Source organism: Hyalella azteca, unplaced genomic scaffold, assembly GCF_000764305.2.
Source record: "Hyalella azteca isolate HAZT.00-mixed unplaced genomic scaffold, Hazt_2.0.2 contig12615, whole genome shotgun sequence".
Taxonomy (NCBI): Eukaryota; Metazoa; Arthropoda; class Malacostraca; order Amphipoda; family Hyalellidae; genus Hyalella; species Hyalella azteca.
In genome coordinates this window covers 86,658-147,605 of record NW_025942568.1, presented here as the reverse complement: position 1 = coordinate 147,605, position 60,948 = coordinate 86,658, and the positions used below count along the sequence as shown (strand labels likewise).

The 60,948-nt window shown below is 37.4% G+C and overlaps 2 protein-coding genes across 6 annotated transcripts; one reads left to right on the top strand and one right to left on the bottom strand.

Moving 5' to 3' along the window:
* Nucleotides 1–357: 357 nt before the first annotated feature.
* Nucleotides 358–8,576, top strand: LOC108679059 (cytokine receptor-like factor 3). 2 transcript variants are annotated; one of them, XM_047883329.1, is made up of 10 exons: nucleotides 358–1,121; nucleotides 3,224–3,343; nucleotides 3,694–3,908; nucleotides 4,390–4,567; nucleotides 5,026–5,217; nucleotides 5,705–5,840; nucleotides 6,012–6,139; nucleotides 6,378–6,489; nucleotides 7,177–7,313; nucleotides 8,077–8,576. In XM_047883329.1, the coding sequence occupies exons 1-10, from the start codon at nucleotides 978–980 to the stop codon at nucleotides 8,176–8,178; spliced, it is 1,464 nt and encodes a 487-aa protein (XP_047739285.1). In that variant the 5' UTR covers nucleotides 358–977; the 3' UTR covers nucleotides 8,179–8,576. The 2 variants fall into 2 exon arrangements, with proteins under 2 accessions (XP_047739285.1, XP_018023062.1); XM_018167573.2 differs by having other exon boundaries at nucleotides 359–1,121; nucleotides 5,702–5,840.
* Nucleotides 8,577–9,224: 648 nt separating this feature from the next.
* On the bottom strand, nucleotides 9,225–56,110 carry LOC108679058 (calcium-transporting ATPase sarcoplasmic/endoplasmic reticulum type). 4 transcript variants are annotated; one of them, XM_018167568.2, is made up of 12 exons: nucleotides 55,903–56,110; nucleotides 45,633–45,911; nucleotides 34,841–34,941; nucleotides 26,130–26,231; nucleotides 23,716–23,854; nucleotides 22,353–22,495; nucleotides 19,976–20,066; nucleotides 17,679–19,725; nucleotides 17,188–17,305; nucleotides 16,935–17,052; nucleotides 11,385–11,450; nucleotides 9,225–11,055 (listed from the first exon to the last, which is right to left on the bottom strand). In XM_018167568.2, the coding sequence occupies exons 2-11, from the start codon at nucleotides 45,748–45,750 to the stop codon at nucleotides 11,416–11,418; spliced, it is 3,012 nt and encodes a 1,003-aa protein (XP_018023057.1). In that variant the 5' UTR covers nucleotides 45,751–45,911; nucleotides 55,903–56,110; the 3' UTR covers nucleotides 9,225–11,055; nucleotides 11,385–11,415. The 4 variants fall into 4 exon arrangements, with proteins under 4 accessions (XP_018023057.1, XP_018023059.1, XP_018023060.1 ...); XM_018167570.2 differs by lacking the exon at nucleotides 55,903–56,110 and adding an exon at nucleotides 50,658–50,914; XM_018167571.2 differs by lacking the exon at nucleotides 11,385–11,450.
* Nucleotides 56,111–60,948: the final 4,838 nt, after the last annotated feature.

Below are 60,948 nucleotides of genomic sequence, written 5' to 3'. Positions count from 1 at the left end.
CATTTCATTATTATCAGTTTTTTATAAAGGTTTAATTATTTTTATTGAAACCTTTGCTACATCATCATTGTGTAACTTGTCATCTGTATACAAGAATTTGAAAGCAAAGAAATCTGCCAAAAAATTCATTTCTTGAGAATGGAAATGTTTCAGAGTCCAGCTCCATCATCAGTTTAAAACCTATAAGACAAGCAGAATCAATTAGAAAACTAAAATTCACATGGAAGATAAAAACCAAAATTTCCAAAAGAAAAAACAACAGATACGCATGAGGTGACAGGCCTATCTATTTACAATTTCAATGGGATAAGAGCTGAAGGCTGCATTTAAACTAGGTTTCTGTTTAAAAATACAATGTATACAGGGATTGTAATATTTGTAGGTCAGAAACATTGGTTGTGAAAGCTAGAACTTTAAAATCACTTGGACACTGGAACATTGCTCTGCTCAACATGGAACAGGTAATATTTTATACCGCTGAAGATAATTTGTATTGTTGTGTTGCAGGTGCTGAAGTGAATTTGTGGTGCGGTGTTGCAGGTGTGGTATGTAATATAAAACTTTGAAAGATGGGGGGATATCATATGGATGGGCACAATTATTCAATTCTACTCCAAATTAGTTGAACATAGCTGCCCTGCTTCCTAACCATGCACCAGGTGGACTGTAGGATGCAGCATTGCTCATGTACCAGTTTTGTTGTTCATTTTGTAGAAACCCATTCTGCTGTGCTTGTCTTCATGTTGGCTACAAAAATTTGTATTTCATCAGCTTCACCTCTATTTACTTAGCAAAAATTGCTATATAGGTGACGTCCAAACAGATTGTAATGTAATTTGAGTCTGAAATATTCTAAAAGAAAGTATTTGTATGTAGTATATAGACTAGTAAGTACCTATAGCAAGTGACTACCAATCCTTAATGTTCCTAATGGTTGACTATCATTTTGTTGCCTAATCAAGTCCTGAACCATTGCCATGGATGTAATAAATATTGTATCATATAAAGAGGAAATAAAAGCAAAAATACAAGAGGATTTGCAGGATTCTATTTCACACCTTCAAAGACATAATGATGAACTCCTTGATCTATTGAAGAGTTTGCTGCTTGCTGAAAATCAGGTAAGTTCTATATGTTTACAACTCAAATTGAATATAGCCTTTATATATATATATATATATATATAGGGCTAAATAATTGATGCCACTTGTTTGCTGAAGTTAAGTTGCAAGTTTACTAAAAGGTAAAAGCAAAGAAAATTCTTCACAAATTCATATCTTTATAGAAAATATGTTAAATTCCAGCTCCATTCTCTGTTCGTAGAATCTATAATTCATATAAAAAATTACAAGTTAATACAATTGAAAGTCACAACGAAATTGAAATCTAAATTTACAAATAATAGACAGAACACTAAAAACCTATCTATTTAAAAATGTAAAATGGAACATGAACAATAAACAACTTTCCTACTATCGTGATTGGGAGCAGCCTCACTGTATTGATTTGACATTAATTTCTTGATTTGGGTAAACACCAAACTTGCCAGAAATAAAATCAAGATTTTAATGTCAAAGCTATACAGTGAGGTTGCTCCCAAGCGCAATAGCAGGAACATTGTGTATTGTTCTTTTCAATACTTTGGTGCCAGGTCCAAAGCTATGGCAAGAGAATTGAAAGTCTTCTTCAATAGATACTTCCTTAATATCAATTGTCATATTGTGCTGGTAAACAAAATTTTAAAATAGGTTCTTTCTTTTGGGATATGCTCCCTGTTCATATGTGATCATCCTTGGTTTGTCAATATTGTTGTGCACAATGTGCATCTGGGTACATTGGGATGATGTCACTCAATCTTTATTCTAGGGTTACTGAGCAGTGTGATGTTTCGCACTTGTCTTGTTTCTGACAGTGACTTTAGGGTGTTAGTTTCCACCTTCAGTATACTTCAGATCTGCATATTTTAGAATACTTGTACATTTTTAAACTTGGGCCCCGTTTGAATTCAGCTTTTGGCTCCTATCCCCTTGAAATTTTGAATAGATAGGTTTTTCTGTGCTCTGTCTATTATTTGTAAATTTAGATTTTAATTTCAGTTCTGTGACTTTCAATTGTATTAATTTGAGATTTTTTAATATGAATTCTAGATTCTACAAGCCGATGATGGAGCTTTATAGAAGAAAATTTTCTATAAAGATGTGAATTTATGTCAAATTTTCTTTGCTTTTAAGTTTTTAGGGCTAAATACTTTTGTAAATGATGCATTTTCAGCAAGACAAAAGCATTGATAGTAATAACTAATACTGCTACACAGCCAACACTGAGCAGTCTTCATTATGTAGAAAATGCCATTTGTTTTAGCAAGAAATCTGAACAATTGATAATTTGAACATAAATTAAATTCATGGTAACAGTTTCCATGACCAAATATACCTATACCTAGTTGAATTGTATTGAGTTGATCAAATTTTTCCTAATTCTTGATGAAACTGCATGCATGGTAAATATCAGGCTGTTTTAATTTTTATTAAAATTTAGTGTTGATATTGTGAAAGAATATAGAAGATCATTTTCTCCAAATCATTATTCTCAAACTTAAAACATGGCAGTACTTTTATGTTCTGTTATTTTTCATTTGTTGCTGTTTACTTATGTAGCAACTTAAGTGACGAGTGCCATTAGAATACTTGTTGAATATTTGTTTTTAAATCAATATTATGCAATCAAGTATCAAATGATGGGTATGTGTTGAATGGCATTAAATTCCCCATTAAAATATTGATGCAATTAACTTTCTGTTTCATGCATACTTTTCTAAGATACTGGGTTATTCTATATGTTAGACCCAATTTATTAAATTTGTATTCATTTAAGTACAAATTTAAAGTGAATTATTTATGAACCAATGAAAAGAGAAAAATTTGAAGTTTTTTTTAATTATGTATAAATGTTAAACATGGCTCCCTTACATAAATGTTCTACATGTCACCCTTGCAAACCTCTAAACGGTAAGCTAAACTAAAAGCATCCTACCCAAAGATGTGACCGATTAAAAAGATTTGATTCCACTATTGCTGCCATGGCTGCTTAATTCCATGTTTGAATATAAGTTTTGAATCTTTCACTTTCCATTGGTGTATAAATTATTCACTTTAAATTTCCACTCAAATGAATAAAAATTTATTAAATTGGTGCCTCATTTAGAAACTACATTTTCCTGCAGGTAACTGAGAGCCTCACAACTAGCAGGAAACAAGTGAAAGAGTCATGCTCAAAGCTAAGGCAACTGCTTCTCGAAGTTGTTAGTACAAGAGAACAAGAACTTCTTGCAAAACTTGAACAAGTGAGTTGGCATTTATAATATTCAAATACATAATAAATCACTGGAATTTTATTGGTGCATAAAATTATTTAAATTTTGAATATTTGTCACTTGATGTATACCTTCAGCAGAACCATCTATTTATCCCAAATTTTATTGTGCTTAAAATGGGTTGATTATAAATTTAAAAATATTCATTTAGCTTGGTCAAGTAGGGTAAGGCTGTTCAAAAGTAAGGAGGGTAAGAGGGTCAGAGGGTAAGGCTGTTCAAAAGTAAATTTTCATTTTAGGAACATTTTATTCCTCATCCCTAAGAGCACAGAGAATTTATTGAATGCAATTTGATTTAAACTAGTTGAACTATAATTGAGGTGGAAGAAGAGGCACTGTCACCTCTTCTTGACTGCAAAAAGCTTCTCTCTGAGTCCCTGAGAAGCTCCCAAGAACTGCTAGAACATGGCCAGGTGCTGTCTTCTGAAGCTGGCAGGAGTTATGAACCTGGCAAACACAGCTCCAGCAATACTCATGTTATGATCACCAAAGAATCGATCTCAAAATTTCAAAAGCAAGCTGCACTTAGAAATTGGTGAGAATCATTGATTTTTTAAAATATTTATTTATTGATTTTGATGTGTTCATGAAAAATCCGTTCATAGTTCAGTGGCTTGAATTTTTTTTAATAACCAGAAGCTGCATGTTGTACTAAATATTAGATAAACCCAGCAGGATGGTAATGGCTGTGATTTTATCTTATAAGATAGCATACTTGTGAATATACAATGTCAGAGAAGCAGGTCTTTGGTATCTGAGATAGCCTTGGCTTACTGAGGGTTTGTTTAGAAACATACTATGTAGATTTTAGTTATAAATTAAATATTTGACATCAAGCACCGAGTTTACATACAGCTCTCCTCAATATTATTGTTCACAAAGTTCAAGTTAGGATAACGAAAATTTTGCAAATGTCCAGAACTGCTAGCCAGTGATATGAAAATGCATTCAAGTAGCAAGAAATAGTTATAATTTAGTAGGCATAAGTTTATTAATTGAGGCTTTCTGTCACTCAGCCTGCCCAGTGTGCCAGATCTGCATGGTGTAGTCTCAGTCAGCGTTACGTTCACTGCTTCTATTCCTGCCTTACTCACATCACTACTACAGCAATATGGTGAAGTGCGGTGGCTTGGACCGGTGCAGATCACCTCTGTTTTTGAAAAACCTGGAGCCCTTATGGTGCACTGGGAAGAGGTCAGACTTTTGTGGTGTTTTTTTTCGTTTTTTGTCTGTCTTAGATTTAGCCTTACTTCATATTTGTTAATGAGTGGCATACAATTTATTTCACTCTCAAATGCAAGGATATAATTGAAGTGATGTGAATATCATCAGGCTTAAAGTTATTATCACATTCATCTTGCATTGTGAGACAAAATTTATCTTGCATCTTAATAAAAGTGTTTTTGTTGCTTCAATTATGTTAGTATTTTATGTACTTGCAGTATTGTAAAGTCTCATAAAACTTTATTGGTGGAAATTAGATAAAGGTGGGTTTTTTTACTAAAATAATGCCCATTTTCATGTATCTATTCCAGATATGAGAAGTGGATGATGTTGCAGTATTGTAAAATCTCATAAAACTTTATTGGTGGAACTAAGATAAAGGTGCGTTTTTTACTAAAATGATGCCCATTGTCATATATCTATTCCAGATATCATCAGAAGTGGATGATGACGAAGGTGATGAGGAACAGCGTGAGTTTGTCCTTCAATGTAGCGGTGCTGACGAAGAATTAGAGTTTGCCCACTACCGCACTGTGTACACTGGCCCTGATGACAGCTTCCTCCTGCAGCAGTTGTGCACTGGTGCCAAGTATTGGCTCAGAGTCGCCCACTTGATTGATGTTCGTACTGAGATAATTTGTTTTGTTTTTTTTGTAGGCCAACTGTTTTGAAGCACAGTTTTAAATAATTTTGTATTATAGTCTGGTTTTCACATTTTTACGTCCATTCAAAGAAAAAAAATCTGTCACTGATGGTGATTATTTATTCCTGAAATTACTCACATCGATTTGGGAGTAAAAGGACCCCCATTTCCCCAGTTTGCTTTGGTGACTTTTATTCACTGAGCAAAGTTAAAACTACCGTACATCCCCCTCTATTCTCTAAAGTTTACACGTATAGTATTATATGTAACACAACCAAATTCATATGGAAGAATTCATGTTTTGAAATGCTTTTGATGAAGTAACATAATTTTTGGATTCAAGTTTCAATATATTTTGTCTTTAACGTGTTTTTTACTTTTAATTTCAGTCCACTGACTGAAATTCATCATGTGTAAAAAATTCAAGCTTATAAATTTGACCAGTTTTATGATTGTTGCAGAAGAATTTGGCTAGGACTTGTAAAGTGTGTGGTGCAGGACCTGCCAAGCCTGTTGAACGATCCACCACTACTGAAGTTTGTGCCGATGTTTGTGCCTGGAGTTTGCCACGACAATCCAGCACTAGTTTACCTCACTACCGTGAGTAAAACTTATGTTTATTGGAAAACAATTTGTTTTATTACCATTTAAACCAAATTGAAATCCATCCAAATGCTTCTTTAACCTGATGCATTTTGTTATTAAAAGATGACAGTTTTTGTGGCTGAGTTCAGTTCAGCCGAATCAGTTTTAAGCGTTTGTCACCCCTAGGCTGGGGTGATAGTGAAGACTGGCGAGTAGCAGACGATGGAAGACTGGCGACTAAAGTAAACAGCAGTGCATCGGTCTTGTGTTCTGCTGCTGCACAAGTTATGCCCGGGTACTCAATCTCTCTGCAGGTGCTTTATATTTTCATGTTCAAAATTTAGTTAATCATAACGATTTTATCACTAGGACAGTCAGGAGCAGTTTGTCTTGGCGTAAATCAGTAAATAATTGCAAATTTCGAACTTTTATTCTCAGTATTGCCAGTATTTGGGTTTCAAAGTGCTACCAGTATTTGGGTTTCAAAGTACAAAGTAAATTTGGGTTTCAAAGTGCTGCCAGTATTTTGAGGATTTTCGACATATTTGACAGATCGTATCAGGCAATGAAGGTTGCTGTGACGAAGGCATGGCTATCAGTTGGCAGGCGCTGGCGTCGCCAGACGCTCTCACCGCGCCTGGGACAATTTTCCTCAGCGCTACCGGTCAGTGAAGAATTTAAAAATTGCAATGTAATGATCGCAAGAAAACGCCTAACATCTAATTAGACTAATAAGTACCTATCAAATCAATTGTAACGTCGTTGCATGTAACGAATAAAGAACGAAATCACTATCTCAAACGTTCGTGTTATCAAACATAAATAAAATAAGTAATCCAGCTATGTGAGAATTAAATTTATTGGGTAGTGATGCAAATTCTTTTCCATTAAAATATTCATTAGACGTGCAATTCCCGATAGCCCAAACAAATGGGAGTAAATGATAGTATATTGAAATGCAGTATTGGTTACCAATATTGTAGCCGCTTGAACCACGTGTCATGAGCGATTACATAATATATTTGGAAAATGTTCCGGATGAGGTACTTGGATAAGAATCTTACTTGTACATATTTTTTTCACTTTTGTTGGTTGCCATGAACGCACTGTTGCCCGAAAAAAAACTTGCAGCTGATACAGTACCCAATTTAACGAAAATTGAAAGCTAAGTAAGCTGAATAAACAATGTTCAAAGTTTACTAAACCGGAGCCAAGAGTGGATCTCGTGAGAGGAAGTTTCCACCTACCAGCCGCTGACAATCGTAAGCTCGTATTATATTTCATTTAAAGCAAGGGAAATAATTTGTCATCGCAAGACGATAATGCGCTTGTAATTAATTTTTTATTTCAGGCAGTGTCATAGTGGACGGCGACTCGCGTTCTATGAAACTGCCCTGCCTGTCGCAGGGCAGCGTCGTGACCGTCATCGTCGAGCCCACGAGCTGTTCCTCGAGACTCCGCGTGCATACGGAGACAGGGGGCAAGCGGGTGAGTTGGTGTGCCGGCAAGCGGGTGAGTTGGTGTGCCGGCAAGCGGGTGAGTTGGTGTGCCGGCAAGCGGGTGAGTTGGTGTGTCGGCAAACGGGTGAGTTGGTGTGCCGGCATACGGAGACAGGGGGCAAGCGGGTGAGTTGGTGTGCCGGCAAGCGGGTGAGTTGGTGTGCCGGCAAGCGGGTGAGTTGGTGTGTCGGCAAGCGGGTGAGTTGGTGTGCCGGCATACGGAGACAGGGGGCAAGCGGGTGAGTTGGAGTGCCGGCAAGCGGGTGAGTTGGAGTGCCGGCAAGCGGGTGAGTTGGTCGGGTGAGTTGGTGTGCCGGCAAGCGGGTGAGTTGGAGTGCCGGCAAGCGGGTGAGTTGGTGTGCCGGCAAGCGGGTGAGTTGGTGTGCCGGCAACGGGTGAGTTAGTGTGCCGGCTACCGGGTGAGTGACCAACATTTTAGAGAGTTTTTGCGCACATGAAGATGATGCCTAGTGGTCAATGTCTTGAAGCGTTTTCCATGTGTTCATCTATAGACCCGGAAATATGGCGGCTGATTCATATATCATTTATATTACCATAAGGTATATAATTTTTTTCTCCTAAAGAGACGAGCAATTTAAGTTCAGATTTTTCATTATATTATCTGAAAGTTGTCTTATAACGTTAGGTGTTGTTCAACGGCTGCGTCCACGGTCACACTAGTGAGTTAAATAACATCTTATTGACGTTTTTAGTTCTGTACAATCTCAGTGAATTTAATTTGCCGTTCACAGGTTACGTACGACTGGCCAGTACCTGAGAAGTTTGCCGCTGATCCACGCCTTTACTTCTGTGCCTGTTTCTCGGGACCTGCCTGGGCTGTGCGAGTTTTTTGAAGAACTAGATTAAGTTTCATTTGTGTTGAGTGATTAGTCATTTCAAGTATTGTTTATAATTGTGATCCTGCTTATGCTGTTTACGATTTAAGCCGGACGCATTCAACGTTAAGAATCAAACTCTATTGTGTGTGATGATGCTATGTATACTGCATAAATTTTATTATCATTTTACTAATGACAATTTCATTAGAAATAATGAACGGGAATAATCTATCGCACAACGTTCCTGGTGAAATGCTGTTCATCTTCCGATTTGTCTTGTTACTGCTCATGAACATCTCAAATTTTAGCTGTTGTCAACAAGGTATTAACTATCAAATAGGCAGGAATTAATAAATGATCTAACGTGCACGCTGTAGTTAGAAACTTTTTACGCGACAATGTGTTATTGTTTCTATCACATGAATATGTTATTGATTCTATCACATTCTATCATATATTCAATTCATGTCGACATTATTCCTGTGAAATTTTTTTGAGACCATTACATTTTCTTTGCATTGAAATAGTACTGTTGCTGAGCAGCAAGTGCGACTAGTTTACTAGCAAGTAATATACCGAAACAAAAACCAAATTATTGAAATAAATTAATTAAATGTACTATTATTCGCAAATGAAGTTAGGAGTTTATCTGTGACTAACGAATCTCTTTCAACGAAGATCTTAGCTAGTGTGGTTTGAGAACTCCCTACATATCGATACTATTATGTTCTGAATTATGTATGGTGTAAGATGTTACAGAGCCCGTTTTTATCTATCGTTATTGAATCTGGCTACCAATGATCAGCTTACGGTGTTTTCTCCGTAAATCTTTGCACTTGTCGAGTTTAATACGTGTTATGCGATTATATTATACATTCAAGTTCCAAGAAGCGAGTTTTTAATTAACAGCAAAGCTCTCTTTTTGGAATTGATAGCTTAAAGCAAGTGTCTATATGCAAACACGTATTTCTTATTCAGCAAAAATTATGCCTTTCATGTAGAATAAACATGTATCAGTTCCATCATGATCAATAAAGCAAAACAGGTGCAATAAAAAAATGTTAATTTAATATTTATATTGTACGTAGATTTGGATTCACGGCATAGAAGATTGTAGCTCATGTGACATGGTTGATGAAATATTGCAATTAAATATGGTGGGTTTTATTTAGTAATAATTATTCGCTAATAAAAGTTGAAGAATTATTTTTTGTTTTTGCCCTCACCGACAAGGGTCTTGGTCAATAATAAGGCTATTTACTGCCCTAAGGACTTCAATCAATTGCCGAAACTCTCGACATTGTAGGCAAAATTTAACATGTGATGACAGACTGTAATGAAAGTACTTTTTAGTGGAAATTGTAGCAAATGAGAGTCGTAGGTAGTTATTCGTACCCCATATGGAGATTTAGTCGCTTTTAACCCAGAAAAGGTGAAACATTTTCACGTTGCCAGACAAGCATGGCAGCGGACGTCATCTCCATCCGCCGTTGCCAGCGAAGCAACGTGAGAATCTAACTCCGCCTTCGCCTCTCAGTAAGCGACACCGCGATCGTCAAGACGAAAAACTTATAAGCGAGAAAGGAAAAAGCAAGTGCGTATGAGGATAAGGAATCGTATAGACAACAAAACTAATGAACAGAACAAAGAAAATTCACAATTAGGAAGAGTGAAAACAACGATTTGGTTCGTATGCCACTAATTACAGGGTTTTGATCGTAAGGTAAATAAGACCTGGAGGCAGAATGGGAGATTTAACAACATGAAGCGGAAGAAGACGTATAAGAGAAAAAATAAGCTACGACTGGAGACGTGAAGTTTGTATAAAACTACAGCGAAGTTTCTCCTAACCCATCGGGAAGAACTATACACAACAAGGTGTGCTAACGCGCTTATAACAAACTTTCTCAAAGCATGGGAACGATGGGAAGACTAAGAGAGAGAGGGAGAAGCGACACCACAACGTGCACGCCGCTTGCGCAGCAATGGCGTCTTGTCATGAGCAACTGCAACACGCACAACACTCGCGCACTCATGTATGCTTAACAGTATTTTTCACTAACTGCTCTTTGTATGTGTCAATCTTAAAACTTATACGCAACCATTTACAATTAATGTTTGAAAACGGCGCAACATGTTCGGTATTTGTAGGACAACGCGACTCTATTCTATCGAGCCTCGTATCGCGTCTAAACGCAATCCTCGCATGCGTGTTTATTAGGACGATTTAAATGCCGAACTCTCGAAAAAGCAAATATTTAAAAGTTTATTTGGCCGGTGTGTATTTACATCAATGTATATGCATAAAAGTGCTATGAAAATTTCTCCTGTTTTAGGTGTGTTGTGAAACAATTGTACAAATGGAGTAAAACTTTCACACTTGCACTCAAGTCAGGCACGCTTTTCACGAGTTCACACATGATAGATAAATTAATACCTTCCCTAGTCCTTAATATTTTACAGAACTTCTCAAGCGGCACATGAACATCTCACACATAAAGGCGCAGATTTTTCTGTTGAAAGAAAAACCGTCTACCGCAGACAAAATTTACTCAAGTCCTGCCGCTGCGTCTTCTTATCCGCGTATCTACAGCGAGAAGAAATGCTCAGCAGAATCCTCATTACCAAGCCATTTTTCAATCAAAACTCAAATGAAAGATCAACAACTCTCAACGGAATACGATTTAACCTGCTTTATATTTTAAAATGGCCGTTTTTTTTGTTTAACACGCTAAAATTTCTGGTCAGACGCGATGATACTGAATACCATTAACAGATTTCGGTGATATGTTCCTGACATCAGCGTCGTCGGGGCGTCTTGTAGCATGGCTGGCATGCAGACGTTGATCTCATGTTGATGTCCTCACCATTTTCTGATGATCTCTTCCGGTACTGAAATACAACGAAAGACTTCAGTACAAGGAAGTTTGGTCAACCTCGTGTTCAGAACTTAAGAGAAATAGTGCATTGAGGTGCATAAAAATGTTCATTTTCAGCACTAAAGCTTTAGCTCTCTAGCCGACCACGAGGTCATGTCAAACAAAAACAAAGAAACCCAATTCCCCCCATAAATCAATGCACATTAAAATAGACGCGTTGTTTTTTTATTCATGGATCGAAGTTCAGCACGATTTCGAGCATTAGTTTTTGTCAGTTTTGATAAAAAAAAATTCCCCGGCTTCCTTCTCCCTAGGAACAAAACGTAACGTTTGGTCACTCACCTCATGGAAGCCAACTTAGCTGATATTTTGTTCACTGGGGAATGACGTGGCCGGTACCCTCGAGTACTGAAGGAAAGAGGGATCAAACAACTCAAAAATTGCACTTATTTACAGAAGCAACCTGCCATTTTGGGATTAACCTGTCAGGGCCTCAACATACGAGTACCGTCGGTTTGTGCAGCAATATATCTTCAGCATAAAATAAATTTTAACTACAGCATGAACACAAATGTCGTGTTATAACACTTAACTGCCGACAGTAAATGCATAATATAATTGAGATAATGATAATTGAGATGCGGTATATATTGATTAAGAATTACAATTTTCTTTTCGATGCACAAAGCTTTCAGTACTCATATGAGAGCGTTAATAATATAGGGACACACGCAGATCATGGGCAAAAGATACCATACGAAGTGTCTTGGTGCGAAGTGAATAAATAGATCGCCCCCAAAGAACAAGAAAAAATCTCGTTCCTCACAAGCATTAAAATTATGAACCAACTCATAAGTATTGATGGTGACATTATCTACAGGGTAAAATTGGTGATTTTGGAGTATTACGGCTTGGGTGCAAAATATACAGGCAAATACCACATAACGGGCAATGGGGATAAAATTACAGCACGAGAAAGGGATAAATAAACGTGAATAAAATTTCATGAATTATTTTCACAAACATACGCAATTAAAAGGTATAAAAAATAAATTATAAATAAATTATACACAAGGTACAATAAATAATATGTGTAAGAATTAAACGAACATAAGAAATGTAAATTTAACACATAAATAAAAGAGAAGTTGAGAACACAATTAAAACACCATATTAAACGGTAGACAAAACAAACAATTATTGAGCAAGCTGTGAGTCGACCATGCGCACCACTCATTATTACAATGCTAACAATCCCAAGTGATCTGAAGAAAAACCGGTTAGAAAAATGAGAGTTCATACTGAATATAAAAACTAAAGACAGGCATACAACAACAGACGAATGTTAAAATAAACGAGAAAATGAGAAAGAACGATGATTAAATTTAGCGGATAATATAAAGAAACACGCTTCATGCAAGCAGAAAAATAAGTGATCATTTATTAGAGGCTGGTAATTAATGGAGTTCGATTAGTTATGTAACTGACACCTTTTATTCAGTTCATCAACAAGCCTAAGGCGGTGTGAAACGTAAGCTAAACAGTGTAAAGACACATACTTACATGCATTAAACGCGTCAGACGGTTCCTTGTGTTTAATGCTCGAGATTTTTTAGAAAGACGAACTGTTTTACATGCGAGAAAAATAACGAGACAATTGTGTACTTGTGTGCCTAAGTAAAATGAATATCAGATAATGCAAAGAAAATTTTACAGAATTAATTTAGCAGGCCTTTAATTCTTCAAGCTTGAAGGTTTGCAATATTGTGCTTTTATTTAAGAGGCTAACTGCAAGCCTGTCGTAAGTATTGAGTAAGCGAGAAAACATGCAGGCAGCGTAAAATTAGGAAATCCTACTCAGTGAGGAGAAACTTACCTCAAAACATCGCCCTCTTCTTTCCAGTCCCCAGCGTGCGATGTTCCTCCCAGTTAAGCCGCTAACATTTTGCTCAAAACTCAAGCGTTAGCAGAAATCATCACTCAACACAGGAAAGATTTCTCGTAATAAGTTCTATCGGTGACAAAAGGAGGAAAAATCTTGGTTTTTAGTTCTAATTGAAGTTAGTGCAAACAATGCTTGCAGATTGTGATGCTCGGTCCAGCTTTAACTATCTTCGGATATTGAGGAACTGGTTTCTTCCTTCACTGAATATGTTTAAAATCATATCAAACTCAAACGGGTATGTTAAGTCAGAGAAAAGCGCACAATAAACGAATTACCTAGGAAATTATTGTTATATTTAGATGAGTAGTATATAAAGCGGAGGGAATTCACTTTTGTCATACCAGAGATTTTTTCAGTTCAATTCAGATGACTAGTCATATTCAGGACGCGAAATTTGGAGTAATGATCGAACTCGACGAAGTTCTTTGCGGGATAACTTATACAAATGCTCGCACAGGAAAAGGGTGACAGGATTATATTTGTGACAGCTGTTCCCTGAACCTCGAATGATAATATTACTGGGGTGGGTTAAATGCATTTACCAAACCCATTTAACAAGCACACTTTAGCCTCCATAATTTCTTCAAACAGGAAAACATTACCTGAAAAACCCCTCAAGCATAAAAAAACGCTCAAAACTGAAGGTTCCGAAAAAAATGAGAGGAATGTAACAGTTTTAATAACCAACTAACACGTGCAGAAAAAAACGAAAACATGACTCCTCGTAAATAGAGTTGGAGATCCAGCTCATATTCAACGGAATAAATATCTGATCTATTTCTACTCTAATCCCTTACACTACGCCAAAACCCCTGGATTCTGTCAGTTTTAATTTAAAAAAAAGGTAGAATTATTCCAGTTCTGAGCTTGGTTTATAGATGTGATTTTCAAGTCACTTTTTACAGGTCTATCGTCAGAACGCCGCGCATTCAGAGTCGCATTTCATCAGGGTAAAGGGATATCCCGCGCATATTAGTAGAGGGATGGTCGTACATTAGACACGAGTAACTAAGTTAGTAACACGTGATAGGCAATGAAAAAATGTTTAATTTAACAGTTATTATTATTTAACAAATTGACATTGATGAAGTGATGACGTAAATAACCTATGATGGCGATAACTCTTAGGGTGGTCGAGCAATACGGCAGGCAGCATCACACCACGCACATCTCACTCAGCGGTCAGAAACACAACTAACGTTAACATAAACCAGGCATTACCGAACACACCTGCAAAAAAAAAATAACTGGCGAGGAAAGGATACTAATGACTTCCAATAATGCACGCATGAAAAACATTCAAAGAACTAGTGATGTCGATGAATCCAGCTACGTAATAAATTAAATACAAAAGACATAATTTGACACTTACACGACTTCCTGCGCCGATATGCAAAACGCTTAGCGTTGTGCTCATAGTGACCTATATATTAATATTCAATGATCAACTGCACAGTCGGGTACATACTCAGCTAAATGCTGCAACAACAAGAAAAATAATCTGACTCACAAGGTAACTAAAGAGGAAAATCTACTAATTCCATCGCAATCCTTGCCAATATTGAACAAAATGAATAAAAAAGACATTTTTCGGTACTGAAACACAAAAATGATAGAAAACATACGTTCATCTTCACAAATTTGAATGTAGTAAGAACTAAATTGCAGTTAGCCAACTAAGCCCTAGCAGATATTCATACGCTCATAGTACGAGCTAAACTACGGCTAAGTTGTCACGGTCTCAAAGGAACTTCCACGCGCCCATGAGAACTACTATATGTGAGTAATTATCTACTTAATCTTAGAAAGTAGAAAAGAGTGTCTCGACTAACTTTACCTACTCTACGATGATGCACTGAAATTGCGAGCGCATAACAACAAAAAGAAAAAAAAACACATAACCTTTCTCAAGCGTTTCAAAGAAACTGAATTCCTATAAAGCAACCCAGCCTACGGGAGCGAAGTGATCATTCACGTTGAGGAAACTAGTCCCACAAGAGAAGAAAAGATAGTTAGACAGAGAGAGAGAGCTTTCAATCTCGGATTCAGATTTGACGCAAGAAAGTCCTTCACGTCCTGCCTCTAACATCAACTGTTCAGCAACCTCATATTTACATCATAATGAAATATTGTCAAAAAACGTGCCGCACCTAAACAACGCTAAACGCAAGCATCATACTGAATTACAAAATAATCTCATAAGTTTAAGAGATAATCTGGACGTAAAGTTGCCCTGCTCCATCTTTTTCATTGTGACATCCATGAATAAAGACGAGGTTAGTTTAACGAGGAGGAAAACTTCCCTCATTGAAAACAGCAATAAAGAATAAGTAAAATAAAATAAACAAAAACTCAATATAAGCAGCAAAAAAAAAAAAATAATAAAAAAGCAAGTAGCAAAGATGAACAGCTAAGATACACAATCTCAAAAACTTATTCTGGTCAAAAATAACGGCAGGAATTGAACAGCAATCGCATCAAGCGTTGAATAAAGGGCGGTCTATGCAGTGGGTAGTTGGATAACTCACACGTCAAACGCTAAGCAAGGAAACCTTCCTTTTCAATGCACACAGGAACTATTTCATTGTAAAAAGCAAATAAACTTTTGTACTGAAATCATCCGTCCTTGTTCATGAGCAGTGAATGACCACCGAGAGAAAATTTCATCTGGCAAACGCAATAGAATTTGAGTAATAAACAAAACATCACACGAACCTTCAACCCGTGAATGAAAACCTGAAGAACAGACCGAAACCCCCAAGTTAAGTTCAGTTTTGCTCCAACGCTAGAATCATAACATTATCAAGAAAGCAACGTTCTCGATGTTAGAGTTCAATAATGATCTCGACACAATCCATTGCAATCTTGAAACAGGTTATGATCTTGTAAAAAATTGAAGATTCGATGGCGTACGTGACGACGAATGGTCATATGAAGAAAATCAACACAAGACTTTGGAAAAGCAATGCAGGAGCCAACAGATCCCGTATGATGTAATACGAATATGAATCGCATCATCATACATTGTTCGGACTACGAATGGTGAAATACAGAACACATTGGGTGAATTACTCAGACTGCTAGGAACCTGTCAATTTTGTGCCAGTAAAACAAGTGTTTAACAATTTGAACAACAGCGATGAGTCAACTGAATGAATTATTCGAAATCCAAACAGATTGATGGATTTTTTCATGATACAGTATAAGTGTATTTTTTACTGTGGGATATGGCTTAAAATTGCCGAAGACTTTCAATTCCTGTCGAAAAACATGGTCCAACGAATGCGAGATACATCTCGTGAACATTTTCCTGATAAGTAATAGAATCTCCGAATCGCAGCGCACTAGCAGACATACATCATAATCCTGTAACGTAATACATTTTTGCAGAGAAGGTAAGCCATTTTTGAGATACCAACACCGCTCTAGATCGTCATATCTACAAGAAAATATCTATAGGCCTGAGAGAGACAGAAATATAAACACAACAGCCACACTTCACACCATCAAGTCACTTACTGTGAAGTTGACACGCATACCCAGAAGACAAAGATCTAGTGTTCTCAGGCAAGAGCTCAGGGAGAACTCAGTACATTTAAATTATGATTAGAAACTGCACTTGTGATTAGTAAACAGCAGTAACTTAGTTTCTATTACGGAGAGCAACATAAAGTAGTATGCTATCGGGATAGAGAGTACGACATCGATGTTGACAGTCGTGCGGCTATACACGGGATGGACTCAGGAATCTCAATTGTTCAGAGCACGAATGTTAACCGATGTCACACTTTAGTCACAGCTGTTTGTACCACAAGGGAGCACACGACACATGTTAGCACGAGAATTCTTCGCCTAGATGCCAACTACATGAATGTAGAGGCCGAAGGCGAGCCACATTGCCGCCACTGGGAGGGTGTCTAACAAAAGACGCAATGGTCGTCTCTCACCGTCAGTGAATTTCCTGGCCAAGAGCTTAAGCACTTCGTCCAGCAGGATCACAGGCATCGAGATCTTCAGTACTGCCACCCATTGGGCACTTGTCAACGGCTGCACTTGGAACACCGTCTGCAACGTGACAAATGATACCACGTAGTTAAAAATCCTCGGTGAAATAATAGCCTAGAGCAGAATTCGAAGCAAGTAACACGGCAATGTTGAATCTTAATTTGAAACGCACACATAAGAGCAATTGCGACTTACGGCAAGAATGTCGACGTAGAGGATGAAGAAGTGCAGAGTGAGTGAGAGAGCCATGGCCAGCAGGAGCCAAATATTGACCCAGGGTGGCATCACAAGCAGAGACTGGTTCTCCGACAAGCTGCACACGCACCAAAAGAGCTATCAATGATAATCTCTTCAATTCATTTCCAGGCAAGTATCAGACTTCAAGGAGCTCGTTTATTAACTTAGGAGAAAATTTAGTGAACTATTGACTCAATCTCGGTGCAGAGTAGTTCGGCAGAGGTTCTTTCCCTGTCCATAAAGTTAGGAAAAAGCTACTGGCAAACTAACAACAAGGATAAATAACGAACCTTAGACGGTAAAAATTCAAGGGCATCATTAAATTGCTCCTCTAATCAGGCTACTTTAAATCAGAGGAAACGTCAACTCTTAACACAGCTGTGAAAATGAATAAAAGGCTTTGTAAAACAACATGAAGTAAATAATACCTTACTTTTCAAGTTTCTTACCTGTTGAGAGCGTTGAGCATTTCAATGGTAACGAGTACCGACAGCGCCATGGTCATGGGAGCAGGATGGTTGAAGATACCGCAGTCAACACCCTTGAAGTTCTCAGGCTCTCCCAAGCATTGCATGTGATGCGAGAGTTGGTAGTAGTTGAGCAGAGGGCCGGTGGGATCGTACATGAACCAGTAGGAGGCGGCAAAGACAGTCGCAGCGCCAACGTAGCCACCGATCGCCATGTAGCGGAAAAACAACCAGCCAGAAATGAGGGATTCGTTAGCCCTGCGAGGAGGCTTGTTCATGATGTCCAAGTCAGGAGGGTTGAAGCCCAGAGCCGTGGCAGGGAAACCGTCGGTGACGAGGTTCACCCAAAGGAGTTGGACGGGGATGAGGGCTTCGGGAAGACCGAGTGCAGCAGTCAAGAAAATGGATACGACCTCACCGATGTTAGAGGAAATGAGGTAGCGGATGAACTGCTTCATGTTGTTGTAGATTGCGCGACCTTCTTCAACGGCAGCAACAATGGAGGCAAAGTTGTCATCAGCCAAGACCATCTCAGAGGCACTCTTAGCCACTGCAGTACCAGACCCCATGGCAATGCCGATCTCAGCCTTCTTGAGAGCAGGAGCGTCATTGACACCATCACCCGTCATAGCAGAGATCTCGCCCTGGCTCTGCAAGTACTCGACGATCTTAGACTTGTGGAAAGGTTCAACGCGCGAGAAGAGACGGGAGTTCATGACGGCATTCAGTTGGTCGGCAGGTCCCAGCTCGTCAAACTCACGACCAGAGAAAGACTTGCCCACGGTGCTCTCGTTCTCTCCGAAGACGCCAATACGGCGACAGATGGCTTCAGCGGTGGCCTTGTTATCGCCAGTGATGACAATGACACGGATGCCAGCAGCTCTGCATCTGTTGATGGAATCGCGGACCTCAGTGCGAGGAGGATCCAACATACCAACCACGCCGACAAATGTCATGTTCACCTCATACTGGTAGAACTTGGTTGAATCGGTAAGATTCATTTCTTCAGGCTTCGGAGGGTTGTCAATGGTAGCAAGAGCGAGACATCGCAGGGTGTCACGGCCACATCCGTAATCGCGAGTGACGGCAAGAATTTTCTCTTTGATGGCGTTGGTCATAGGCACTCTCTGCGTGCCAACACGAACGTGAGTGCAGCGGTCCAAAACGCCCTCAGGAGCACCTTTGCAGAAGATCTTGGGGCCATTTCCAAGTCGAGTAGGCTTCAAGGGAGTGCAGTACGATGACATAGACTTACGGTCACGAGAAAACTCCAGAGTAAAGTCCTTCCTCCACTTCGTGTCCATGTCAAGTTTCGAGGCAATGGCAGCAGAGCGGCGTTCCAAGCCCATCTTGCTGACATTGTAGGGGTTGATCTTCTCGGCGAGGACAACAAGGGCAGTCTCAGTGGCTTCACCGACCTTCTCAAAAACGTTCTTGAACTCGTTGAAGTCAACCGAAGAGTCGTTGCACATGAGAGAAATAGTGGAGATTTCGTGGAGACCTTCAAAGTCAGATCCCTTAACTCTCTGACCATCAAGGAAGACGTCACCAATTGGCTCGTATGTGGAACCAGTGATTTCGAACTCGAGGAGATTACAGTCATTACCTTCGATCTTGTCGATGATGAACATACGGGAAACGGACATCATGTTCGTGGTGAGGGTACCGGTCTTGTCGGAGCAAATGACTGAAGTGCAGCCGAGGGTCTCCACAGATGGCAGTGATCGTACAATGGCGTTCTTCTTAGCCATTCTGCGGGTGCCTAAAGCAAGGCAAGTGGTGATGACGGCAGGCAGACCTTCAGGAATGGCAGCCACAGCCAGAGCTACGGCGATCTTGAAGTAGTAGATGGCGCCTTTGATCCATGAGCCTCCATGGGCGGGGTCGTTGAAGTGACCAATGTTGATGGCCCACACAGCGACGCAGATGATCGAGATCACCTTCGATAGCTGTTCACCGAACTCGTCCAACTTTTGCTGCAGGGGCGTCTTGATTTCTTCAGTCTGAGCCATCTGAGTACGGATCATACCTGCACGAAAATTGACGGTAAGTCTGTGCTATTTAAATTTAGTTAAGGAGTAGTCAGGTCATATTGTCATATACTCTTGTTCTACGATATTGCAAACAAAAACAGAACAAAATAGTACAAACCAACCACAGCAGTTAATTTCCCAACATGGACAACACAAGCAATTGAACAGATGAGAAAAATATGACCTGTAACAGATCATGAAAATCGCCAAGTGAGATCAAGACCGTAAACGTCGTTCTATTCTCACCGATTGCAGTGTTTAGGCCGGTGCCCACGACCACACCTCGAGCCTTGCCGGCAGAAACGTTCGTGCCAGAGAAGACGATGTTCTTCTTGTCCTGTCAAAATAAATGAGAGTCAAAACCGAGCAGCTTTTTGGTAACAAATTGAAGCAACATGTTCTAACCACTGGAGCTGTTATTAGAATACTTTCCATTTAGTAATTGAATGCCGTGCGTAAGTAGCCAATGATAAGGTCCATCTGGGAATGTCATTTGAAAATGCTGAAACATTTAATTACTGACTCATCAACTAAACTAAATTAATAAATCATCAACTAGAAAATTAGTAATAATTCAGACTAAATCAAATTAAACATAACTTTCTCAGCACAGACTCGTTACTTTCACTAACTTGTAATGAATTTTGTGATAAAATTGATAGAGAAGAACGTTCAAACGTGCCCTAGTATATGACCGAAAATTGGGCGTTCTGATCGCACGAAATAATGTAGGAGAGATAAAGAATTTTGCATACTCACATAAGGCATTTTAAAAAAGCAGCGAAAATAAACGAAATACTTGATACATTTCGCGTGAATTCTTAGAGCCATCCATGCATAGAAGCCAGCTATGAAATAATTACCAATCAATTAAAAAGTCATAGCGATTGCTTGAAACTAGAAACTAGAAGAAGGCTTGAGATACAACGAATAATAATTTCAATACAAGAACAAGCACTACGCAAGCAAATGTACGCAATAAATTACTGTAACAAAGCTATGGAAATGATGACTTGACGGAGAAGAATTACCTGGATGATAGCTCTGGCAATGCCGCCACCCTCCTTCATGGAATGCTTGCAACACCAAACCAAACAAAAGGGTTAGCAATTAACACGCACACGCAGTCAAAAATTAAACCGTCACCTGCGACTCCACTCTTGAAAAAAAAATAAATTTCAGCATGCGTTACTTCATTTGACGCTCAAATAGAAAGCGATATCAATAGAAAAATTTGATCAAACGATTAGCAATATCTTCATGCATGATGAATTAGTCTTCAAGGAGTTGATTAAGTTTCCGTTGAGTAACAATGCCAGAGTATTTATTTGTTGGACAGTAGAGTCGCAGGGGCAAGTAAGGCAATGGGTTTATGAGACACAAGGCACGGCTGGATTAGGGCACAACACGATGCCGGAGATATTGTCAGCTAATCGTCCCACAAACGCTCTTACTGAATGAAAAAAACGCCAACGTAGATGACCAATGTTCTGCATTAGGATTTATTTTGATATTAAAAAAAATCAGGAGCAGATTGTTATCTGGTCAGATGAAAATTGCCAACGATGAGCCGAAATTTATGTAATTTTTGTTGACCCATGTTATGATGTTTAATTCAATTTGATTATCATGAACCAAAAAGTAAACAGGGTACATTTAGGTCGCAAAATTGAAAGAACCATATCTGGTTCATTTCCTGATTACAGATCAGATATCACGGGAAGCAACGATGTTATGCAAATGATTATGAAATCGTTAAGTGCTCACTGTAAGAGAAGAAAAGGAACTAAGAACTGGGAAGAGAAAGCCTTCAGTGACCAAGTAAACGAACAATGTTCAAGTAAGTCAGATCAATTTAGACACTTCCGATAAACGTGTCGAAATAGCACAAGGATATTCTTGAAGGATAAAGACGCCATTATTAGGTATATTTCAATCAACTTTGGATGATAAACATGACGTAAAACCATCAAGCTGGCTTTCGTCCAAATAATTTTAAACTACAATTCTAAATGAGTGAAGTAGCACACACATCTGACAGTCCCTGCGTACAGTAAGATCTCCACTTTAAAAAGGATTATCAAATATAAAATACTTTAGATGTAACTTGAAGATAACGCCGTGAAAATAACGGATTCGAGAGAAACCCACAAGCAAAACTTATTATAACAACTACATCACTAAATAGAGGCAGTGTAGTTCGCTCCACATCAGTCAATATTCAAGGCTAAGAGGATCACAAGCAGACGACGTTACCGGGGCTTGCAGAGGAAAAATACTTCTGAAGGCAAATTAAATAATTAACCCTTTACAGCCAGCAGTGAATTCAGTGTAAAATTTTTAAAAAATACAACTGCGAAGGGCTTTAACTGTAGCTGTTAATATCTGAGGATATCATTAGACAGACACTGCGGTCAATAAAAGCTATCAATTATATATTCGAGGAATCCCACTTCCCTTTAATATTGAAGGGTTAATCAAGGTGGCCGTAGGTGCATCATTCGCATATAAGAGCGGTACACAGTATCAAAATAGGGGCTCACGGCGAACATTGACGGGTACAATAAAGTTCTGGGTCAATTATAAGAGACACAAGGAAATGTAAAAGTGAACAATACCACACCTGATTGACAGCTTTGGGGTCGGGGATGGCGTCGGTGTGCTTGATGACGGACACAGACTCTCCGGTGAGGATACTCTGGTCGATGCGCAGCGTGGTCGAGAAGATTGCGATGAGGCGCAGATCTGCAGGGATCTTGTCACCAACTGCAACAACAGAAACAAATCAAATATTGGAACCAATACGTCATGCATTCCAAAAAACATAGCGGTAGAAAAAGGTTACTAATCAAGCTCTCGGAGCGCGACTGTAGTACAATTTAACTAAGTCCAAGACTTTTGAAGTAGGCAAAGAATTGCAACTTGTTGTAATGGTTTAAAAATTATTAGCAACGAAGAATAATAAAGCAACGAAGAATATTTCCTCTACCATGTGCCATGTGGTATGTAAAAAATGTAAAAGAGACACTGCCTGACTTGCAGGCTTGTCAATTGTCACAGCTAGAGAATACTCAGTGATGCGTAAGCTAACTCTTCAATTTGCCGTCAAAATGAACAATTTGCGCGATAAACAGCACGACTAATGTTGCAGAAGCTGGAAATATATTACCGCGCCGTGGTCCAAAGCTGCTTCCATCACGAGGTGGCAAATTAGACTTGAATATTTGAGGCACGAATGCTGAACTAAATTTTCAAGTTCCGAGAGTGGCAGTAAAATGAGAATATGAAGAGTCCTCAGTACAAGAGAAGTAAAGGGCAATAGAGCGGCAGGTGAGAGCTCAAATAAGCCATGTAGATTCAAGTGTGGTGGGAATTCATTGAGTGCAATGCCGCTGTACACCTCTACCTTTAGTCGGTGTACTCAGCTGAATCTTGGCTGGTGGAGCAAAGCTTAATACTGCAGTAAATCTTACCAGAAGAGAGAGAGCATAAGCTGGCACTTTTTTCATCAGTTAGGCGTGTTATATACTTCGCTCATTGTTCCATCCAGGGATCAACTCCATCAGCAAATCGCCTAACTACTACAACTATCACCAGTTAGCTTCAAAAAGCATCACCATCAACAGCAGGTAGCCTAAACAACCATCATTAGCAGCAGGTAGCAAACAACCACTACCATCGGTTGATGGCAACGAAAAGGCACGCAACCAAGCAGCCATAGACAGAAAAAGTTATGCAGCAAAGAAGCTATCTAAGCAATTAGCCATTGCAACGAAGCTGTCGCGACCGTGTCGAAAATGTCGTTGTTGCTCTTCTATATACATCGAAAATGTGGTCGTCAGTATCAGTACAAAACGTTCGGTACAAAAATGTCACTGTTGGTACAAAATGTTCGGTACAAAAATGTCGCTGTTGGTACAAAGTGTTCGGTACAAGAATGTCGTTGTTGGTACGAAATATTGTTAACGACAATGTTTCTTACGTACCGGATATTTCGACGATGTCTCCCGGCACGATCTCCTTTGCGCGGATCTTCTGCACGCCGCTCTTGTTAGCGCGCACCACCTTTCCCATCTCGGGCTCGTACTCCTTCAGGGCCTCGATGGCCGACTCTGCATTGCGCTCCTGTACAGTTATTAATAATTAAATAATAATAAATGAATACTAAATTTAAATAATAATAAATTGATTGATCGGTCGGATCAATAAGGTCGGATTGATTGATTAGATTTCATGGCACATAACCATGCTATTAAAATTTCAAACACAACGTGGCATTCATCCGAATATAAAACGGCGAAAATAGAATTTTGGAAGGTTTCAAATTACGCTAAAAACTAACAGAATAAAAACAGCCAGCATATTTTCGAGAATGTAATAAAAAGAATGGAGACAACCGTCAAATGAGCAAATCAACGGGGTAATATAGAGGGAATTAAATCCATAAACCAGCCTTGGTATACTAATCTAACATGGCATAGCATTTCTGAATAATAACTCAGACATCGGTGGTCTAAATGATAACTTCGAGCACATTGTAGTCGCTAATGATTCCCAGGTCATATGCCTGAAATATTAAACGTCTTATTTTACGAGTTTCTTTTCAGCTTTCATAATTTAGAAGCGACGATTATTTGCAGTTGACGAGGCGGCAGTTTGCCAGCCATTGATTATAGGACGGACAACGACTCGTAACATGAGGAATCGTTCACAACATGACAGGTGCTGCTGCAATATGCTGCCTCATACAACTTCACATTGATCTATCGACCGCGGTACGCACTTACCAATATTAACAACCATCAGAAAGAACTACGCTTCACACTTGACAATATTTAAAAATATCGATAAGATCTATTGTATAGTTGACAGGTCTAGAGGTTTGATAAATAATGACGAAAATATGTACTGGTTATCGTTGACTTCGGTTAAACAAAACTGTAAGAAGCAAGCGATGCAAACAACGAACATTGATGGCTAAGAAGAAAAATAAAAGAACTAATAATCCAATTCCAAGGCAAATCAATTCAAGTACACGAGTCTGAAATATGAAATAAATCCAAGTTAAGACAGTTCGAGTGTTTACAATTGATTAGGACCCTGCACATCAGGATCCTAATCAAAACAGCTGCAGTCTGCTCGTTACTCAGAGTGACACTTGTAAACGCACACCTGTAGAGTTTCGACTCCAGCCCAACACCACAAGATACCAAGAAAATCTTTCCAAGAACGTGTAGGTTCACTCGCACCTCGCTTCTTGTGCTTGTATCAGGATGACTGAAGCACGATCGTATGATAGCGGTAAATGTTTAAAAACTAATCGACTGCTAGATTAATATTAATAGAGAAATTAAAGTATTTAATAATAAACACCTTTGGAAAATTGCAGCAATAAAATTTACTACCTTTACAATGATTTACCCAAAATAAGGCTAGGCAAAATTTCTTGCGTAGAGATGGGAACAATTTTCCTGAAAGTTTCTCATGCTGAAAGTCTACATGACTCATTGTGTTGAAGGTAAGCAACGCAACAGGTGCTGCTGTAAACAAAGAATGATTTAGAGCACGTAGCAGCTGCGTATACGGAATACGGTAGGTGCCATGTGGCACGGTTCGTATGTGGCATTGGTCCATAAATTTCCTTGAGTCAATTCCAGAATTTCCGAAAAACTGACCGTGATTAAAAACTCTTCGTGTAAACGACGCTAATAAACTGATTTAATACAAATATCCAAAATATGCAGAGGATAAAACTTGAAATTAATTATTTTAGCCATTCAAAATTGAAATTTTCAAAATTTACTGAAATCACTGAATTCGACCCAAGTGGAAGGACTTATCCAGTAATTAACTAGTATTTTATTAGAAATTAATGCCTTTGAAGTAATGAAGTATTGTGCGTAAGGTATGTGGCGAACACAACGTTCAAGAAACGAACTTAATCAATACCATACATAAAAGAAAAGATGGTGTCTTTAATTACCGAGTGTATACATTGTCGTGGTTGTGAGGCGTATTGTTCGGACCACATCAATAAAGCAAACCTAGCTGATGTGCAAACGAAGTTGTTGTACTAACAAAACGGGAACTGACGGTGCCAAAATTTTAACAAGACTTCGGGCTTCTGCTCACAGCATGTATAACTCTCAGCACGGGGGCATACATGAATTTATACAATAAATGATAATGTGAATTTCAGGTATGTAGCTTAACAACTAAAAATACATGAACATACGAGCATAAGTGATACTATATTCTCTATTAAACATATTCTTGACTATAATCATTTGATCTGTAAATAATCACATTACACACACAAAGCAAAGCAAAAACGTGTAACGATGATTTGACCACAAGCAACCAGCCCCATCAGTACACAGCAGTTCATATCAGGCCTCACCTGCCAGACGCCGACGATGGCGTTAGCGATCAAGATCAAGAGAATGACGAAAGGTTCTACGAAGGCCGTGACAGTTTCCTCCTCCTCGAAGCACGCCAGGACCTGACAAAGATGAACGATAATTAATATTTTACATTATAATAAACACATGCAAATACGAAATTCAGTTGAAGTCTGCACAGCTATCTTATAGCGTTCGTGCGGTCAGCGCACAGTTTCCGAACTACATAGCAAGAAGGCGTCGGTGTATTCATTCAAACAGGAAAATGGTTATAGGGTGAAATGCAGTGAAATTTGGGCTGCAATAAGAAAAATCGGTGGCAGGGACCACATGATTTCAAGAGATACAAAACATTACTCAAGTGATAATGCATCAGCATCACACATGATGAAGCAGCCAGCAAGCACGTTTCTTCTTAGTTTTCACATATTTTCTATTCTCAAAATCTGAGCGTTTGTCTACATAGAATAAAAAAGTAGATAATACGTGCTGCAAAAAAACATTAAATGACACAATAGATTTTTCTGATCTTCTACCGATTGTGTACACCGAAAATCTTAACTTAAAACCATAGCAATAATATAAATAGTTATCAGCAGACGAACTGAGAATCGAGCAAGCGTTTGCAGTAAATCACGATTTGGCAAACTTATTGATAACAGTTTTTAAAATCTGAAAGATCTTCATAACGCACTATTGAATTGAAACCCATTAAATTTCAGGCCAGCAACACGTACATAGAATACATTTAATCGCAAAATTGATAGAATTTTCAACTCTATTAACCCAATCAATTTAGACGAACATTGTCAGGTAACACCGTTCATTGTATCAGCCCATGCCAATAAAACAAGCACCCTTGACTTTGGGAAAGTAACGCGCTTTCTCTCGTAAAATATGCGAGGAAGATCAGCGCCGACAAGCCGATAACAATTCCCTGATCTCCTATTCCCATGAAGTGCATTTCCATAAAGTTTAGGGCAAGTACAGGAGGAGTTTGAGACGAGACAGGACGCTGACCAAGTGATGGAGAGGAGCTATGCATAGAGTGCGTCAATGATGACGTCAGAGACAGACCTGCAAGTGGACGGTGAGACAAGCGAGGCCAAGCTGGTGATGAGCGCTCTATCTTTTGTTTCGCACCAGATTTTACTGTGCCGTCAAGCTAACACTATTTGTAATAATGGCATTTTCCCATGTGATTGATAGTGAACCTCGTTTAACCACTGGTCGAAATTTTCGTTGCACTCGCGTTTCATGGCTGAAATTTTGAGGAGACGCGGACTGGGTTAAGTGAATGTTTGTCACAAGCGAATGTAAACAGCAAAAATAGGTAGGTATAATTGAATACCAAATAGTCAGCAAATTTTGCAATAGCGTAAACTGGGTTGAATTAACATTAAAATACTATGCGTGAGCAGAAACAACTCAAGATACTAAAACCAAGATGTAGCTAAGCCTTCCACAAAACTACCTTTGGGACGTGCTAACGGAAAAAAATAACACCATGTGAAAGAGTCGTGGAAGTTAAAAGATGCTTCCCATACTCCAAAATAAATAGCATGAATTCCACAATGAGCATGGTTTAGCATGTATCTTTATATCGTGCAATCAAGCTCCACAAGAAAAACGTTCAACTTCTAACTGATTTTCCAGACACGAGAAAATAAAAGCCATATTTTAGTGAATTAGGCCAAAGTTCCGTGAACCCAAAGCTGGTCACAGACTCCGCAGCGACGTTATATTCATGGCTGGATTACAAAAGTAGGAATGTATAGTAACCGAGGTGGTCCAGTAAGATAACCTTGGAAGAAGATTGTGATTATCATTAGACTAGATGCGGTCTGAATTAAAGCTAGACAATGAATAAGCCAACAATAAGCAGTTATAAATGCAGGACAGAACACCGCAACGTGTGTTGCTCGAAGCGTGATGGCCATGACAAAAAGGTCGATTAAGTTAATACGTGCAATGGCAAGAAAAAATTAGAGCAGAAAACTCAATACCACTCGATAAATTATTCATCAATGCACGATGATTTCGATAGAACAGGATTGTGAATAAACTCTAGCAGTGCTAGTCATATAGGTTCATAGTCATAGTCAAACTTCAAGTACAATTAGCGCTCTACGTCCATATAGCGGCCGATTTTGCGTCTTTGGATGGTGGGTTAAGCTTGAAAAGCCATAAGTTATTGGCTGATGGAGTTACGAACTCGCAACTTTTTTAAAAGTACGCGGCTACTGAGCTAGGGCGGCACTAATCGCCGCTAGAGGCCACGCGTGCAATATCTTCCAAGGCCGAGCGGCCTCAAGCATGTCAAGTTATTATTTTGTGCTACAGTTTCCGTACACTTTAAGGCGAGAATATAGAAAATTTCGTGGTTCATTTTTTTGTGCTACAGTTTCCGTACACTTTAAGGTGAGAATATAGAAAATTTCGTGGTTCATTACAAATAAAAATGGTGCAAGACTCGTCCATATCAAGTCTAAACGCCGTAATACAATAATTTATAGCGGAAACAGACGATAGCAAAGATATTGTGTAAATATTAAAAAGTTGATAAAATTTATAATTTTAAGCATAGATTATTCCAGTAAAATGAAAGTAGATAGTAATGAACCTGGCGACACAAGGAATCATTTCAGTTCATTGATCACCAGACAGATGTTTAAAAATGATATGTTTTTATTTCTTAACTTAGAAAGACGTCCCACCATAAATCAAATTTTTCATACAGAATTTGATTTGAAACGCAATCTTGGGGAAAGAAAGGCTGGGTGTTCAAAGGCTTTTGTGTGAAGTGGGCAACCGTAGCGTACGTACAATGTAATGTATGCGAGGCCACGGACGACGTGACGTCACAACGAACACTTGCCACTTGGCACCGACACATCGCTACACCAAAAACTCGACTATTTTCCACTACAATATAGGCCTGCTACACGACAATGCTGATCATACTTCGTCAAACAATGATCCTGAAATATTATTATAACTTAAACAAGGTTGTAATGTTAGGTTGTAAGATCGATAAGGTGCAAGCAAAACCAACATAAAATACCCATCAGCTCACTATTATACTCAAGAAAAATCCGCGACCAGAAACATTCACTCGATCGAATAAGGCACTAATGCTTAAGATTCAAATAAAATTGCCATGAGATGCCTGTAAAAATTGTGCTGCAAGTGAAAAGCTTCATCAATTTATTCATCATCAATTATTACGGTACATAAACACTCAACGCGGAAACTTGGATCATATGCAAACTTGAAACAAATTCATTAGAATCTCTCATTGATTTCTAACACTTATAAACGCAGAAATAATACACCAATTTATGTGAGTACAATGCATAATAAGCAACAGGCAAGTGCGATGATGTGCCACTTCCTTAGGATATAAAGATAAAACTAAATCGTTTTTAGCCTACAAAAAGTGCACTACTTTCTGATGATCATGTAGAATGGGCGTTTGATAATTTAACTAATTAATACAGCTAGAATAAGTTAAATCATGGCGTTTATATCTGGGGTACAGACTCGACATACAGCTATTCAGACATACAACAGGATGGTCTCATCACCTCGGGTATTGGAGTCTGTTTGCCCGCCATCCTGCGATGTTAACCAAAAACTTCCGCAATTTCTCTAGCAACTTACAAAAATTAAAATAATTACCTACCCTCATACCTAATTGCCACACAAAAAAACTACTCATACCTAACTGCCTACAATGGGCAACACAAGAAAATTGATTAAATAATTCACATGCCACATTCACTTCAATTTACATCGCTGACGACATAGATCGATATGACAGAACTTTTTACCTGAATGCAAGATAATCTCCTTGAGAAAATTGGTCAGCAATCGTCAAAGACAATACGATGAAATTAGCATTAAATATAATATGCAGTGATGTAGTTCATCAAGAAATTCTACAGATGATGAAGCGTTTCAAGATTTCAATGGTTCAATGGTTCTTCATCTTACCTACGAAATAAATGGAATAATGAATCATGAAGCAATTCTCATCCCATCAATGAACTGAAGCGTACTCGCGATAAAAGTCCGGCATTGCGGCGTCTGTAATGAGTGTGGCGGGGTAAGTGAAGGAGTGCTTGTGATGAGCAGCAAATGAGCAGGTGAAGGAGTGCTTGTGATGAGCAGCAAATGAGCAACTGAAGGAGTGCTTGTGATGAGCAGCAAATGACGTCAAAGTAGCTGAAGTGAAGCTCGCTATCGCTGAAGCAGCAGCAGCGTTACTTTTTATCAGGCCTGCACGGCCAACCTGCTCCAAAACGGGGACGCGTGCAGCGCCAATACAGGTGGAGTGATATGCCAGCAACAGGCCGGAATATACAATGAACGCAGGAAATTAGGAAATCAAATGGGCGATTATTGAAAAAAGAGAGAAGAAACCCTCCTACCTTTCCTGAATGCAAACTATTCACAAGAGAATTCTACCCAAATTATCGCTAATTATTACATGCAATTAACTCGTAACACATACGAGGCGCAGTGTCAGTTAGTAGGGGACGGATTAAGTGCAATCCTCAATTTCAATGAACATGAAAATTCAGGCGATGCTACCGAAGCGCGAACGTTGCTTTTGACTTCAGCCTTTAAGAACATTTTAATAGTTATTTACGACATTGCAATAATTACATCATGGAATTAAAGTATAAGAACAATGTCCCGACACTGAGCGCAGTTTCATGTGCGTTCACTAAACGTGCACCCATGCCAGCGATGCGCCGCCATGAATCGCAACCAATATCTCTGAGCGCGCATTAGCGGCGCGATAACTGCGACGGCACCTGTCTCGTACATGCCCACATCTCGGGTAGGTATTTCACTTTGCGTGAGTTGCGACCGATCTGTGTAGTACGTATACATACGGATGTTTGGAATAAATACAGAGGTATGCACATACTATCAACGGTAAATGAGTGGTTATTTATTTGGCCATGTCTATACAGGAAGATACTTTTACTTTAAACCATATTTCTATTTAAGCCAGGACATATGACTTCAGGAACATGACACATTAAGGTCAATAACCCTGAGGTGGAGGAATGTAGTGCGCTCAGACGTGGCAGGGCAACAAGGATGTGGGGGGTTGCCTGGTGTTGGTGAAGCAGACAACGAGGCGCCAGTACGTGCTTCACGCAATCACACAGCGAGCCATCAATTGCAATCTCGCTCTTAAAATCAATCATCAATCTCATCCCATACAAAGGTATCCGGGACTAAATGAAGATTGCTCGTATGAGGAAGAAAAACCGAATGAAATGAACTGCATGTGCACGGGAAATATGGATAACGAACAGCGTTTTGAAACTGAGAATAAGCGCCTATTTAACCGAAAAGAATTAATATACTATGAGAGCTACGGCAACCGAAACTCTATATAAGAACATCGGTTCGTATGGAATATAAGAAGTTACTTGAATCTAAAAATATTATCTCTGTGGAAAAATTTACTGCACAAAACTAAAGAAAAAAAGATTGAAGAAGAAGATAAAAATTGATTGGAGTAAAGGCCTAGAAGGACAAAAAACAATTTGAATAAACGAAATCGGCAGCAGGCAATCATTCCTGAGTTGCAAGCAGCCAGAATAAGATCAGTTCGGGTAGCTGATAAACACACGAGTCAATATGAAGATGCGTGAGCAGCATAAACATAAGGCGCAACAGCATGACACGAAGTGTAAAATGCGCCGCAGCAGCGTGAGCACCATCAACAAGAGGTGCAGCGTGAGCAGCATCAACATGAGGTGCAGCATGAGCAGCATCAACATGAGGTGCAGCGTGAGCAGCATCAACATGAGGTGCAGCATGAGCAGCAAGCGTCGATTCCATCGCACCATTGAAATTTCAACGTAAACACAAAGCTGCGTAGCTGCTGTTCTATCCAAAGAGAGGAAGCAGAAGAACGAACTGTCAGTCATCAATCCAGCACAAATATAATCATTATTTTAATCAAAACGCACAGAAAATTATAAAAACCTTGATATCATAGAAGCGTTTTCGAGTTTGGGTTTTGTCTCAACGCAACATTATTTGAAGGGCACGGTCCTAAAAATAGCTATAGAAGACAATCAATTAATTAAATTGATAGAACAAGTTACATACGGTACTAAGTTGTATGAAATAATAAAAATTTAGACTCGTATATTTCTTCGCGAGTTCACCTCCCTCACCAATAATAAAGATCAAGCGAAAATAAAGGAAGAGGGCTTTATTGCCTGCTAACCAATTACATACAGCAGAGTACTTTGGCTATGATTCTTGTTCTCTTGTACGGAGGAGAGGTCTGGAACTGTGAGCAATAGTGACAAACTTTAACCACGTAGCACTGTTACACTCTCAGGCCGCCAAACTGAGTCAGGATGACCCACACAAAAGCAAAAATTGCATAGCAATTTGGACAAAGTTTTCTCATTTATGAGTGCGATGCGCCGAGACAAACACAATTGAAGATCAAGCGAATCAAAGTTCATTAGTATGAGCGACCAAGCGCCTCAACCCTTTAGCGACCAGCTACCTTGCGAGTGCAAAATACAGCATTGCATCCATACCATATATCTGAAATTTATTCATTAAAAAAACCTAACACGTGACAAAAATCTCCAACTGGACATAGCGCTGCCTGAAATTAAATTCAAATATTTGTCCAATTTTACAAACGATCTTCATTTATAAAAAAAATCGCCCATATGAAAGGCGACAGATTTGTACATTGTACCGCTAGACGCTTTAGTTAACAGGGGACTGAGGCAGACATTATAACAGTACAGAAAATTACACACATTCTTATGCTAAATTAGCGCCATAAACTTGATTGCATTTTGAACGAAGCTCATCCATAAAATTCAATACCAAATTATCTGCAAACCATTAAGAGGTTTATAAATAATTGTTCGGTTGCTTTACAAAAATAAATAATTTCTCCATGAGGAAGATAGAAGTAAACACACCTATACGTACACACCTATAAGTACACACCTAAGAACTCTGCCGAGAACCTAATCCTTGAGTTCATGATCCGCTTAGTTGGAAATAAATCCGTCCAATCTGGGAGGTGAGCCCGCCCAAAAACAAGGCCTTCACAGGCGCTGTTTTGGTGTCTCGCTGGTCGTTTGCGAATTCCTTGCGTCTGCTCCTTTTAAACAAAACGTGAAGTCACTTCCTCGTTGCAGGATTTAGAGTTGTCTTGAGCCAAGTTGACATGGCCGGCTAATGGACATCGCTCACAAGCACGGCCCTGACATATGCAGACTAAAGAGGCAACAGTTCGCGGCATTTTGTAGGTCAAGGTTTAAAATGATGAACTGTATAAACTAATATTGCGAAACCCAGAATTTGTGGGTTTCTAATATATCCAATACTTAATTCTAGGTAAGAGACCAAAACCAAATAGTTGATGAGCACACAATATAACCAAGAATATTTTCATACGAACATTTCGTGGCAGAAGTTTCGTTCCTGACGAGTGAATAACATCTCAAAACTTCAGACGAAACATCAAGTGGGCGCGAGAGATGGCGTAATCATGTGCGCCGATTAATGGTTTAAGGAACAAAAACCAGGATATTAAAATCCTACCGAATAGTATGCAGGAAATAAGCTATGATTGTTGCAAACGTGCGTTGTAACGCAAATGATGGAAAGCTAGTAATGTACGTACTCAATTCCGAGGATCGTACTCTTCAATCACTAGGACCCGAGAAGACTTTAAACGAGTATAAAACGTGTTCAGCCAGCGGGCGACGCTCTGAGTAGCGATCATGGATGCACGGCACGTGAAATAAAAGCAATTATTCGCATGCGCCTGAGAACCGGATAAGGAAGAGGCGAGGAAGCGGAGGAACTGAACGTTTATTGGTTTATTGATAGTTCAACGATATACAACGTTGGCTTACCGTAGCATTTCATTCTTAATTTTTATATTCATATACATCAGCAGTTCAGCACCTTACTTTATCACGGATAAGAACGGTCGTACGTAAGAGATAAAATGGAATGGTGAGCAGAAGCACGATACAGTCGGAAATTAACCGTCAGTGCATTTGGATGCAAGCCACGACTTGCCAAGGAGAATATCCTTCAATGGTAATGAATATGCATACTTTTTTGGTCAGTCAGAGGCTACCAGCCGTGACATAAATTACTTCATCAAGATTACTCTGTTCCATGGAAAAATACTGAATTCAAGTGTTCAGTTAGACTCGAGAGTAACGCCCCAAAAATAAATCACGTCGTAATTTTTATTTAAAAATCTATTGCAAGATTAAATTAATTAGTGCAAATATGATGTAATGCAAAATTTAGGACTAAATGTAAAAAATCAGTAACTGAGTCTTGAAAATACGAATAGCTTGAGTCGAGGTTCCATAGCGGAGCAGGACCGTGCGGTTCGCTTACAAATTGAGCACGGCATTCTTTATCAAGATTTTATAGAAAAAAACTCAAGTAATTTAAATCAGAATATAAATAGGTAGGGAAGCAATTATTTCTATTAATATTTCAAATTCTATTCGTGAATAATATGAGATTAAAGAAACTGAACTTAAATAATTTAACTAAATTTAACTAAAAACACAGTTAACCTATAATACAAACAACCATGCAAAAAGCAGCAGAATAAATTTCTATCGCTGATGAAATTATTTATGTTTCTTAGATTGTATGTTTAACTTACGAATGAAATGATGGCAGCAAGAAGCAGAATTTTGACGAGAAGATCATCGAATTGCTCGAGGATGAGCTGTAGCAAAGTCTTGCCTTCCTCGGCGGGCAGTTCTGTGGGGTACAATACGGAGTGTTAAGTGCCAGTAATGTTAAGTACCAGTAATGTTCAGTAACAGTATTGTTTAGTCCCAGTGGTAGCAATACACCCAATGTTCACTAACAGTATTGTTTAGTCCCAGTGGTAGCAATACACCCAACTGGAAACGTGACAAAAATACACGTTATTAGGCGAGTGAAGCGTTGGAAAGAGTAAAAAAAGTAAGCCGTAGAGAAAAAGTTCGTAACTTGTTTTTTTTTTTTTGCTCTAGTTAACACTGGGATGACTGCCTTGAGTAAAATTTTACTCAAAATGAGTTTTTTTCACTGAGTCGTGGCGAAAAAAATATCTAACCGAAGTTGTATCACTTACTGTGCAGAATTGTTTAATATTGATACCTGTATATTTCCCTAAGAATTACTTCAGCTTGCGGATAATCAAGCAACTCAGCAGAGGGAAAGAAGAAGAGCTTGAAGAGTTCGAAGTAGCTGAGACCAGCATTATTAACACCGAAGTTCTTTAAGCACTCCTCATAGGAGTACATGTGAGCGCTATCCATGTTGTCTGTCGATGAGCGTACGTGTGCCTAACAAGAAAATAAGAGGCCTGCAGTGAGGGAAACACTGCAGGGGTGCAAGGAGAGGGCAGCCCTCTGACCGAGAGAAGATCTGATGCGTTCTAAAGCAGCTCCCCGTATCTTTGACCACAGTCGTTTTCGATCTGCAAAAGGACGAATCAAATTCTTAGAATGGAACATGACTAATATAAGACTGAATGTCCAAAACTAATCAGGAATTTATAAATGAAATTTCGAAATTTTTACGATGAATAACGATCTGGAGCAAATTGATGAGCAAACTGACAATTAAAGAATATTGATATAGATAATACACAGAAATAGATGCAGCTTCAATCTTCAATAATTCCTCTATTTATATGCTGATGGTGGCCGGAAAGGTATACCTAGCAAAAGTAAAGAGGAACAATGCAGAAATAATGTCTGCAACTAGAGTAAAATATATTAACTTCAACAAGGAGGATGAGAACAGCAGGGCGATATTTAAAGAACATTATTCATGGTATAGAAATACACTTGAGCTCAATGACGGGCAAGAAAAAATTATACAGGGTGTGCCATAAGATGTTGGGTCTATTTATTAATTGATTACAAACATCTCAGCTTAATATATTTCAACAAGTTTAATTTTACTTTCTTTTCACAATGCATGTTTTTCTCCACAGAAATGTACTCTACATACCAACCAATAAATTAAAGCTAAATTATGTTAATTTGAAGCAGAGATATAATTATTCAATTTAAAAGTTGTGACAATTTTGTGGGATGCCCTCTATACCTATTGGAACTTCTCTTGGGAATTGGATAATTGAAACTTGGAGGTATATATTAATATATCTTCATATATGGTGGTTTAGATTTTTGTTCTGAGCTAAATGCAGAGTTGGATGATCAGCAATATGGATATTGTTCTAGATATATATATATATATATCTTTGCACTTCTATATCACACAAGCAAATATGCTAACAGAAATGGTATAACAGATTACTGGATCCCTCAAGAGCCAAATTCCACTGAGAAACATGTCAAGGCTGCACTAGTGCAAAATATATCCTCAAATTTTACTGAACCAAGAATCTGAACTATTTGAGTTAGAGGTGAGGGCTGCATTGTAACCAATGTATGGTTTACAATACATTGAGATATGCACAATATGTATTGAGAAATTCTGATAGGTTGCAGTCATCTCTTAAACAGTGAATATTACTCAGCCCTGTTGAAGCTCAGCTTCTAGAAGGCAATCAGTGTCACATAACTCACAGAGTACCTACACTGAGAAAAATACCATCACTAATTTTTCTTGAGTAGACTATTTTTGGCATCAAAATGTCTGTGCAAGCATATTCTCTAAAAATGTTTATCATTTCTATTCCAATAAATCAATTTACTTGGAATTGAGAAATAAGTTGATACTGTAACATTCTCTTTGGTCCTAATTTACATGGCACAAAATTTTCTAGGATTTTGAGTATGCATTTTGGATTTACAAACAAAAATTGTTGCTTATTAGTGTGAGAAGATTTGATTTCAATTCAGATTCAGCAACACTCTCTTGTTTAGAGGACTGAATAAACAGAAAAAAGCCTATGTAAAAAGTTTTGAAACTACAAGGCATAAATGCTACCTTGCTTGTCCTTGTAATTACAGAAGCACAAAAATTTTCTGGATGACTTCTGATTCAAAGAATTAAAACTAAAAGTATTAGTAGGGCTTACACAGTGCAGGTTAGTGGAAAAAAATTAACTTTGGACTTTGAATACATCCAACAAAGATTTTGAGCAAAAAATCTTGTATGCTTAATTAGTTTTGGAAACATTCAACAAAAATTATACTATTTTGTGCATATCAAATGGTGGTTCATTTGTTCACATGACAATCCAGCTGGCTAAATATATTGGGTGAGCTAAATAAAGATGGTATATAGGTATAGTTTCAGGTCTTCTGGTCCATTACATGCTTGAACTCCAGGAGTGGTGGTTTATGTATATTCAATATTGCTCCAGCCTGATAACTTGCTCTCAGTGAAAGATTCTAAAAGACTGGTTCTAATAAATAATGAATAAAAATATGTGACAGTAAAATGAACCAATACATAAAAAAAAATTGCAACATAATGAAGAAATTGATTTGGACAGTACAGTGAAAATGTGCTAGTTAGTTGTATAGAAGGAGCATGGACAGGTGGAGATGAGCAGGTGAAACTGCAACAGAAAGAAAAAACTAAAAATGCAAATCACAAATGACTGATGAAAAATAATAGAAAGCAAAGAACCATCAACTTCCTTAACACTGGTAGCAGCTTTGTATCCATTCTGTAACTTTAAAACTTGATGAATCTTCAGGTGAGATTTGAATAAAGCAAATGACAAGGATACTACAGATCAATCAAGGACACTCTGTGAACAAAATGGAAAAATTCTATTTTATAGTTTATTCAGGTATATCCTGTCTTAGTATTGTTTTACATTTCTCAGGAGTATATCAGTCAAAATTTTTTGTCCCTACCAGCACGGAACTAAACTTTCAGTCTAGATTTACCTTAAATTTAATAAATATGTACTGGATGCAGGAGTCTTGTTCATCACCTATCTTAAATCCACCCTAGTTCTAAAATGCATGGAAAATATCTACATTACAACAAGAAGCTGCAATTGAAACTTAGTGGCATGAGTTGGTTTTTAAAGCCATAACTTACTTTAAAGCCATAGAAAACATAGGAGAATAGGTAGACAAATATATATGTAAAGAACATGTGTATGTCATCTAGATTGGAATTCTCCTACTGCTGAAGGATATCCATTGGCTCCCAAGTGACAAATTGTTGATATATTTTGAATCTTGCAGCCTCATTTGGCAGTTTTATCAACAATTAGATAGGATATATACCTACCTCTATAACATTCATTCAACAGCCTAACAGGAATTTTTTGGTTGCAAAAATGGCAGGTAAGCTCTAATTGAAGCTCAAATGGCAGATGTATACCATGCCAGCATACACTGAGACACCTAACTGGAAAATTGGGCAAAAGCTAACCATGAATACAGGGCTGGAAAAGTCCTATTTTTTCTGAAATATTGCGGCTCTAATATCTAATTTCAGTAGGTAGGTGTGAAATCTCGCAGCTCTTATGTCACAAATTTTTGTTTGATTGAAAAACTTGTATTGTTTAATAGAATATTCAACTGTTGCAATCCACAGTTCAATGCTCCCACCCCCCCCTGCCAAAATAACCTGCAGAACGTAATAACAAGTCAACTCAAAACATTTCTTCCTTGAAGATTGCGTAGTTGTGGTTACCTCAGAATGGTCATACTGCATATTACTTGTACAGTTGCCACTCAAGTGAAGACAAATGCTAGTGAATTTTTGTACGGGACTTAGTAAATAACATGGGTCTTCGCAGAGGTGGGCAGTAGCGCGCTACATGTAGCGGCCGCTACATTTTCAGTAGCAGTAGCGGTAGCGACTCTACATTTAAGGCAATGTAGCGGTAGCGGTAGCGCCCGCTACATATTTTAGTAGCGATACGAGGTTTTGCCGCTACAGCGCTACTGCTACATTTATAGATAAAGCTTATAGATTTTACTTAAGGGGACCGGCTACCCTCCAACAAAACTTTTTTGTTTACAGACGGATCGTTTTGAAACTTGGTACACATATGTAAAACAGAAATCTAAGACCTTTTTGTTCATGTAAATTTGAAAAAAATTAAAGAAAACGTGGAATTAATAGAAAACGGCATATAAGGGGTACTCTAAAAAAGTTTATAACTTTTGCAAATCACATGCTACAATGTGGAGACACATATCATTCGATTTGTAACAACAATATCTAGCGACAGTAGAGCCCCGATTTTTTATTTTCCTCATCGTTTTTTTCGCATTCTACCAATTTTTTCACATTTTTACCCCCCCCCCACCTTCCTCCCCCTCCCATATATAAGTCAAACCATGCACATATTAAAAAAAGGCTTCTAGAGTCGCTAGGTATTGTTTTTACAAATCGAATGGTATGTCTCTCATTGCCGTAGCTTGAAAACTGTTGGAGTTATAATTTTTTTAAGATGGCGTTTTTTGGATTTTTAAATTGTTCAGGGGAGCCAAATAAAGTAAAATTCATTGAAAACAGAAGAATATGCCCAAAAAGTCTTGATATTGTAGCCCAAGCTTTCCCATTGCCAATTATTTGCATTCAAGGTACCAGCACGCGTCTTTAGACCTATTTATGTTCAATTTAACGTGAATAATAGGCTATAAATGGGACTTTTTATATATAAATATATATATAAAATATTCATTTTACATAACTTTACAACTGCATTACGCAAAAACTATTGCATGAACATCCATGGTAGTAGCTTTGTTAAACGCGTCTTGTTTGTAGCTTTCAAACGAGTGCAAACACTTTGCAATTAACCTAAATAATGACATATAAATACCATTTATTTGTAAATAATGATATAAAATGATCATTTTATAAAAGTTCAAGACTGCATTACACAAAAAAGTATTGCATGTACATCTATGGTAGTAGCTTTGTTGAACGCGTCTCGTTTGTAGCTTTCAAACGAGTGCAAACACTTTGTAATTAACGAGAGTAATGATCTATATATACAGATTTAATTCAAATAAATCTTTGTACATATTGTTAAAAAATGTTCATATATATATTTTTAAAATTGTCTTACGCAAAAATTATAGCACGCACAGACATGCGGTAAACTGCGTTAGACGCGCCTTTTCAGCAGCTACAAAATGAGTCAAGAAAACGGTAAAGCCAAAATTTCCGATTTTTAGGGTAGCCGGTCCCCTTAATAGTATTAAATATTATTTAAAAACCAGCATGATACATACATAATATAAATTACAGAATAAAACTGTACAAAAGATTTCGGTGTAATATTGTCAACCTCAGCCTGTTACTAGTGTCAAAATGTTAGTTGTTATATACTTGTTAAGTTGTTACCAGTTACCACTTGTTCTTGTTCCGTGCGCAGCTGCCACCACATGTCCACGGCCACATCACGGACATCAGCCACCTAACTTAAGTTTGCTTACAGTTATTTTTATACAGTCATTTATATGTTTCACCTTCCCTACATGGATATCTACTTTAATCTACCAATCTCAAAAATTTCCACATATATATACAAATAAAAGACTGATTTTTATATGTATATGTGGATAATTTCTTAGATTGGTAGATTAAAGTTCACATCCATGTAGGGAAGGTGAAACATAAAAATAACTGTAACTTTTTTTTTACTGTATCTAACCCTGGGGTAACCCATATTAGTTTGGTTAGGTTAATTGCAGTAAAGTTGCATCGATATGTTTTAAAAATGTTTTATTATCATTAAATGTTAATGAGTAAATCCCAATAGTAGAACAATAAATATTTAGAGATTTCCAAAAATTTTGGCCATTGTAGCAGCTAATGTAGTGCGCTACATTTTACTGTAGTGGTAGCGCCCGTTACAATCTAGTGGGTGTAGCGGTAGCGCCCGCTACATTTCGAGCATGTAGCGGTAGCAGTAGCGTTGCTACATTTCCAAGTAGCGCTGCCCAGCTGTGGGTCTTCGTATGCATGGGAGTGATGGGACTTTGTGAAGAACAAGTTCGGGGGTCATAAATGGCTTTTCACGACCGAGATATGGAATTCACAGCTCAAAGAAATGGAATCATGGCTGGCAAACCCATGAAGCCGTGACTCAAAAAATCTAGTCGCAGCTTGCCAAGTAGATATATTCCATGCCAGCATGAACAAGACAAAAATTTCTGAAAACTTTCATTCATATGACCAATGGCCTTTTTCATTTCCTCAGTAAAAAAATACTGTCAATTGGGGCAGGCATGATATATATCTACTTGACAAGCTGTGACTGGATTTTTTGAGCCATGGTTTTAAGGATTTGCCAGCCATGATTCCATTTCTTTGAGCCATGATTCCATTTCTTTGAGCCATTACTGAACATGTGATAATGCAGTCTGACCGCTCTAATGTGACCGCAACTACGCAATTGTAAACTTGTTGTTTAAATTTTTTTTGGCAAGAACTCATTGCAACTGATTTTTGGACAAGCTTCACTGCATCCTGATCCATGCAACTGTTCCAACATACCAGAAACCTTACTTTTTTCTAAATAGTTGGCAACTTGGCCAAAGACTGACAAATATATTAAATGCAAGAATTTCAATCTACCTAAATGTGTCAGCAAGATCTTCTGAAGGCGTAAATTTTGCTACTGGAGCGTTGCCAAAGATCTTGCAATATTCATCCACTCTCTGCACAGTGCACAGTGTGTGGGTTGATGCCTCGATGGTAAGGAACTAAAACCCCCTAGCTATTTTTACCAGCAATTTTTGAAAATAATTTCTGAAACTATTCTTTCACCTGCAATTTTAGAAAACTTTTGAATAATATTCCACAATTCCAAATTGGCACAGTAGAAGTAAAATAGCATAGCATGATGAGCAATGTCAGAATCTCTCTGAACAATAATTTAGCTAAAAGACGTACTAAAAGTAAAACATGAGAATACCTAATAGTCTTAGGCTCTTAGCAAAAAGTATATTTTAGTAAACAAAAAAAAACTCTTTACACTTCAATTCAATATGTTGTTCTTAAGATGCAGCAGATTAATATTAAACATTGGACAAGTTCATTTGACAATAGGCTATTTGAATTTAAATTACAGGACACAGGTCAAATACCTAGGTACTAAGGTACCTAAAAGCTAAATACTGAAATAGCAGTCAAAATTAAAATACCTAGGCTACCTAGTGTTTTTATTACATAATTTTATTTGCAATTTTTACAGCACAATTTTTACATAGGCCTAGCACAAAAATTCTGGTAAACTTTCAATTAAGTTAACTCACATTGGTGTGAAAAGAACTTGAGAGACGAAGTGCTTCAGAGTTCAGTAATAATTTCAGCGGATTATTCGAGAACCAGCGGCTAACGTGTTATCCAGATCGTTGAACTTTGGCATAATGAAACAATTACTCTAGATCAATTTTACATTCCAGTTCTTCGTTATTTATTTTTTATAGTAATGATTGAACCAGCAGCAACAGACCGTACAGTTAAATACCAATCTCCCTTCTAACAATTACACACCAACGTCAACGTCATGCACATACTAGAGCACGAACTGTACTAAGCCACGATTCCAGTAACCGAAATAAGAACAGCCAAAACTATAGCAATAATTTCATCAGCTGTATCCAACCCGATTATTATATTTGTATATAAAACTCAATTCATTTTTGGATATCTTTTGGATATATAATTCTTGCTTATATGAATTAGATTTTTAGTGTTTATTTATCACTAACATAGATAATATCAATATGTCGATTTGAAGAAAAATATATTACCAATGAAAAAGATTACTTTCAGCTAAATTTGGGATAAATTCCGTACAATTTCATAAATAACAACACTAAAATTAGGCTACTTGACTACTTCGATTAGGAAGAGTTACCTCTCGAGCTAAAATAATGATTGATTTTTTCTTAACAAAGTTTACAAGGTCAAAAGTAGAATGTTGAGAATATATCAAAACATGGTTTGATTCAAAACCTAATCCTGAATTCCTAATAATGCAACCTTTAATGATCATCTATTGATCAGCAGACAATCAAAATTAATAATAATTGATGAACATCAGTATAAATTTACATCGTTTATGTGTGTACTCTTGATTTTAAATAATCAGTTACATTTTATTGTGAATGAAACTTGCTTATATTTGACAAGTATAATGGAAACATTCAGGTTAGAACTTGAAAGCCTCTAGTGGAACACAAATGTGGAGGATGGTGATTGGTTATTCAAATCCGGCACGATGTTCGACCGCGAAATTTAAAAGAAAGTATCCCAATAAAACAGTTCTTCATTGATAACGTTGAGTATGCTTAGTTGTAAGCTTTACAAACACAATGTATACAATAATAAGATTTTGATGCTTGTAAGCTTGCATATTACTTCCAAATTCACATTGAGAAAGCCTCATAAGCGCATACATCCGTATTTCGAGCGAACTGCAACAGGCTCAAACCTGCGTAGAGTTCAAATGAGCATTATTACTTTTCAAATCGATTAATGCGTGTTAAACGTGGTTCATATAGTTTCTTTTAAAACAATACAAAATATTACAAGCATGCTGTGAGAGGGAGTATCAAATCATTCATTAAGAGGGCACCAAATCTCTCGCATGAAATGAATGATCGTCACAATGAATTTCAACTGGGATATTTCGATAACTTTTCCAAGATAACATAACTTATCAAACTTGGCATCCATTGTTATTGAGTTCCAGATGTATAAAATACCAATTTAGCTATAATTATATTAGCAAATAGATTAATAGTATTAATGATGATATTAAATGTAGATAAATCAAGTAAACTAATTTTCTAGGACTTGAGAGCCCATGAGTGTTAAGTACCAGTAATGTTAAGTACCAGTAATGTTAAGTAACAGTAATGTTAAGTACCAGTAATGTTAAGTACCAGTAATGTTAAGTACCAGTAACGTTCAAGTAACAGTAGTAGCAATACACTCCACTGAAAACGCGATAAAAATACACGTTATTAGGTGAGTGAAAAGTTGGGAAGAGTAAAAAAGTAAACCGTAGAGAAACAATTTGTAGCTTGGTCTTTTTCCTTGAGTTAACACTGGGATCACTGACTAAAGCAAAATTTTAATCAAATGAGTTCTTTCACTGAGTCGTAGGGGGAAAATATCGAACCGAAGTTGTATCACTACTATGCAGAATTGTTTAATATTGATACTTGCGTAGATGCCTAAGAATTACTTCAGCTTGCGGATAATGTAAGTAACTCAGCAGAGGGAACGAAGAAGAGCTTGAAGAGACCAGCATTATAAGCTACAGAGGCAGAACGCCATTCAAAACCAACAAATTTATTGGCTTTGGTGACGTTAAATTACGACGCAAAATTATTTAGAGTAGATTATACGGATGCTCTCCCATAGTGCACGAGGAACAATGTTATGACTATAATCAATGTTATCAATAATCACCGTTTCAATCACAGTAATACGCATTGCTTTGAAGACTACTTTTGATACAAAAAAAAATTCGAATACATGTATTACGAAGATATTTCTAGCTTCAGAACACCGACAACATTCAATGTGTTCAAACATTTTATAGGAATTTTGTTACACGTGAACTAGCCTCGAGGCACTGGCATACGTAGTATGAACTTTGACTTGAATGAAAGCGACAGGTTGTTGACAGGTAAGCTTTACGTAGGCTTAATTGCCAGAATATTACGGAAAACGTTCAATTTATAGATTGCATATGCAATGGTATCAAAAAATTTAATTGCGTACGAGGATATGAGGTCGTGTCACAGCATTCCTTCAGTCTCTAGTGTTTTATATGAAATGCATATTGGCGACAAGGTATTATTAAATTCTCATAAGATATTTTAGAATGCCCTGATACAAAGGATGAAAATATTATGTTTTTGTGATTATGGCAAAATGAACAAGAAAATTTTGTATAATCAACAATTAATAATTATTCAAAAAATAAACGTTAAGTAATATGCCTGACAATAAAGTATGAGCATATTACATAATAAATTACTAACATTGACACGTTCTGAGCATGTCCCTGCACTCTGCGAACAATTCATTCATGGCATTGGCGATCAATTAAATATATAATAACATAATATCGCCAGAGATAATACTTTCAATGACGTAATGAACCTGAGTTCAACTCCGACTTAACCTTTCATGATAACGTTTAGGCCGCTGTACCGAAAATCATATATTCAATTATTGCAAATGAAGTGTTTGTGGACGAATTAGAAGTAAAGAAATCAACTATGATGAAATTCAGGAAAACATATTTGGACGCTCGATAATAGCCGTATTTTGATATATGTCGTGACGTATAAATAACAATCTCATTATAATATTCATTAAAACGCTAGACTAATCGATTGCATGGATGCTCAAATCATCACACAAGAACACATACAGAAAAATTCGCTAATTACTGACCTTAACAATGCACTATGAACACTCACCATTAGGACCATATCTGGCTTGATTATTAACAATGCACTATGAACACTCACCATTAGGACCATATCTGGCTTGATTATCTTTGACCTGAGAATCAGTAAGACCAGTTTCAGGTCTAACACCGAAGTTCTTTAAGCACTCCTCATAGGAGTACATGTGAGCGCTATCCATGTTGTCTGTCGATGAGCGTACGTGTGCCTAACAAGAAAATACGAGGCCTGCAGTGAGGGAAACACTGCAGGGGTGCGAGGAGAGGGCAGCCCTCTGACCGAGAGAAGATCTGATGCGTTCTAATGCAGCTCCCCGTATCTTTGACCACAGTCGTTTTCGATCTGCAAAAGGACGAATTGAACTCTTAGAATGGAACATGACTAATATAAGACAGAATATCTAAAACAAGTCAAGAATTTATGAATGAAATTTTTGAAATTTTTACGATGAATAACGATCTGGAGCAAATTGATGAGCAAACTTACAATTAAAGAATATTGATATAGATAATACACAGAAATAGATGCAGCTTCAATCTTCAATAATTTCTCCATTTATATACTGATGGTGGGGAAAGGCATAGCAAGAGTAAAGACAAATCATGCGGAAATAATGTCTCTAACTACAGCAAAATATATTAACTATAAAAAAGAGGGTGAGAACAGAAAGGCGATACTTGAAGGAAATTATTCATGGTATGGAAATACACTTGAGCTCAATGACAGGCAGGAAATAAATTATACAGGGTGTTCTTTAAAATGTCTAGACTCTTCAATTGATTATTAATATCTCAGCTTTATAAATATTAACAAGTTTAATTTAATTTTCTTCTTACAATGTATGTTTCTATGTATCACACTAACGAATATGATAACGGAAATGGTAGAACAGATGACCGAATCCCTCAAGAGCCATGTTCCACTGAGACTTTGTTATCTAGTTTAGTTGCCACATGTTTATAAGCGCTTCAGCTTTTAGCTATCTTACACCGAAAGTCAAGATGAACATTATCAACGTGGTGGAAGGTCTCAATTTTTAAATATTTCTTAAATAAAAAAATCGTTCATCACCCACATGGGGCGGAATGTCTCAGTTGTCCAGCCCGCTACAGCTGGCTCGAAAGAAGCAGTGTTAGCATCTCAAAGAGACGAAGTGACAAGGAGGGACAGGCGAAAAGCAACAGAAACGAAGACACTCGAACAAGAGGTCGTGTACACGGGACGTCGGCCACCCGCACAAGAGAGACAGAGAAGGGAAATGTAAGGAATACTACCTACATAATAACTTGATGCAAGGAATCCTACCTATATAATAACTTAACCCCACAACTGAGACCTGCAGTCAGACACCACTAGCTCAGCGGTGGGGTGCTCAGGAACAATCCCCTTAGAAGCGCCAAATCCAATACAATATACAATACAATATACATCTTCAATCCCATGCATGAGTTACAATACATTGAGATATGTACAATATGTAGTTCGAAATTCTGAGAGATTGAAGTTATCACTAAACAGTGGATGTTACTCAGCCTTATTATGTAATTTGTTCAGACTGAAGTTGTCAAAATACTGAAGTTATAACTGGTACGGTATGGCAGTTAAATGTATGTGCAACCATTTACTCTAAAATTGTTCATTATTTCTATTCCAGTAAATTAATTTACTTGGAATTGAGAAACAAGTTGATACTGGAACATTTTCCTTGAACCCAATTTATATTACAAAAAAATCTTCTAGGATTTTGGATTTATAAACATAAATTATTGCATATTAGTGTGAAAATTTGATTTCAAATTATGTTAATATATTTAAATTCATGATAAAGAATACAAAATAGGATAGCAATTGTGATAATTATATAGCAACACTCCCGAGTTTAGAGCAAGTTGCATCTGAATAAACAGATAAAAGTCAATGTGAAAAGTTTTGAATCTACAAGGCTGCAATGCTTCCTTGTTTGTCCTTGTAACTACAGAGGCAAAACAATTTTCTGGAGGAGTTCTGATGCGAAGAATTCAAACTAAAAGTATTGCCAGGGCTTAAACAGCACAGGTTAGTTAACAAAATTAACTGCAGACTTTGAAAACATCAAACAAAAGTTTTGGCAAAAAATAGTGTACGTATGCTTAATTAGTTTTGGAAAAATTCAACAAAAATTATACAATTTTTTGCAAGTAAAATGGTGGTTCATTTGTTCATATGACAATCTGGCTGGCACATTTGCTCTATCCAATACATTGTTTGTGCTAAAAAAGGATGGTAGATATAGTTTCAGATCTTCTGGTCCATTACATGTTTGAACTCCAGGAATGGTGGTTTATGTATTCAATATTGCTCCAGCCTGATAACTTGCTCTGTTATAATATCACTCAAGTTATTTAAAGTCTAGTTAGTGGATTTTCAAAAGAGTATATACCTGATTTGCTTTACTTGAAGATTAGAAAACTGCAAAATTTTATTGATATATTTCAATTTTATAATATTTCATTTTATTTCATTGAATCTTTTGTCCCAAAAATGGCAGGTAAGCATTATTAGCAGCTCAAATGGCCGATATATACCATGCTAGCAGGCATGGAATAGGGTAAACACACCATATTCTGACACCTAAAGGATGTAGCAAAAAATAAATGGCTATAAATAGATCACCGTATGCGCAACTCGATTTCCGATTGGTTTACGTCACTCTCAAAACACCACACTATGCGCCAGCAATGATGAAACGTCACAAACCATTGCCATATTTATTTAAACACCTTTAGAATTCAAATCTACAAAATCGCTGAATTCCGACACTGTGTGTGACTAAATGCGGCATATTGTGAGACTAATTACGACAGTGCTTCAAAATTGTAATTCATAATTCTGACACCCTTTGTGGCTGTGTGTGTGTGAGCTGTGTGGGAATACCTATATCTACTTGCAGTACTTGGCAAGCCACGACTGGATTTTTCGAGCTGTGGTTAGGGTAAACGCGGTATATTCCAACATCGTGGGTAATTCCAACACTTCTCAACTTTAAGCTTTGTAGAAATACGTGCAATAAAGCATGTTCACCTAGGTTGCCCTGGATATAACTGGTTCCACGCATTTGTTGATGGTTAAAATAGTGACGTCATATTATTGCGCGCCATAGTATTGCCAACACTAGGTCTGGGCCATCTGGCGGGAAAATGTTAAGATCCAAAGAGAGAATGTGCACGTCACCCAGTGAGAACATCAAAAAACGTGTCAAAGTTGATAGTTGACCTTGCTCTACCAAATAGTGATAAACTGTTTGTGTAGAAAGAATATTATGGTTTGAGACTTTTGAATAAGTCTGTGAATATATTAGGAATCCTTTAAGTATACTTGTATTTGCTGATTTCAAGTGGTAAATAAATTAATAGATGATTAAGTTAAGCGACGGTTTTAGACATAAAAACTAATTCCGACACAACTTGAATTGGACACACACAGCTTGTTCTGAGCTGTGTCCAAAAATTAAAATTTTCTTAATTAAAAGCTTAATAGCTTTTAATTAAGAGCTTTATTAAAAAATTAAAATTTTTTAATTAAGCTTATTGCTGTGTCCAAAAATTAAAATTTTCCTATTGAAAAGGTGAATAACTTTTAATTAAAAGCTCAATTCAAAAATTAAAATTTTTTAATTAAGCTTGTTCCTAGCTGTGTCGCATTCTGATACAGCTCACACAGGGCACCGGAATTCCAACACAGGGTGCCGGAATTACCTTTTAATAGAGTTTGAAGCGCTGCCGGAATTAGTCTCACAATATGTCGAGTCACACACAATGTCGGAATTCAGGGATTTTGTAGGTTTGAATTCTAAAGGTTTTTAAATAAATATGGCAACAGTTTGTGACATATCGTTGTTTCTGGCGCGTAGTGTGGTGTTTTGAGAGTGACGTAAAGCAGTCAGAACTCGAGTTGCGCATACGGTGATATTTTTATAGCCATTCATTTCTTGCTATGTCCTTAATGTGTCAGAATCTACCGCATTTACCCTATATGGGTTTGCCTATTAATAAAGTCTCATGCACGTCACAGCACGTGTTTACAAAAGTCTCAAGAAATTTCATAAAATGACATGTTTGCAAAGTGGAAACCACAATTTTTTCAATCAAACAAAAATTATGACATTAGACCCGCAAAATTTCATACATACTTAAATTATATAATATTAGTACCGTAAAATGGGGTAACTTAGACCACTTTATGTAGCCTCAGTATTAGGCCTTTAATGCCCATTGACAAAATTTTTCTATGTCAAATAGTTTTTGAGTTGTGGGGGTTTTTGTTAAAGAAATGAAAAGTGGTCTAAGTTACCCCGCCGGTCTAAGTTACCCCATTTTACGGTACCGCAATATTTAAGAAAAAAAATTGGATTTTTCCAGCCCTGCATGCTAGCAGACACATAACTGTAAAATTGGGCCAAAGGCCCAAACCCCAAAGCCATCTATTAATAAGAGGAACACTGCTGATAACTTTCAACTTTCATTTCTATGCACTATGGTCATTGGTCTTTTACATTCCTTCAGTAGAAAATTAAGAAAAACAGGTTATTTTTAACAGCAAATTTGAAATTAATTCTTGAAACTATTCTTTTACCAGAAATTTTGATAAAGTTAGGAATGATATTCCATAATTCCAAATTGGCTGTGGCACAAGTAGAAGTAGTCAAGTAGACAAGTAGGCTAGTAAATAGCATAGCATGATGAGGCTGATGATTAGTGATGACTGATGAGTGATGAGCATTGAGCAATGTCAGGATTGTAAGCATTGTCAGAATCTCTCAGACCAAAAATTTAAAAGAAGTAAAACATGAGAATAGCTAAGAGTCTTAGCAAAAAGTATATTTTAGTTAACAAATAACAAGAACACCTCTTTACACTTCTAGCTAGTTCAATATCTTAAGATGCAGCAGATAAATTTTCAACGTTGGACAAGTTCATTTGACTTCAAATAAGATTTGATTAAATTGATTTAAATTAATTTCATATAGCAGAGTCGAAACCAACATAGTATTTTGGTTGAACAATTTAAAAGAATAAAAAATTCTAGTAAGCTTTCAATTAAGTTACTCACAGAGGTAAGAAAAGGACTTGAGAGACGAAGTGCTTCAGTAATTATTTCTGCGGATTTTTCGAGAACCAGCGGCTAACGTGTTATCCAGATCGTTGAACTTTGGCATAATGAAACAACTACTCTAGATAAATTATATATTCCATTTCTTCGTCATTGATTTTCTATAGTTATGATTGAACAAGCAGAACGAGACCGTTTAGTTAAATACCAATCTCCCTTCTTACATTTACACAGCAACATCTACGTCACGCACATACTAGAGCACGAACTGTACTAAGCCACGATTCCAGTAACCGAAATAAGAACAGCCAAAACTATAGTAATAATTTCATCAGCTGTATCCATAGGAGGCCGGGCGGTTATGCAAAAGCAGAATTGTAGCAGTGAGTTGCGCGTTCGAGACCGTAACAAGCTGTGAATATATTGCGATGTTAAGAATCGGCGACAGGCCTACGGCCTAATAAACGCTGAAACCGCTATTATTATTATTATATTATAATATTCACCTTGAGAAAGCCCCGTAAGCGCATACATCTGTACTTCAAGTAAACAACAATAGGCTCAAACCTGCATAGACTTCAAATAATGATATTAATTACTTTAAAATTTGATTAATACATGTTCAACGTGGTTCATATTGTTTCTTAGAAAATAGAAAATATATTACAAGCATGCTATGAGAGGGTGTATCAAATCATTCATTAAGAGGGCACCAAATCACTCGCATCAAAAGAATGACCGTCACAATGAAATTCTAATGGGATATTTCGATAATTTTTCCAACATAACATAGCTTCTCAAACTTGGCAGCTATGGTTATTGAGTTTCAGATGCATAAAATAGCAATATAGCAATAGCCATAATAGCAAATAAATGAATAGTATTATTGACGAAATTAAATACATATAAATCATGTAAACTAATTTTCTAGGACTTGAGAGCCCATGAGTACTGTAGGATTGATTATTTTATCGACTGTTGTGAGTCATTTTACGAGGATTCCAGCTCACGAATAAATTTAATTGAGGGCATGTTAAGTAAATGTTAGCTGTGCATATTATCTATTCATGTAGCAACCATATTTTACTTTTGCTAGTCAGACTTTATTTCTCATTGCATGACTTTAAGTGTTTTAATGTGATATTAAAAATATTTGTCTCCTACATATTTACGTACTCATAAACAACTCCAATCGAATATATTTTTGGCCCAAAATAATAATTATTTATATGAACACATATTTTTTATCAAGCGCATAATTTTCCTGATAGATAAAGCAAGACAATATACTCCAGTGTCCCCTAAGAGTCATTGATTGTGCGTTTGCATTAATAACTGTTATCTCTTAACCCCCACGTAGCTCAGGGCACGAGTCTCATGGCAACCCGGCACTCGCATACTGAAGACTGAACTTTAAGGTCTGGTTATTTGTTTAAAGTTAAATTGTGTAATACCTTAGTGGAAAGAAAAATCGTAAAGATCAAGATCTTCTAATACTCAAACTGATTTGAAAATACCTAACCACTTATAAATAACTGGATACACTCTTAATAACGTCCAGTGTAATGCAGCAGAGGAGCGGGCATTGTGCTCGGGACAACATAGCTTGTCTGGGCCAGAGAGCTCTAGCTAATGTTAGACACGATGGTTGGCAATGCAGAAAGCTCTGGCCGCCTGCCACGGTCTTTCTTCTTCACAATGCTTCTAGCGAATGATAATAATTTACTGAAATGTAAGAGTCTCATAAAATTGCTCAGTCGGACGACCATGACGACTCACAGATGCCACTGCATGACGCGAGAGCTCAAGTGTAGTGACCATTTTAAATAGATGCACCAGAGAACTTTAGTTCTGATACTGGATATTATAATGATAATATTATGCGTTTGTAAATATGACTCTCCAAATTATCCAATTACTGATATGATGTTCAGATAAATATGAGTAGAGTATTTGGTCGAATTCATCTCCACTTCACGCGTTGGTGGCGCTTATCTTTCATCCAGACATTCGGATTGTTTTAAGCATTCCTTCAGCTTAGAAAATAATTGAATTAATATATATGTCACACACAATTTTTCTGTAATTTAATTTTGAATATATTGTGAGAGCCGCACACACATTCCTAAATAAAAGGCACGGCTACCCCAAGTGCCTAGAGATATCTATTCAAACGTGGGCTCGAGAAGTCTGTGACAAAATTACCATATAGAATCCCCCAGGGTCCATTCGTCTTTTACGTAGCGAATCGGTAAACTCCATCTGGAAAATACTTCCCTAAATAAATGAATCCACAGTGTGGAAACGATTTCTTTTGTATGAATAAAATTCCGTTATGAAAAATGTTCCCTTCAACATTTCTCCAATAAATCTGTTAGACTGTCACTCGTTTTGATCTGCAATATTTTATTTGAAATGAAAATTTAATATCGAGACCATTCATCATCTGACTTCCTCATTCCCAAGTTACGGGCTAAGCAATTTTTTACTTGTGGTAAACGCATGAAGTGCGTGCAAGTTGGTCTATTTCTCTGACATATAAAATGAAAGTCATCTCATTTGTTAGTCATTGAGTTTTGGAAGCTTTAGAGTTTCTTAAGTTTGATAAAGTGTCGTTGTCAATCTATGACCTAAATTTATATTGCCAGGTACAGTTGCAAAAATATTTGAAGATGATGTATTATGAATAATAAGTGTAATTTTATTAGAATTATCAACTTGCAACAAAACATTATTGTGTTTAACATAACCGAAAGAAACCAAGGGCAGCGAGAACCAAATCGAAGAACCTTGGCTCAGCAACAAGTGTCGTAAACAAAAGCCTACAAAAAAGGCGGAATGTTGGCAAGCAAAGCAACCACAAAAAAAACTGTTGGCTTTGATTATAAAAATTATAAACCATGTCCGACTAGAAATGCTAATTAAAAAAACTGAACGAAATGGTGAGCATCACAATTGAACGAAATGGTGATCATCGCTGACACTTTCCATTCTCTAAAATGCACCCTGTTAAGTACTAAATTGGCTTAACCATAAGCCTTCCCGATACAACTTTTTCAGCCATGTGTTATGAATATACGATATTTATGCTTTGCCAAAGGATGTTGTTTCTAGCAAAGAAGTCCACTTTTATGTGGAAATAATAAAGGTGGTCAATATTTTGATCCATATGGAAAATACGAATACATAAAAGCATGTTATCATGTAGACATCACAAAGTTTTTTCTATTCTGTCGAATATTTTGCAGACGAGTTTATGTAGTCCTTGCAAGCTTTGAAAAACCAAAAACCTAATGGTATCGGTGAACGACTGAAATTATCGCAGTTTCCATGCAAGAGATCATTAGAAAGTGAGGCTATTCAAGAGCCTTATAGCCGAACTATGAAAGCAGGAAACCTGAAGCCACGAATCACTGAAAGTCTTAACCTTTGATCGCTTTTAACCAATTCCTTTATTTAGTTCTTATAATTATTCTTTACGTGCACCTACAAAGAAGAGATCATTCCTAAAAATATTTTGTAAACATTTCAGGAGAGATTTCATTGATTTCAGAGTGCAATCCGTAAAATAGCTTATCAGTAAACAACATATGGAACTCTGACCGGTCAAGGGACTCTTTCCCAATGAAGAATATTGTAAATGGTCTAACGTACATGATTAATAAAAACATTACGAGAGCTGTGATTACTATGAAATATACTACAGCCTATACTCATTATAATATTTTCAATGAAAAAACTGGAAGTTTTTTCATGGTAGATAACGCGTCTCGGCATCGGAGATAAGATCAATGCTGCCCACGGGAGCGCCGGTCAGGCGTCCAGGGCGTAAACAACGATCATCTGTCGACCCTCGACGTTTACGCAGACATCGCTCAAACGATGCGAGCTTATTTACTCAATATACACTATACATAGACCGTGCTCGCACCTTGCTCACCTATGACTCTCAAAGTCGGAAGTCGTGAAGGAATATCATTCAATGCGAATAGATTTCGTCAATCTCATGGGAAGTTTGAAAAAAAAATTGCGTGAAAAATTTGTTTGAAAAAATTGCAACCAGGGCCTAAGCATGCTTAGGCCCTGGTTGCACAATGTTTGACCACGTTTAAACCATGAGCTTAGACCATGGTTAAACCAAGAGCTTTAACTCTTTTGAGAAACGAATAGGTAAATTGTTGAATTCTGATCTAAATTTCATGTACCGTTCATTTCAAATATTCATAATTTGGAAGGAAGAATTTTGTATTCCAGTTCGTGGTCGTTTGTAAAGACCTGAATAATAAAGCTCACAAATGTAACTATATAATAGCTGTAGAATAATCATGAAGAGAAAATATTAGAACACAAACGAAAAAAATAGTAAATTAAATTTCATAAAAAAGATCGTAGAAGATAAAATCAATGTATTTATTTATGTGTTCTATGAAAAAACGTTGAAATTTTGTCCCGAACTGAATACTTTGTGTAGACAATTACTTATGAGTAGGTTAATTATTTTTCAGTTTTCTTTGTCAGGTTTCGGTGGTTGATAACGGAACTAACGAATTAATTAGACTTTATTGTCAATTTTCTGTTAAGTAAAGTGCTATAACAATGTTACGAGTTACCAGAAACTACTCGTATTCCACACACACACTGGCTGGCGAGTCATAATATGGCTCGTTAATTGTTTTCAGCAGAACTAGAAACATGTACCCCTATTCTATTAATTAAAATACAAACATAAAACAAGTAGTTTCATCACTAGAAAGTTATTGGAAAAGAAATATGGCAAGAGAAAAGTCTTGACGAGGTAGAATAGGGTGATCAGAAGGGTGATCACCCTAGAATAAGGGTGATCTAGGGCATTAATGCCCTAGAATAAGGGTGATCAATATTCATAGGGCATTAATGCTGCTACTTTAACGAAGGAAAAATATCTAAAATATTCTTCCAGCTTATTCGAGAGTAGTTCGGTTAGTGGTGAACTCCTAAACACGTAGAATCTTTTAAGTGCAATGAGGATGATTTCAGGTTTGTAAAATCAATTAACCTTATCTGACCATTATATAAGCATGAATTTTGCTTAGAAACATCAATGTATCGGACAATACAACTCCCACTAATGACCACGACACTCAATGGACTGCCAGCCGACCTTCATGTAATAATAAATACTGCAGTATTGGAACTCTGTTCCCGAGCAAACATGACGCAAACACAACTCAGGTTTTGGAACGTCTATACTCTTCCATTCACTTACCAAGACTGGGACAAGAACCGCACTCTGAAAAATAATCCAGGCGTCACGAGCACCACACTCCGATGGAAACTCTGGGATGGATTTAACTACCACGAAGCACCACAACTCTATTGAGTAACACTGTCTCTCTCATGTGAGAGGGAAGCAACCACAGACTCCGCCTTGCCCCGTTCCCTGCCAGGCACAAGTGAAGGGCTTTCACAGTAACTACATCTTTTTAAAACTTGGCACTAAGGTGGCCTCCTTCTACTCTAGCCGGCATCTGGCGACGAGCCATGTAGCATGGTGATAATGGTGCAGGTAATGGTGATGGTGTTTGCAGTTAACTTTTGAATAAAGTTTAGCTTGGTATGGTGAGAGTATGTATTGAAGTTCATTAAAACGAACTTGCTGGAATGGCATCAATATTAATAATGATTTGAAATGCATGAACATTTTACGATTAACTAATACAGAAAGGCAAGGCGAATGCATGTGGTCCCTCAAACCATTGAATCTTGCGGCTGACTTCTGCCGTTGTTCTCAATACTCATATTCAAGGTCGGTGAATAAACTGCAGATATTTTCCTAAAACTTCCGACCAAAAAACTATAACTAACAGATGCGGATAAAGTGCTTTAACACCCCAGCTGATTCGTCGTATTTTCTTTCTCACTTGTCTTGTCATTCATTGAACACTATGCATATGTATATAGTACAATCGAATTCGATTATCTTGCGCGGCATTCACTTATCATACTAACAGTTGGGCTCATAAAATCTTATAATTCATTAATATATGAAAATAAGTACGGCTTAAAATTGCATTTGAAAGTATAACGAAAAATGCCAGTGATATTTTTTGGAAGGTAATTTACGAACAAGCTGTTGTGAAACAAACTAGAGTTTGTTTCACAAACAATTTCTCCTTAATTGTTTTCGTGGACTGCGATTTTTCAGAAAGTTCGATAAATGTCAAGTATTAATTAAGAAAGGCGTGAAACATCATGTTAACGATTGAACTAATAATCCGATTAGAGTATAAAAATACCCAAATTTTTCAGCAGTGATAAACAAGATGCCTCATATTTTTTCTAAGTCAAAGTGTTAAATAGAAGGCTAAAATGCTGTGAAATTATCTGAAATTTATTTCAGGGTAAAACTGCAGAAATTCCCGGTATGATTTCAATTGCTCGTGAATGTAGAGAATGCATTCATTCAATCAGCTGAAGCATACGAGAATGCAGGCGCTCCACAAAATTGCGCCATTAACTGAGCTACGTAAACAAGCCCCAGTCGTCGGACCAAGATCAAGGTTATCACTTCTCACTGTGTCTTTGACTCGCCAATGTTTACAAAGGAAACCCACAGCTTGCTCGCTCACCTCAGATTGAAAAGTGTTGTGTCTCTTTAATCAAGCCGTCATATATCATGGCTAATTTGAAATGAAGGAAGATAAACATACTTAAATTTCCTGTGAAGTACGGCATCGGGGCCAAGCCTAGGCGTGAGGAAACCCTCTGCTCTGGCAATTTCCACACTGGACTTTATGGCGATCTAACGGAAAGTTGGTAAGGACTAAGTAGTGAATGACGTAGACATTGTTGAGCCGTAATTTTGGAAGGCAATTGACTTGCATTACGGTCGGTAATCATAATGTATCTTACACAGCTGTGAATATTTTAAGTATTCGATGTCTGTAAACGTTTATCGAGATTCTTATTAATGCATGATGTAATAATCATCAGTTGACCTTGCAGTGGTCGCGCTCTAAAAACTAACAAGATTGGTCGCGCGGCATACAGATTACATGTGTAAGCTTGTACTACGCCATTTATGAATTGAGATAAAAATATCTGAATTTCGATCATAGTTTGAGTAAGAATCTTATCAATAAAGTTCTTTTTATATATAATTATTCAAAAACTAATTACGAACTCTTAAAAAATAGTAATAGAAACATTAACGCTAAAGAGAATTAGAATTAACTAACATTGCCCAAATAGTACAAATATTGCCCTTAATTTAAGCAGACTGCTTAGCTTTCATTTTAATTAAAAAAAGAAATATCTATGAATGTTTTGCGATTTCAGCAGCCACAAAGTCAAATAATTACATTTAGGGCTTGAAATCAGCGCTAATAACGCACAATTGCACGAAATTATATGTCCAAAGTTTGTGTGCGCGACACACGTAATTACGTAATTGGTCGCGCAGCATACATACATAATCCACGGACTTTGCGGAGCTCCTGCTACCCAACCACACGTAACTGGCACTCGCGTGGCTCTGAACACGTTTATAAAACATTCGATTAAGAGTTCCTGGAAGCACTCGGAGTTAACGCTTGTGGTTTTTGAAAAAAACACGATTTCATACGCACGGATTACACATGTAATCCGCGCGACCACTGCAGGAATAAAGGTCATATGTTGCGACCTCAACTTTTACTTCAACACGAGATAGAATAAGCTGAACTGCTGAGTATAAAAATAAGCTCTTCAAGTGTCATCGAAGTTTCTGGAATAAATGAGATGAAGAGAACCAGCCACAAAAAAATAGTTCCCTCCAACTGCATACGGAAATTTCCATTGACATGCTTCATTTTCTTCAGTTGTGCGAGTTTATTTCGTAGTCTATTAGCTGAGACTGGGGTCAGACTGTCTGAATATTCTTGCCGAGCTCGCAGACAAAATGTCACGACTGTGGTAACAGAACAAAGCAGCACGATGCTTACAATTTGCCCCTGGTAGCAAGGCGGCCAAAGACCCTTGATTAATACACATGGACTTTCAGAGTTATTTCTGTGTGGGCAGAGACTTAACGAGAGTGACCTAGAGAGTTCTATAATTAAGCAACGTTGACAGGTGTTGTTGAGAGCCCGTCTCTGACCAATTGACGAGCTAGGAGGCAGACCTGAAAATGACCTGCATGCTTGACTAGTCTTGATTGGGCACGTGAATCTTACCTAAATTGGAAGCGTTAAAGCCTTAAGCCACGGAAATTTTCGTTATGACTGTTGTTAACTGGGGTGGGGTAGCGGTGGAATATACAAATGACACTTGATAACTTGTGAGAAATATAATTTTGAGCTACTGAGTTTATTGAGACACATAATTATTCCAAAGTGTTTCCCGCCATGTGTGCGCATGCGCACGCGACGTTCACGTTTTATCCAATTCTATACCCGACGTTAGTGAGATGCGTACCGATTGGGCTGCTGGAGTTGGATCTTTCCTCTAAAAATAGGTATGTAAGGACTAAGGATACCGTATCGTACTTGATTTATACAGCGTAAGAAACGAAAGTTTTGTCATTTTTCTTTGCGGTTTAAGATAATTAATTTCCGTTAGTCAAATTGAGCTCGTCACATTTGCTTACAAATGTGTTCTATTATCAATGACAGTGATGGACAAGTCGCTGCTCAGCAAGTATAGCACTTTCAAGGCTCCGCTCATAAAAAATCGTATAATAATGCTTAATGGTGGTCACTGGACAGAAATGCGATTCGCATGGTTTGATTACCACTTAATAGCTGGTGAGCTGTCTCTAGTTGTTTTGAGTTATGGTTCAGTTTTATTTCTAAAACAGATCGTTTGTATTGACGGTCGGCGATTTAAGTTGAATATACGTTAGTTTATGCTTTCGATTTGTGTCGATCGCTGTGTAACCTAAGGTTTTACCCAAACGTGGTGCTAACGTTAGGTTTATGAAATGAGCGCGTAACTTCATCTACGAATAAATCTTGCTAAGTAAAGAAGAAAACCATCCTTTCATGAACGGAACGTTAAAATTTTAAAGTTGAAGTGAAACTTAATGCATTGATAGCAATGCAAACGCATTCTTTTAAATTAGTACGGTAGGCGCTGGAAGTTCAAAAATAGAGGAAAATGGCAAGTAAAGATATACTGATCATAACTGATGTGTAATTTAAAGTAAGAAATAAGAATACTTGTCGTACTTGCGTTTTTCTTTTGTAATTGTATTATAGTTGGGCGTCTTTTATCACTATTAGTATTACATAATTTATTAGTTATGGTTAAATTCTCCTTCACAGTACCTATGTCTATTATTGATGTCTCTTCTGTAAAACTGTGAGAAGCTCGACAGGCAGCATTAAATTTTTGCCAGGCGTGACATTTCCCCAGCACGTTCTTATATTACTTTAGTCTTACATTTAGGTTGGAGAATAAATACCCTGGCGTCTTGCTAGCTCAGTCATGCCCAGATCGCTCGTTACGGTGGCCGGTGTCAGGTAGCCTGTCTTTCGCTGGCGTTTCTGACGCTGCCAAAAGCACTTTTTTCAATGAGGTTTTTTAGGCGTGGCTGCATTGATGCTCCGCAAGGACGACATGGTCGGCCAACGAGCGTTGAACGACTATAAATACTTGCTTTTCAGTACTCATACATATCCGGAATTGACAAATAAAAACTTCAGTTCCTGTTTTGGTCTCAAGCTCGTCATTCGAGCTTGAAATAGAAACACTAATTTCAATCGGTCAGGAAGGTTGACTACTGTTAAGCATCTGCTCAGGTCGGAATTGAATGGTGCGTATATCTGACAATTTTTGAGCATGCATGTGTTTAGAAAGTAATTTATATGATTTAAATGATGCATGTATTTAGAAAGTGATTATTTATATTGATTTTTCGTTCTATATGACTACTGTTTGTCATTTAGAAGCTTTTTCCTGGACCAGAATGATGAAAACATTCAGGAATGTCTCGGTTACCCTGTTAAATCGAAGGTAAAATTTTCGTCCTTCAACCAAATTTATATATTAAAATCTTCAGTTATGAACTTGCAGACAACATTATCTTGCTACGGAGGGAATGCCCTAGAATTGGGCAAGTTAAAATTAAACACAGAACATGTTGAAATTAAACACAGAACATGACGAAGGTGTAATGCAGAAAATTTGGAGAATCTTCATTTACGAAAATGAAATCCATTAGTCCCACATAAATTTATTTGCTTCCAAATAGATCTATTTGTCGCTAGATATTGAAATAGTTTCTAGATCCATCCGTTTAGGGTATTCACGTTTTCAAGGCTTGATGGACAGC

What these genes read in the sequence shown, in the direction of transcription:
- LOC108679058 (XM_018167568.2), bottom strand. Translation starts at nt 45,750, where the DNA reads ATGGATAGCGCTCACATGTACTCCTATGAGGAGTGCTTAAAGAACTTC. An exon ending in TTGCTGCCATCATTTCATTC is followed by an intron (nt 26,232 to 34,840) that starts GTAAGTTAAACA and finishes CATCTTTGTCAG; the next exon opens with GTCCTGGCGTGCTTCGAGGA. An exon ending in ATGCTCAACGCTCTCAACAG is followed by an intron (nt 17,306 to 17,678) that starts GTAAGAAACTTG and finishes GTGCGTGTGCAG; the next exon opens with CTTGTCGGAGAACCAGTCTC.
- LOC108679059 (XM_018167573.2), top strand. Translation starts at nt 978, where the DNA reads ATGGATGTAATAAATATTGTATCATATAAAGAGGAAATAAAAGCAAAA. An exon ending in TGCTGCTTGCTGAAAATCAG is followed by an intron (nt 1,122 to 3,223) that starts GTAAGTTCTATA and finishes ATTTTCCTGCAG; the next exon opens with GTAACTGAGAGCCTCACAAC. An exon ending in GAGTCGCCCACTTGATTGAT is followed by an intron (nt 5,218 to 5,701) that starts GTTCGTACTGAG and finishes TGATTGTTGCAG; the next exon opens with AAGAATTTGGCTAGGACTTG.